The sequence below is a fragment of the Cryptomeria japonica genome, chromosome 3 (genome assembly GCF_030272615.1).
Source record: "Cryptomeria japonica chromosome 3, Sugi_1.0, whole genome shotgun sequence".
Lineage (NCBI taxonomy): Eukaryota > Viridiplantae > Streptophyta > Pinopsida > Cupressales > Cupressaceae > Cryptomeria > Cryptomeria japonica.
Genome location: NC_081407.1, coordinates 447,991,594 through 448,063,682, shown reverse-complemented (window position 1 = coordinate 448,063,682; position 72,089 = coordinate 447,991,594).

The following is a 72,089-nucleotide window of genomic DNA, read 5'->3' as shown; positions in this document are numbered from 1 at the left end:
ACATTCATCTTTACATGCTTCAATTACTGATGCCGGTTCAATTTGAGAAATTAAAAATACCTCATCACCTGCCAACCTTCTTCTTGTGATCACTCATTTATTCTTGTGTCCAATGATTTGATCTTCTGAATGATTTAACCTTACATACCGAGGAGTCTTCAGATTTTTTGTTCCTCTGCTCTGATCTTTAGTCATTGTTGAATTTGCTGATACTGTCGGAGTAACTAGTTCAATATTATATACCATTGTAGGTGCTACCAATTCATTTATCATCATTTCCAATACCGGTTCTCTCTCATAAGTTCTGATTTGACTTCCATTCTACTCATCCACCTTGACATTAGTGTTCTCCACAATTCTCTGCAATATTTTGTTATAACATTTATATGTTTTTCTTTTATTAGAATAACCAAGAAATATCTCTTCATCACATCTAAGATCAAACTTTCCAATGGAATCATCTCTTTTGGTATAGCATTTACTACCAAAGATCTTGAAATACTTAACCATAGGTGTATGACCAAACCATAACTCATAAGGTGTCTTACCAGTTGTTGGCAATTGGAGGAATTGATTATGTGTTGGATTAATGTTTTGTCATTGACGGCAACAACAACTATTTTGGTTGTTTATCGACTTATGGTGTGTTCTAGTAGAGTGGTTATGTAATGCCCCGCCAGGAAACCCCAAAGGGATAAAGCTAAAACACTCATTCAGAGTGTAAATATTTTATTTTTTATGATAATAAGAGTGTTAACATTAAGACGCACCATTAAGATACATTGGAGTTATCTAATGCTTAGATAACACAATGAAAGACTCAACAATCCTAAGGAGTTTCCCAACATGATTACACAACCTTACACCTAACTCAACTTGCGACATTAGATTCAATTAAGCTAGATATCTTAATTATAAGTTATTACTTAAGACGTGGATTTAATATGTTCGATGAATTGACATTTTAGAAATTAGGAAGCGTTCACCTATTTTGATTGGAGATGAGGCTAACATGAGGATATTTACTCAATGTATTTTAAACGTAGGCAACTTAAGAATTCACCCATTAAGGTTTAAGTATGGTTAACTTGGCGAGTCCATCCATTTTTGATACAATGAAACTAATATAACAAAGTTTATTTATAGATGGTTAAAATGTAAATAGCCAAAGAGTTCATTCATTGAAGTTAGAATAATACTAAGAGATGAAGTTCATTCATTAAGGTGAAAATGTAATATAGCCACATGAGTTCATCCCTTTAATTAAAATATAGTTAGTAAGATGATATTCATTTGTTAAGGATTAAAAATGTAAGTAACATAGTGACAATCATCCATTAGGATTAAAATATAACTAACTTAATGAGTTCACTTATTTTAGTTAAAACAAAGTTAATATGAAGAAATACATTTGCTATGGTTAAGATATAAACAACTAAATTAGTTCTCCCATTTTAGTTCAATTATAGCTATTATGATGAAGTTCATTTATAGAGGGTAAAATGTGGGTAACCAATTGAGTTCATCCAATTATTCAACTAATTTGGTGAGGATTATTTGTTTAGAATAAAACGTAAATACTAAATGAATTCATCCAATTTAGAGAAAGATAGCTAACAAGACGATGTTCTTTTACTAAGATAAAAAGGTAAATACCCAAATGAGGTTCTTCCATTAGAATTCAATTTAGATATTGTGACAGTAATCCAATATTTGTTATACATTCATTATGTTCAGATTACAAACTTTATGACAAGTTAATCCAATAATTGTTATCCACCGATTTTCTTTCCATGCTTACTTCTTTTCATTAACATTAACAAATTACTTTCCATAATCATATTTACAATCCTTTTATGACCCTAATTACTACATTTAACAAGATGACTATATTCATGCATTCAAAAATTAACTTAAATCCCCATTATACACTTACAAAATGCATCCATACATGCTAGCACTAAGTATGAAACATGGGAGACAAAACATCACATAACACAGGTATGATCTCGGAGTTCACCCCTAGAGGGCTACATCTCCGGGTCTGCTCAACTGCAAGACCCCTCTGACAATTATTTAAGTTAAGATTACATAAGGTTCATGTCATTTACATCTCTGCCTTTTAGGCGAACACAACCACTATACAACAATCACTTTGGTCAATAAATTCATAAATTTGATCTTGCCATATTTCCTTTTGTCTATATCACAAAACTGAAGGAGGGCGTGACTAAACCATTTATTTTTCTAATGAAGTTATCGTTACCTTATCCATGTTCAAATCGATGCATTATTAATTTTTCGATATTTCAATAGCATATCATTTGAGTTTTTAGAATGACCAATGTTAAATATCCCATTTTCCATTTACGCCTATACTTTAGTAATCCCTTTCTAAATTTCCCATATGTCCTATAACATCTAAATCCAAAAATAATATACACTTTGGATAATATATAAATTTAAACATCTTTGAATAATCAATATGATTTATTTCAAAACCTCCAATAAAGAAAGTTATTCTATCTAGATTTATTTCAAAAATCTCTAATAAAAGAAAATCTTCCTATCTAGATTTATTTTAAAAATCTCCAATAAAAGAAAGTTATTCTGTCTAGATTTATTTCCTCGTTTATACAGATTCCCAAACTTAAATATTAATCATTATATAATTATTAGCCCCTGGATAATAAAATATAAACAATAAACCAACTTAATAATTACACAACTTTCAATTTTATATATATATATATATATATCATTAATATATATAAATGACAAATCGGATAAGGCACACATTTTTTTTCAAATCTAAATATTAATTAATATAAAATTATTAACCTCATTAATAAAATATATATTAATAATATTCAATATATATAAAAGAAATAAAATAAACTATTGAAATATCTAAAATAAATATAAAAACCCATTTTTAACTCTTTTAAAAAAACTTTTTTCTATTTTTAAAAAAATGGGGGGGAAAAAGGGACATTGTGGGGCCCACCTCCCATCACGGGGGTGCTCGGAAGCTCTCGCAGCTCCCTCCTTGCAGCCACTGTTCACAGTGACCACCACTCACGGCGGCCACCGCGACGCCACCCATAGCGGTCATCGTTGGTGCCGCTCGTGGCGAACAACATGGGTGCCACTCGCGACGGACACTGCGGGTGCCGCTCATGGTGGTGACATCCTCGAGGGGGAAAAAAGGAAGGGGGAAGGGGTGGCGGCAGCGTGAGCCGAGCTTCGGCTCCTCCGCCCGCCAAACCCTAACCCCAATTTATATGTTAAAAACAAATTCATTTTTTATTTTATAAAAAAAAAATAAAACATCATAAAAACAAAACACCAGATATATTTAATACCCAAAATAAATAAAAGAAAACCAAAATAATCTTTTCATACACAGTCACAGACATATTATCCCTTTTTTTTTTTTTTTTTCCAGAATGCTCAAAGCAATAAAATGGGGAAAATTTTCTCAACAAGATCATGATTTCTCAAATACCCAACTGGATTTAATCCCACTTATCTATTATTTTTTTTAAACAATCTTGACCCAAAACAATCAGAAATCTCAAACTAAAAACTTAAATCTTAAGAGCATTCATGGGTATTTTAAAAAAAAACTAGCATTTCGAAAAGAACAACCAAATACCATTTTTTTGATTTAGCATAGAAACAAAAGGGGAAAACCAAAATTCCTACCTCTTTAGCATTCCTGGTAAGATTTGAAGAAGAGCCCCCAACCTACAGCTATAGAAATCCATCCTTGCCAAAATCCCCAAATCTCCATCCCCATATTTTTCTTTTCCAAAAATTCAACAACCCCTAAACAATATTTTCCAACCTAGGTTAAATGGGAACCAATTTTGACCTAATTTCTAATTTCAAAATTTAGGCCCTTTTAAAATAAAAAGAAATAATAATTCTTTTCAACTATTAAATTAATTTAACTTGATTTTCTAATTAATATACTTCTCTCTTATTTAATCTTAATTTTAATTTCTCGATATTAATTAAGCCAACATTTATATTTCGAACTATTGACAAGGGTAAAGTATTTAAATTAAATTAATTTCCAAAATCAATCTTTTACAGTATATCAAATTTTATAAATTAAAAATGATTTTCTTTAAATAATAAAAATTACCCCTTTCTTTTCCAAAATGCAAAAGTGGTTAAATTAATTATATTTCAAATAACTTTAAATATTTCCTTTTTTTTAAAAAACAAAAAAAAACGCATAAACTAATAAAATTCCTTATTTAAAATTAACCATTAAATTAAATTTGCTACAACATAAATAAAGCAATCCTTTTAATTAATAATTAATCACCTAAAAGAAACCTATTTATTTTGATTTCTCAACTACTAATGCGTAAATGAACACATTAATTCAAATTACATACTTAAGCTTGCTACAAATATAAATAAAGTGATCTCTTAAATTAACGATTAATCATATAAAAGAAAACTATCTATTTTAAATTTCTCAATTACAAATGCGTACATCCACACATTAATTGGAATTAAATACTTAGGATAGCATACTCCATTTACCACATGCAAGGCACACAAACCAAGAAAGTCCACCAATCACACGACACGCAACCCAAATGACAAAGGAACCCTACGAACCACACACGACGCTCACCTGATCATGGCTAAGGCAAGATGAGAGTTTTATGACCACCTAATCCAAATCCTAAGGATGAAGGAGGTATACTCAACCCTGCGAATCCCAATGGAGATGAACCTCGCACCTAGGCGGTATAGTACCTGCAATCTCCTGCACCCATGAGTCACGCAAGCATACATATATATATATATACCTATTCAATGAAGGCGTTAGCTCGAGATTTATAACAAGAATTAGGGAACAATTACATTTACACAAGAATCGATGCAAAAGCACAATAATAGGTACGCACAATATTCATATAGTCTAATCTACAACATTACATAATGGTAAATCCACCATTCAAGAATGCCACATAGGAAGTCAACCAAGGTCAAATGGGTTTTACAAGGCCGACTAGGGTAGGGGCATTACAGGTTGGTCTATGATATTGATCTGGTATGCTTTGGTTTGTGGAATTGGTTTGGATTTGTCATTCATACTATTCAAATGGGCATCACAATCAATTGGGTTCGGGATTTGATGACTCAGGTGCTATCATTTGTTCTAGTAAGCCTTTTGGTCACTGGTAAGGGTTTTACCAACAAAGCTTTGTTGAAGATATTTTGATGCATGTGATAAGTGGTGTTGGTGTGGCTACTAGATGGTTTTTGGGATGTTGTTGGTTATCTTGTTGATGTTCCTGTTGATCGGTGGTGTTGGATTTGGGTCCGGACCTAATGCTATCTTATTCGGCTAGGTTATGGACCTATTTATATAATGTGTTGCTAGATGATCCCGTTGCATTCCCAGTTGAGTTTATTGATTGGATTATGTTGTTTCGGTCTTAGGGAGACTTGGTTGATCATTGGATTATGGGTTTATGTTATGAATTTATTGTATTATCTTTTAGGTGGCCAACCTAATTGTTTAGGTCCCAAGTTGGTATAAATATGATGTAAGATCTCTTTGTAGATTATGGACATATTCATGGGTTTATGGGATATGTGATTATTTGTGTGCTAATAAGGTTGTAATCATATGCAGAGGTTTTGGTCCATCATAGGTGATCGAATTGGGTTGGTGTAAGAGGTTTAAGACCTCTGGTACTGAGCTTAACCAAAACTATACTCAGGCATAGGAGATGATATTCTTACAATTCACTCTTCTTTTAGATTGTAGTCTGGATTTATTTTGTAGTCAGTGAGGCTCTTTTTGTGATGAGCAGTGCGCTCTGGGTTGTTGCCCTTCCTACATGTACAGGCCCCTCTTATTGTAATCACATACTTACTGCAAAAGTATTATCTCACTGTGGGTAGGCTTCCCACCATGGTTTTTCCCTTTACTAGGTTTTCCACGTACAAATCTTGGTGTTATATTTTGTGGATGGTTGGTAAATGTTCTATGGATTATATTTGTTCTTAACTATTATATCTTCTATTTTGGTATTTGGTTTATGCATTCTAGTAATAAGGTTTTAATGTTTAAAGTTCTATAATCTATTGACAACTGATTCATCGCCCCCTCTTAGTTGTCCTCTGGTTATCTGAGTTGTCTAACAATTGGTATTAGAGCATGGTCCTCTTTACAGAAGCTTAACCGCTTGATGAAGATCCTATGTCATCTTATAGTGCAAGTTCATCTATAACTGTTTTTCGAAGAGAAATTTCTAGGCTTGATGGAACAAATTACAGAGTATGGAAGATTCAGATGGAGAATCATCTGAAATGTCTTGGCAAGGATATTTGGGAGATCACTAAGAATGGATACACACCTCATAATCCAAAATCTGACAATCCTCCTTTGGCAAGCTTGGATAAGGACATTGAAAATTGAAGACAAGGATGAATGGGTGATAGACAATGGATGTTCATATCATATGACTAGAGATAAAAGGAAGTTTCTATCTTTTCAAGAATTTGATGGCGGTTTGGTTAGATTTGGAGATGACAAAGCATGCATGATCAAGGGAAGAGGAACTATATCACTAGATAGTAAGCACAATACTGATAATGTTTATTATGTTAAAGGATTAAGGCATAATATTTTTAGTGTAGGACAGTTGGTGGATAAGGGATTTTAGTTATAGTTTAAGGATGGAAAATGCAAGATTCTCAATAGATCTAGATTGGAGATTGCAACTGGTACTCAAACTAGAGGTAACATATTTCATTTGAACTCTGATGAGAAGACATGTTTGATTGCACAAATTGATAAGAGTTGGCTATGGAATAAGAGGTTGTGTTATGTGAATTTTGATTGCATTGTAGAGATCAATTCTACTAAGGCAGTTAGAGATATACCTAAGATTGTGAAGCCCTATCATCTGATATGTAAGGAATGTCAAATAGGAAAGCAAGTCAGAACTTCTTTTAAGAGTATACAAGACAAATCTAATGATTTTATTGATCTTATTCATACTAATTTGTGTGGTCCTACTAGAATCAAAATTTTTCAAGGTGATAGATATTTGATGCTAATCATTGATGACTATTGTAGAATGATGTCGGTTAATTTTCTAAGGGAGAAATCTGAAGAATTTTAAAATTTTAAAATCTTTAAAGCTGAAGTTGATGTTGGTATTTTGGTATGGTTTTGTTATTGATGTCAACACCTACTAAATACACCTACTTTGGAGATCCAGCAACATTCACCGGCAAGCAGTAATCTGTGCAACAGTTATTGGTATATGATCAACCGACAGGATATAATGTTCACCGGTACCTGGTGTAGCTAGGAAATGTGGAAATCATCAGAGAAAATAGCAAATTAGCCTAGCTCAATCATGAAAACTAAATTGCAATGACAAATCCTAATTACATTCAATAGAGATGCATGAAAAACAAGACATTCAATTTAAATGCAAACCATCGCAAATGTGAATATCTCCTCCAGAAATCTCCATTGTCCTTCTTTCTCCTTCAAATTACTTTGTTTTGTGGATCTCACCTTCAAGTGCATAAACCTAATGTGAAAGCAAGATTGACAAGACGAGATGACAGCATAAGGGTACTAGAAGCGTGATTGATTCGACTAGGGACTTTGATTGAAGAAATTCATCCAATTTATAGACAAATTGGAGAAAAGATCAGATTAGCATGAAAGTGATTCGAATGGAAATTCAAATCAGGAATAGCAAAATTATGACAAGTGTATGACAAATTGCTATGCAAGGATTTATGACAATTTATGACAAATTGCTATGCAAGAATTTATGACAAGATTTTGAAATAGAAATAGACATTTAGGAATTTAGGAGAAATTAGAAAATTAGGTTAGAAATGATGACTTGGAATTTAGGAAATTGATGAAAATTAGGTAAATTAATTAATAATTTCTCATTCATTAATTAATTTACAAAAATAGGAGGAATTAATTAGCCAATTAAATAAACATTTAATTGTGACAAGAAGACTTAGGATAAATAAATAAATCATTTATCCTAAAGAGAAAAATGGAGAGAAAGTGACAAACAAGGTTAAATGAATAAATCATGAAACCCTAGAAGATAAATTAGAAATGCAAGGATGACAATTAGGTCTTGATGTAAGATTGATTTGATGTTGATTCGATCATGATTTTGAATTGATAAATGATTCATACTAATAAGTGATTTGATTGATAAATGTGCCAATTGATGAGGAACAATGACTAATTGATCCAAATTGACATGATTGAGAAGGACGACGATCGATGACAAATTGATCGCGAGACGACAAGATTGAAAATAACAACGATCGAGGACAAATCGATTGCAAGTCGACAAGATTGAAAATGACAATGATCAATGACAAATTGATTGCAAAAAGACAAGATTGATAAGAGGACAACGATCGATGACAAATCGATCACAAAATGACAAGATTGATAAGAGGACAAAACCCTAATTAGGATTGACGATGTCCAAAATGATAACAAATGAGCACGCACATTGATGCGACATGATAAGATTGACCAAAATCATGACTGAAGATTGTTGTCGACAAGACTAAATTCAAGAGCGAGATAAATGAAGAATGCAAAAGAAGGACTCGATGCTTGCAAATGATAAAAACAAAGTGCATGACATAGAAGAAATGTTAATTCGACGCAAAAACCCTAAAATAAGGCAATGCGCAAATGTTAAAGTATGATTCCACAAGCATTGACCAGTTTTAGACATCTACACCTGGAATGACATGGAAGAAAATTGGTAATGTCGAAGACATCATGTGGACACTTTATTTTGAAGTACTAATCATTGATATATTCTTATTTGCATATTTGCCTTTACCGGCAAATAGGTCTAGGTTATCTAGGGTTACACTGGCAGGTTTATCTTTTCCAGATCAGCATGGCACACTATGGAGATGATTTATTATTGTTATAAATGCATTAAGCCAACATGTTTTATCGGTTATTGCATCGGATATTATATTATTTGTAAAAAAAATTTATTGTAATATCTTGTAGAGCCGACCTACTAAAATTGGTCTTAGGGTATGGTATAAATGTAAGATCTTATTTGTAAGATCAACTGTGGAATGCGAAAAAGATTTGAGTGAAGGTATATGCGAGATCAAGTAGAGGCATACACGAAGACATCATCTGAAGGTAAATTTAGGTTTTTGTAGAAGCATACCAGCATTACACCGGTATTGAATTCAGCATATGAAGATGTGATTTTGTACAGTACATTCTTATTGGATTTAACCATCCAACTGTAGTCAGTGTGACTCCCATTTGTGATTGAGCAGTGAGCTCTAGGCTGTTGGCCTTTCGGCAGGTGTAGACCCCTCTTTGTACACTTACTATCTGCAGTAGTATCATCTATTTGTGGGTAAGGTTTCCCACCGTGGTTTTTCCCCTTACAGGGTTTCCACATACAAATATTGGTGTCATGTTGTTGGATACAATTGTTTAATTGTGTATTGTCTTTGATGTTACACAAATGTCATATCAGTCTACCGAGTTCAGAATGTTCGGCAAAGCAGTTAGACAGAGTTTACCGAGTTCAGAATGTTCGGCAAAGCAGTTAGACAGAGTCTACCGAGTTCAGAATGTTCGGCAAAGCAGTTAGACAGAGTCTACCGAGTTCAGAATGTTCGGCAAAGCAGTTAGACAGAGTCTACCGAGTTCAGACGGTAAGAGAAGCAAGTTACAGAGTCTACCTAGCACTCCAGTATGCTATACCGAGTTCACAGTCTTTACCGAGTTAAGTCGGTCTTCGAAGAATATGTGAAGGAAAGTCAGTCTATACCGAGTTCGCAGTCCTTACCGAGTTCAGTCGGTTACCGAAGAATCAGCAGTGTTCACCGAGCATCAGTGAAATGTTTATGCAGCCGACCGAAGCAGTATTTATTTATTGAAATTTGTATATGTAGCCGACCTATGTAATATTCATCTTAACTTGTAATTGGACCGACTTGGTAACTTGAATGGTATATATGAGAGATCAAGTTGCGATTTCGAAGTGTGGTGAAGTATGAAAAGTATGGAAATGTGAAGGAGCAGAAATGTGCGAATTCTGATGAAGGATCTGTGATATCCTTGAGGTGCAGAAAAGATATATGTGATCAGTAAGAATCTATTGGCGCAGAACAGAGATCTGTATCAGCAAGATAAGTTGTATTTAATTCAGATCACTTCATTGTTGCTTTCTAACCATTGTAGCAGTGATACCGAAATCTCTTAACAGAGTTGGTCTAACAACCATTTTATAAATCCTCTGACAAGGTGACAATTCGGTTGAATTGTTCTTAAGACCTTTCACAAGGCCACTCCTAGCAGGGTGATCAAATCCTCTAACAGGGTCACACCTAACAGTGTGTTTTGTAACCTTTAACAGGGTTGGCTCCTAACAGGGCTCACTTCAGAAGAGTGAAAATCAGTAACTAGTCACATTGGTGGTTTTCCCAAAATTGGGTTTCCACGTTATATCTGGTGTTACTTGTGTTCATGTTACTTGTTTTATGCATGTTAATGTTTAATAAACACTGATAAGTTAATTTACCGAGTTTCAGCAATTTATATTTAAGACATCTAAGGGACTTGTGGATTTATTTTTGTGGTAACTGATTCACCCCTCCCCTCTCAGTTACTCCATCCATATTTCCAACAATTGGTATCAGAGCTTTCGGTGCTTATAGGAAGGATTTCAAGGATCTAAGCTAAAGATCAAGATGTCTTACAAGAGGGAAATTTCAAGGCTAAACAGAAATAACTTTTCAGCATGGCAAGGTCTCATGAGACTCCATTTGGCTTCCATTGGAGATACAGGATTGACACATCTTGACACAGAATATGTGACACCCACTGGTACACTAACTATTGCTGATATTGCTGCAAAGAAGACTCATAACACCATGATGATAGACATTGCATCTGCCCTAAGCTATGAAGAATTTGATGATGTCAAAGATTGCAAAACTGCATTTGAAATGTGGAACAAGCTGAAAGATATCTATGGTGGTGATGACAATGTGAGAAGAGCCAGAGCAGAAAGCTTGAGAGGACAGTTTGATCAATTAAAAATGAGTGAGGATGAAAATATTGCAAAATATGTTGAAAGAGTCAAAGCCAGTGTCAGTGCAATCAAAGCTTCTGGAGGTGATATCTCAGAGGAAACAGTCATAAGAAAAGTTCTCAGAACATTACTACCCATTTATGCAATCAGAGTTTCTGCAATTCAGGAAAGAAGATGTGAAGCAAATCACAAGATAAATTTAGAGGCCATAGTTGGAAGATTAACTGCATTTGAGTTAGACAACTATGACAACTATGTTCCAGCTTCCAAAAACATGGAATCAGCATTTGAAGCTAAGGTTTCATTCAAGGAGAAAGGCAAAAAGAAAAAGGAATCTCGGTCAGAAAGTGAAGATGAATCAGAACCAAGTTCAGACAGTGATCTTGAAATAATTGAAGCTCTTCTAGCAAAGAAATATTCCAAAGGCAGAGGAAAATACAGAGGCAAAGTTCCTCTAATCTGTTTTTCATGTGATGAAGTCGGTCATATTGCTGCTAGATGCCCAAACAAGCAGAGCAAAGATGAGAAGAAAGATCACAAATGGAATGGCAAAAAGGACTACAAATCATTCAAAGGTAAGAAAACATGCTTTATGGCTAAGGATTCTGATAATAGTGAAGATGAAATTGTTTATATTGCTATAAGAGATGATTCTGATAATGATGAAGAAGATAAGATGGCACTTATTTCTCATATAAACAAAAATGATACTTGGATCATAGACAGTGGTTGCTCTCATCATATGACTGGTGATAAAACCAAGTTTGAACATCTGATAGACTATGAAGGAGGTAGTGTAAGGTTTGGTAATAATGAACCTCGCTACATAAAAGGAAGAGGTAGAATCCCTATAACCAAAGAACTTGTATTTGATGATGCCTACTGAGTTGAAGGTCTCAGTCACAACTTGATGAGTGTGGCATAGCTACTTAATAGTGGACTCAAGGTGGAATTCACGCATGGAAAGGCCAAACTGCTAAATAATCAAGGAAAGCTGATTGCATCAGGCACTCAAACAAAAGGTAATTTGTTCCGACTTGAAACAAGTGAAAATTCATGTTTTATTGCTCAAGTTGAAGAAAGTTGGTTATGGCACAAAAGGTTATGTCATGTAAATTTTGATAACCTAGTGAAAATAAGTAAATTCAGAAAAGTAAGAGGTATTCCAGATATAAAGAAACCTGAGGTCGGTCTATGTAAGAATTGTTAAATTGGAAAGATGGGAAAGACTAGTTTCAAAAGCAAAAACTATCAATCTGAAGATATATTAGAAATTGTGCATACTGATTTATGTGGACCCATAGGAACTGAAAGTTATACTGGAGAAAAGTTCTTCATTCTTTTTGTTGATGATTACTCAAGAATGATGACTGTCATGTATTTAAGGAACAAATCAGAAGCATTTGAAAAGTTCAAATGGTATTTGGCTAGAGTAGAAAAAGAAACAGGTAAAAGACTTAAATGTCTAAGGTCAGACAGAGGTGGTGAATTTATCTCTCATGAATTCAATAACTTTTGCATTGAAAGAGGAATCAAAAGACAAGTATCAGCCCCTAGAACTCCTGAGCAAAATGGAATAGTTGAAAGAAGGAACAGATCTATCATGGATTGTGCAAGAACCTTAATGATTGAAAAGAATATTGCTATCAAATACTAGAAGGAAGCTATCAGCACTGCTGTTCATACCTTGAACCGAGTACAGCTGAAGAAGGACTCATTCAAAACCCCCTATGAATTATGGTATGGCTACAAACCTAATGTAAGTTACCTAAAAGTATTTGGAAGTAAATGTTACATTTTGAAAGAATCTAGAAAAGGAAAATTTGATGTGAAAGGTGATGAAGGTATATTCCTCGGATATTCTTGCAAGAGTAAAGCATATAGATGTTTGAACTTGTCTACTCATAAAGTTATAGAAAGTGCACATGTGAAAGTTGATGAGTTTGCAGAAAGATCTGAAGAAGAAAGCAAAAGAGAACCAGAAGATTATAGAAGATTCGTGTCTATTGAACCTGATACAATACCAGATACATCTGCAAATCAGGAATCTTCTACTCCCGAGTCATCAGTAACCGAGTTACAGAAAGAGCAAACTGAGCCAGTATCTACCGAGTCTGATGAACCAGAACCAGTGTCTACCGAGTCTGAAGAAACCAAGCCAATATTTACCGAGCCGGACCAAGAGGAAAATGATGAAATTCATTCTAAAGGCAAGAAACCTGTATTAGCCGAGTATGTCAGACGACATCACTCAGCAGATCAGATCATTGGAGACAAATCTGAAGGAACCATGACAAGAGGTAAGTTGAAAAGTACTTGTTTACTTGCTGATTTTGAACCTAGAAATGTCAAAGATGCATTGGGAAATGATAGTTGGACAGAGGCTATGAAAGAAGAGATAGAACAGATAGAGAAAAACAAGACATGGACTCTTGTACCCAGACCTAAGGATAAAAATGTCATTGGAACTAAGTGGGTATTCAGAAATAAACTGAATGAAGATGGCAAAGTTTCAAGAAACAAAGCAAGACTAGTATGCAAAGGATATGCTCAACAAGAAGGAATAGACTATGGAGAAACTTTTGCTCCTGTTGCAAGATTGGAAGGAGTCAGAACCTTACTTGCATATGCCGCCTACAAAGGATTCAAATTTTATCAGATGGATGTTAAATCTGCATTTCTTAATGGTATATTGGATGAAGAGGTTTATATTGAACAACCTGAAGGTTTTGTTGATCCACAAAAGAAGGACATGGTCTGCAAATTACATAAAGCATTGTATGGTCTGAAACAAGCCCCTAGAGCATGGTATGAAAGATTGCATAACTATCTTATTGAGATTGGATTTCAAAGAACTAATGATAACAGTAGTTTGTATATCAAGGAAGGATCAGATAACAAAATTGTCTTAGCAGAAATATTTGTAGATGATACTATTTTCACAGGAAATGATGATCTTTGCAAAGAATTTTCAGTACAAATGAATAAGGAATTTGAAATGTCTATGTTTGGTGAGATCAAATTCTTTGTTGGTCTTCAAATTCAACAAAACAAAAATGGTATCTACATTACACAATCAAAATACATCAAAGAGATACTGAAAAAGTTCGGTATGGAAGATTGTAAACCAGTTGGAACTCCTATGTGTACTGGATTGAAGCTTACCAAGGAAGATGAATCACAAGAAGTAGATCAAACACTGTATAGATCTATGATTGGAAAGCTGCAGTATGTTGTTCATACTAGGCCAGATATTGCTCTTGCAGTTGGTATTGTTGCAAGATTCTCAGCAAAGCCAAGAGAAAGTCACATGACGGCAATCAAAAGAATAATGAGATATTTGAAAGGAACTGAAGAGTATGGATTATGGTACAAATTTGGAGGAAATTTTGATTTGAAAGTATTTACTGATGCTGATTGGGCAGGAAACATTGATGACAGAAAAAGTACAAGCGGAGGAGCACTCTTTCTAGGAAAGAGATTGGTTTCCTGGACAAGCAAAAAACAGAACAGTATATCTCAATCTACAGCAGAAACAGAATATGTTGCTGCAGCAGTAAATTGTTCAAATGTTGTTTGGTTTAAACAGCTATTGGCAGGCATGAAAATGGAAATCAAAGAACCAATTGTTATGTTCTGTGATAATACAAGTGCAATTGACATGTCCAAGAATCCAGTAATGCATCCCAAAACCAAGCACATTGCAATAAAATATCATTTTGTCCGAGAATTGGTGCAGGACAAGGAGATCAGATTGGAATATATTCACACAAAGGAACAAATTGCTGACATATTCACAAAACCATTGGCTAAGGATGCATTTTTGTATCTAAGAGGTAAGTTAGGGGTCACTCCCCTATCTGAAATTCACTAAAGAAAAGTTTTAGTGATGCATCAACTCATCCTAAGTGAAAAATCTACTAGTTGATGCAGTATAATCAGGAAAATATTGCATATGAATCAGTACAAAAGGTACATTATAACTCAGATAAAGTCTTACTGTCTTTGGCATGTGTTGTCAAAGAGGGAGAGTTACTGTCATATCCTACTAAAATTTAAAAGAAAGTTCATTAAGATAAAGAGGGAGAGTTGTTTGATAAAGAGGGAGAGTTTTACCGTCCAAAGATGAAGTTACTTCACAGAGGGAGATTATTGAAAGAAGGAGTGTTCTCTATCCAAAGGGAAAGTTATGTTGGCATATTGCTGTCATAAAAGAAAAGACCTGTTTTCAAATTTCATTCTGCTATGACATGTTGTGTTGCCATCAATGCCAAAGAGGGAGATTGTTGGATACAATTGTTTAATTGTGTATTGTCTTTGATGTTACACAAATATCATATCAGTCTACCGAGTTCAGAATGTTCGGCAAAGCAGTTAGACAGAGTCTACCGAGTTCAGAATGTTTGGCAAAGCAGTTAGACAGAGTCTACCGAGTTCAGAATGTTTGGCAAAGCAGTTAGACAGAGTCTACCGAGTTCAGAATGTTCGGCAAAGCAGTTAGACAGAGTCTACCGAGTTCGGACGGTAAGAGAAGCAAGTTACAGAGTCTACCTAGCACTCCAGTATGCTATACCGAGTTCACAGTCTTTACCGAGTTAAGTCGGTCTTTGAAGAATATGTGAAGGAAAGTCAGTCTATACCGAGTTCGCAGTCCTTACCGAGTTCAGTCGGTTACCAAAGAATCAACAGTGTTCACCGAACATCAGTGAAATGTTTATGCAGCCGACCGAAACAGTATTTATTTATTGAAATTTGTATATTTAGCCGACCTATGTAATATTCATCTTAACTTGTAATTGGGCTGACTTGGTAACCTGAATGGTATATATGAGAGATCAAGTTGCGATTTCGAAGTATGGTGAAGTATGAAAAGTATGGAAATGTGAAGGAGCAGAAATGTGCGAATTCTGATGAAGGATCTGTGATATCCTTGAGGTGCAGAAAAGATATATGTGATCAGTAAGGATCTATTGGCACAGAACAGAGATCTGTATCAGCAAGATAAGTTGTATTTAATTCAGATCACTTCATTGTTGCTTTCTAACCATTGTAGCAGTGATACCGAAATCTCTTAACAGAGTTGGTCTAACAACCATTTTGTAAATCCTCTGACAAGGTGACAATTCGGTTGAATTGTTCTTAAGACCTTTCACAAGGCCACTCCTAGCAGGGTGATCAAATCCTCTAACAGGGTCACACCTAACAGTGCGTTTTGTAACCTTTAACAGGGTTGGCTCCTAACAGGGCTCACTTCAGAAGAGTGAAAATCAGTAACTAGTTACATTGGTGGTTTTCCCAAAATTGGGTTTCCACGTTATATCTGGTGTTACTTGTGTTCATGTTACTTGTTTTATGCATGTTAATGTTTAATAAACACTGATAAGTTAATTTACCGAGTTTCAGCAGTTTATATTTAAGACATCTAAGGGACTTGTGGATTTATTTTTGTGGTAACTGATTCACCCCTCCCCTCTCAGTTACTCCATCCATATTTCCAACACATGTGTTGTGGATGACTTTGTGTTTATGTTTCATGCATTAATTCTTACCGGTATGGCAATTTACTGTTAACACTGTCTACTGGCATACTTAACTGGTTTACTAGTATTAAGCATTAAGTTGGTTAATAAGTTTTTGGTTTGAATGTATTAGACAACTGATTCACCCCCCCCCCCTCTCAGTTGTCTCTGGGACCTAACAGTTGAGACAGAGACAGGATTGAAGATTAAATGCTTAAGGTCATATCATGATGGAGAATTCACATATGGTGAATTTAACAGTTATTGTGAAAAGAATGGGATAAGGAGACAATTATCCGCACCCCATACGCCTCAGTAGAATGGAGTTACTGAAAGGAAGAACAAAACTATATTGGATGCAGTTATAATTATGATGATGGAAGCTAATATGCCTCATATCTACTGGAGAGAAGTTGTGAGCACAATGGTATACACATTCAATAGAGTTCATATCAAGGGAGACATCGATAAGACACCTTATGAGTTATGGTTTGGTCATACACCTACATTTAAGTATTTCAAAATCTTTGGTAGTAAATTATATATTAAAATAGATGATTCCATTGGAAAGTTTGATCTTAGATGTGATGAAGGGATATTTCTTTTTTATTCTAATGAAAGAAAAGCATATAGATGTCATAATAAAAGATTGTAGAGAATTATAGAGAGAACTAAGCTCAAGGTGGATGAGAAGAACATAAATCAAATCAGAACCTATGAGAGAGAACCGACAGTGGAGGTGATCATAACTCAATCGGTAGCACCTACATCAGAACAAAATGTTCAACCCATTACTCCAGCAGTATTAGAAAATTCAATAGTACCTGAAGATCAAAGAAGAGAAACAGAAAGTCAGAAGACTCCTCGGTATGTAAAGTTAAATAATTCAAAAGATTAGATCATTGGAGATAAGAACAAAGGAGTGATGACAAGAATAAGGTTGGCAGCTAATGAGGTATGTTTAATTTCTCAAATTGAACCGGGATCAGTAATTGAAGCATTTAAAGATGAATGTTGGATGAGAGATATGTAAGAGGAATTAGATCAAATAGAATAGAATAATACATGGAATTTAGCTACCCACCCTAAAAATAAGAATTTTATTGGGACTAAATGGATTTTTAGGAATAAATTTAATGAAGATGAACAAGTTGTGAGGAATAAAGATAGATTGGTTTTTAAAGGATATTCTCAGAAGGAAGGAATTGATTCTGATGAGACTTTTGCTCCGGTAGCTAGGATTGAAGCTGTGAGATTATTTCTTGCTTATGTTTCCCATAAGAACTACAAGGTTTATTAGATCGATGTTAAGTGTACATTTTTGAATCGAGATCTTGAAGAGGAAGTTTACATTGAGCAACCTAACGGATTTTCACTTTCAATTGATAAAAACATGGTTTGCAGGTTAACGAAAGCTTTATATGGATTGAAACAAGCCCCTAGAGCTTGGTATGGAAGATTGGATAAATATATTTTGAAGCTTGGTTTCACTAAAGGTAATGCTGACAATAATTAATATTATAATATCACTAATGATGACATATTGATTGTTGAAGTCTTTGTTGATGATATCATTTTTGGAGGTGAGGATAAGTTATTTATGGAATTCTCTGAAAATATGAAGAATGAATTTGAGATGTCTATGATTGGGGAGATGAAATTTTTCTTAGCCTTGCAGATTACTCAGACTAATAAAGGTATTTTCATCTATCAAGCTAAGTATGCTAGAGAGTTGTTGAATAAATTTGGTATGGAAAATTCTAAACCGGTCAATACACCTTGTTGTTCACCAAAAGTGATAACCCAAGAACACTTGCAAATCTTTCTATGAAATGGCCAATTTCAGTCTACAAAACACATCAGGGCTTGGACAACATAACATAGGACCCTAATTGATCCTCCTGCACTTCAGGTTCTGCTAGACCTAGGGGGGGACACCCTTTTGATGCACTAAATACAACAATTACAGACACATAACTACATCAACATTAAGCAGATAGATCATTTCACAAGCTCAACAGGTTAGGAAACATTACAGATTGACTAGATCTGTACAAACAATAGGATGAAACAGAGCTTGGAAAGAATGGAACACACACCCCTAAACATAAAGGAAAATAGATTTGTCTTTTAAAATGTTGATCTGAAACCATCCCCAAATCTATCAAAGAACAGTGCCTTGTTCATTGGGCAACAGAGTCACACACATAGAACTACAAAATGTTAATCACAGTTGCAAATTGGTTTTCCTTACAACATATCCCTGCATTAATACCTTGTACTAATGCATTACTCAATCCATTCATAAAATTATCAGATCTGGGACACATTCCATTGTTTATGACTAATTATAGAATTTAAACTCTTCATTGAAGAATGCCTACAAACAGTCATACAATCTCCTTGAGATGACAAATTATAAGCCTCCTTGAGGATTCAATTCATAACAATTAAATGCATACACAGAGACAATATCATGGGAAATTTACTCATGCCTGACACAAGTAAGACCTGCAACTAGAAAACAATCTGTCATCCTGCAATGTAGCCTCTATACCCTGAATAGATCCATAGAACTTTACAAGTTTGGATCAAGAATTTTAGAAAATGGAAGCCATGAAAACTGGAGCACTTCCTCACAGAATTCTAGAACCCTTACAACTAAGAAGAATTGGGAATAAAAGGGAGAGGGAACCAAATCAAATCTGCAACTGAATTGCCAAGTGTCTCCTCTCTAACTGAATTTTGTTCCCATGGAAACTGCTTCCAAAATATCCCACACTTGTCAAAATTAACATCATAATCGGATTCCTCATTCTGAGAGCTTTCCGGTGATATATAACACTTTATATTTTGGCCAAAATTGAGACCTTGGGCAAATTAATTCCCCAATGTGCTCAGTCATTTAAATTTTTCAAAATTTAATATAGTTTAAACTATATCATTTACAATTTTAATTTTAATTTTTGGCTCTGATCATGCTCCTGATGCTTTGCCACGTGGCGGGATCTGATTGGTCGATGGGGTTGACCGAACACCACCTGGGATGACACCTCATCACCGCCACGTCATCTACTTTGTCACTTCCAATTGGCCACCACACGTACACCACCTTAGCTCCACCTATTTGCCACCTCATCGCCACCTCATCGGGACCCGCCTGTTGGACATCTGACTGTACCCGCCACCTGGCTTTCGCAACTTTGCAGGGTGTAACTCGTGTGCATCTTCCTTTCATGAAACAGCATGCACCGTTGATCCATCTCGAACTTGCTCACTCGTTAAGCCGACCTTCCTCTGCAAAATTTTGCCTGAAAAAAAAGCATGAAGTGGCTAGCCAAGTCGGGCCCCAAAGTGGGTCTGACTAAATTTTTTTTGTTTTCATGCAACTAACCTTCGGAATGCTTCAGGAACCTCAAACACACCTCTGGAAATGATCGACATCATTTTCGGATCATAAAATTGCATTTTACATCCTTCAGGCAATTATGCCACAATTTTTGCATTTAATCGCAAAGACGTAATTTTCAAACCTGTCAAAACACCTTTCTAGAGCTCGCCATTTGACAGGCGTGTACTCTGATATACAAAGATGACTTCTACCAAACGGTTTCTCAAGATGAGTCCTGAGCAAAGAGCTATTAATTTCCGAAAATGCCCAACTAGCTTTGTCGACACTGCGGACCTGATGAAGTCAATGTCCTGGCAACACATGATGTCTTTCTCAAAAATATCAAACGACCTCCGTACGCCCTCAAACTTGAAACATAGGTACCTTTAAGTACATATTAAATCTTTGAATTCTTAGTTTGATCACCAGACTAACAGGATGCAAATGGTGCACTCACAAAAATGGCTACATTAACTGATCTAACACTAGAGTGCGGATAACTGAATTTGATGGCAAAATGAGCTCTTTTGAAAACCGATCAAACGGATTGGTAGAGCCTTGAAATTTGAAACGTAGCTCATCATTTATACCAACATCAGCCTAGAACAAACATTATGGCATGACGCTTACTGAGGCAACTTTTACACTTATGCGAAACAGGGCTCCGACTAGCTGTCGAAACAGGGACTTGCCAAAACACACAAACTGCAAACGGATTTGGCTTTGAAAACTGAGCAAATGGATTCGTCAAGACCTAAAATTTTGCAGGATAACTCACATTAATACATACGATCAATAGGGCAAAAGATGTAATCGTTCAAAGTAGGCTACTCAATAAAAACTGCATTTGTGCCTAAAATGCACTTTCAGCTCACCCCTCAAACTGGGTACCTCATAAACTTATCCAAATTGAATTCTGAAAGTTGCACATCACTGAATAGGACAAATGAAAGGTGTAGGACATGAATCCCGATCCTTACCCTCTGAAATCAACCGGCTCCATTTTACCCCCTTGCTAACTAGGCCATTCAAACCGACTCATTTGGAAATGCAAAGCAAAAATTTGAATTGGGCCTCAAAACTTAACTCAATTTTAATCAGTCCCAATAGTGGCTCTGACTGGGGATGGTTGATTGCAAGATCAACACAAGAATCCGGATATATTTGGTTAAGTAGACCACCCAAAAGACGGGTCATTCTTCTCTCAATTCTTCTCTTCTCATTTCAAAAAAAGGGCTTCCTTATTCTACCCAAACAGCAGGGCACCTTATTGAAAACCACACAACTGAAGCAAAGCAACTGTACAAAATATACAACTTATAAATGGCCCCGGGCCATCAAAACTGAAATCAATTCTTACCTCTGTCAAAAACATGATTTTCTTTCCCACAAACTGGAGGTAAGTTGAGATCATCATTCCAATCTGCCTGATCAAAAACACTTCCACTTCTAATCAACTGGTCACATAAAACATAATCATCAACATGTTTATAATCATGATATCTCTGAAAAATCAAACACACATTGAAAGGACTAATCACTAGGTGACATAAGAGTGCCATACTCTTTACCATTTTTTTCCAGCTGAGATGAAAAGTAGTCTAACTCATTCTGAAAGTTGGGAATATTAGACAGATCCTTATTGCTAGCTTGCTGAAATAATAAACACTCTTTCACAATAATATCCTGCAAACTAGAGAGGAAAACTTCCTCATAACATGACTGCACTTCAACTTGCTGATCACAAAAACTATCAGCATTTTGCACACATGAAAGTACATGATTTTTACTTGCCAATGGTTCATTTCCTCCTTGCAAATCTGAGAAAAACACCCCAGATCTGTCATGTCTTCTAAAAGGTAGTTCCTCATAATGCATATCAAAGTTAGAATTCATATCAACATATGAACCTTCATTATCATACCTATCAACTATATATGCATTATCATTTTGTCTATCAAACATAGGAAAAGAATCAACATCATATGTATCATTTTTTACACCCTCAAAAACATCATCAGAATCAAAACATATACTGAGTGGGTATGAAAGATTGGGCACATTTTTGAATCCATGTCTCTGAAAATCAGCAGCTAAGAGTTCTGAAATTTGCTCACTACTTAGTGAACCTCCTTCATTTTCATTTTCCTTGGCTTCATCCTTTGAGCTGTAAACATTGTCCCAATCTGATAAAAGTATTGGATCTGTAGTGCTCATGTCTCTATGCACATTTATTTCATCATCACAACAACTTGCATCTGCATCATATCCTTTATCACGCTGCCCATAATGTGTTGATACATGTTGCAACATAGTTTCATAACTGGGGTTGCAAACATCTTGTGGATTGAAATCAACAACAAGGTGATCTACATCATTAGCATCTGAAACCTCAACAGGCTCATAATTAGTTGAACAATTAGTGTTCCCACAAATTTCTTCTCGCTCTGAATACACATCTAAACTGTCACACTGAGAATTATCACATTTAGCATCATAGGAGGTACATCCACTTAGGGGCTCATCTCCTTCATTATTTTTAATCTTGTGTATATTTTCAGATTGGTTACTTTCAATCATATCTATCCATTCTTTAATAGATTCAACACATTATTCTCTGAAGGCAGTATACCAATTAATTGAGTTAGGCTCATAAAGCTCTAAGAATATCTCAATTAAAACAGACTCAGGGGGTCTATTATCAGTTGAAAGCTCATTCAATGTAGCTAAAAATCTTTCATAGAAGACATATGATGATTCTCCTTTACTTCTTAGCCCTACTTTCCCTTTTAACAACCAGACAAATCTCTCTTGGATCATTTGAAGACATTTTTCAATTTCTATATTGATCTCTTTCAAATTTGACAAAGGATTCACGGATCTAGGAACTACATCTAGATCCATCAGGTTTTATAATAGTCACTGAACCATTATTTTTTGACCATGCATCTTATTGTGTCATAAATTCATTCAAAAACATATGCAGTCACTAATTTTCGGAATCATACCCACTTCTCACCATATTTCTAACTAAAAACTTATTTCAAAAACATGAAGTATGCATACTGCAAATTTATTTTCCTTTTAACGGTGACTTTTTCACCTCATAAGGAACACATAATTTCACAAAAAACCTTGAGGAATACCTGGTAAAATCAATGTTGTTGCTATTCACTTCATTTTCCTTTTGACTGAGACCTTCAATCTCAAAACTCCAAGCCTCTGTTACCTCTTTGCTGCAAGCTCACCAAATCCTTTAATTTTTTTTTTACAATAGTGCACACTGGTGCAGAGATCTTTCAAAGTTGCCACTCACTGCTATGAAAATTTATAAAATCATTACAGAACATGAATAGATCTGGACTTACACAAAGATAAAGAGATATCAGACTTTCAACACTTGAATAGGAATTGACTCTCATGATACAGAGAAGACATTCCTGATTTCATACAACACTACCAGGTAGACAACAATAGATCTGAAAACACTTTCAGATTTACAACACTTTTATGACTCTTTCCTCAAATGGATATGGCCAGACTCATAGATTTGACTTGATAGAATTCTTACACCTCTATCCCCAGCAGAGTCACCATTTTTGTTGTTCACCAAAAGTGATAACCCAAGAACACCTGCAAATCTTTCTATGAAATGGCCAATTTCAGTCTACAAAACACATCAGGGCTTGGACAACATAACATAGGGCCCTAATTGATCCTCCTGCACTTCTGGTTCTGCTAGACCTAGGGGGGGACACCCTTTTGATGCACTAAATACAATAATTACAGACACATAACTGCATCAACATTAAGCAGATAGATCATTTCACAAGCTCAACAGGTTAGGAAACATTACAGATTGGCTAGATCTGTACAAACAATAGGATGAAACAAAGCTTGGAAAGAATGGAACACACACCCCTAAACATAAAGGGAAATAGATTTGTCTTTTAAAATGTTGATCTGAAACCATCCCCAAATCTGTCAAAGACCAGTGCCTTGTTCATTGGGCAACAGAGTCACACACATAGAACTACAAAATGTTAATCACAACTACAAATTGGTTTTCTTTACAACATATTCCTACATGAATACCTTGTACTAATGCATTACTCAATCCATTCATAAAATTATCAGATCTGGGACACATTCCATTGTTTATGACTGATTATAGAATTTAAACTCTTCATTGAAGAATGCCTACAAACAGTCATACAATCTCATTGAGATGACAAATTATAAGCCTCCTTGAGGATTCAATTCATAACAATTAAATGCATACACAGAGACAATATCATGGGAAATTTACTCATGCCTGAAACAAGTAAGACCTGCAACTAGAAAACAATCTGTCATCCTGTAATGTAGCCTCTATACCCTAAATAGATCCATAGAACTTTACAAGTTTGGGTCAAGAATTTCAGAAAATGGAAGCCATGAAAACTGGAGCACTTCCTCACAGAATTTTGGAACCCTTACAACTAAGAAGAATTGGGAATAAAAGGGAGAGGGAACCAAATCAAATCTGCAACTGAATTGCTATGTGTCTCCTCTCTAACTGAATTTTGTTCCTATGGAAACTTCTTCAAAAATATCCCACACTTGTCAAAATTAACCTCATAATCGGATTCCTCATTCCGAGAGCTTTCCAGCGATATATAACACTTTATATTTTGGCCAAAATTGAGACCCTGGGCAAATTAATTCCCCAATGTGCTCAGTCATTTAAATTTTTCAAAATTTAATATAGTTTAAACTATATCATTTACAATTTTAATTTTAATTTTGGCTCTGATCATGCTCCTGACGCTTTGCCACGTGGCGAGATCTGATTGGTCAATGGGGTTGACCAGACGCCACTTGGGATGACACCTCATCACCACCATGTCATCTGCTTTGTCACTACCACTTGGCCGCCACGCGTACACCACATCAGCGCCATCTAGGTGCCACTGCATCGCCACCTCACCGAGACCCGCCTGCTGGACATCTGACTGTATCCGCCACCTGACTTTCACAACTTCGCAGGGTGTAACTCATGTGCATCTTCCTTTCACGAAATAGCATGCACCGTTGATCCATCTCGAACTTGCTCACTCGTTAAGTCAACCTTTGCAAATTTTTGCCTGAAAAAAAAAGCATGAAGTGGCCAGCCAAGTCGGGCCCCAAAGTGGGTCTGACTAAAAAAAATTTCGTTTTCATGCAACTGACCTTCAGAATGTTTCAGGAACCTCAAACACACCTCTGGAAACTATCGGCATCATTTTCGGATCATAAAATTGCATTTTACATCCTTCAGGCAATTACGCCACAATTTTCGCATTTAATCGCGAAGACGTAATTTTCAAACCTGTCAAAACACCTTTCTAGAGCTCGCCATCTGACAGACGTGTACTCTGATATACTAGGATGACTTCTACCAAACGGTTTCTCAAGATGAGTCCCGAGAAAAGAGCTATTAATTTTCGAAAATGCCCAATTGGCTTTGTCAACACTACGGACCTAATGAAGTCAATGTCCTAGCAACACATGATGCCTTTCTCAAAAATATCAAACGACCTCCGTAGGCCCTCAAACTTGAAACACAAGTACCTTTAAGTACATATTAAATCTTTGAATTCTTAGTTCGATCACCAGACTGATAGGATGCAAATGGTGCACTCACAAAAATGGCTACATTAACTGATCTAACACTGGAGTGCGGATAACTGAATTTGATGGCAAAATGAGCTCTTTTGAAAATCGATCAAACAGATTGGTAGAGCCTTGAAATTTGAAATGTAGCTCATCATTTATACCAACATCAGCCTAGAACAAACATTATGGCATGATGCTTACTGAGGCAACTTTTACACTCATGCGAAATAGGGCTCCAACTAGCCGTCGAAACAGGGACTTACCAAAACACACAAACTACAAATGGATTCGGCTTTGAAAACTGAGCAAATGGATTCTTCAAGACCTAAAATTTTGCAAGCTGACTTACATTAATGCATACAATTGAATCCACTTTTAATTTCTCCATGACGATCAATAAGGAAAAAGATGTAATCGCTCAAAGTAGGCTACTCAATAAAAACTGCATTTGTGCCTAAAATGCACTTTTAGCTCACCCCTCAAATTGGGTACCTCATAAACTTATCTAAATTGAATTCTGAAAGTTGCACATCACTGAATAGGCCAAATGAAAGGTGTAGTACATGAATCCCGAGCCTTACCCTCTGAAAATTAACTGGCTCCATTTTACCCCCTTGCTAACTAGGCCATTCAAACTGACTCATTTGGAAATGCAAAGCAAAAATTTGAATTGGGCCTCAAAAATTAACTCAATTTTAATCAGTCCCAACACACCTATGGTTACAAGTGAGAAGTTGACTAAGAAAGATGCATCAACACCAGTAAATCTTACAAGTTACAAGTCTATAACTGGAGGTTTGGTATATTTGACTTTGACTAGACTGGATATAATGAATGCAGTTTGTATTGTATAAAGATATTAGATTGATCCTAGAGAGACTTATGAGAGTGTGGTGGAAAGGATTTTTAGGTATTTGCAAGGAACAACTAAATATGGTTTGTGGTATCCTAAGGATGATGATTTTACACTGTGCATATACAGATGTTGATTGAGTTGGAGATGTTGATGACCGAAAGAGAACATCTAGTGGAGCTTTCTTTCTTGGAAAGAAACTTGTTTCATGGATCAGTAAGAAAAAGTCACGTACATCTTTATCTACTGCTAAAGTTGAGTATTTTGGTGTTGCTACTAATTGTACACACAAGTTCTATTGATGAAGAAAATGTTGAAGGATATAAGGGTGGATTGTACTGAACCGGTAGTTATTCACTACGGTAACTCTACTGCTATTGACATATCAAAGAGTCTGATATTTCATTCTAAGACAAAGCACATATCTATCAAGTATAACTTTTTGAAGGAGAAGGTGGAAGCAAATGAAGTCATACTGGTTTATGTGAACACTAAAGAGAAGATTGCAAATATCTTCACTAAACCTTTGCCTAAGGAATCATTTGAGTACTTTAGAGATAGATTGGGGGTTTCTACCCTAGTAGAGACCTGAGTGATGCTGATTGCCATTAGTCCGACATGGATTTACAAAGATACTATTCATTCTAGATTGATGTGTTGGTGCTACTACTCAGGGGGACTAGTCAGCTATGTGGTTTATTGGATTTATGATTTTCTTTGATGTTTATGTCATATTTTTGGCATTGATGTCAAAGGGGGAGAGATATATGTGAAAAAATAACTTAACAGAATATCAATCAAAGGAGAGAGATCAAAGATTAACAGGGATATCATTCATAGGGGGAGTTTGTTAGCTTCATTATAATATCATCTTATGGGAGATTGTTGGTTGTCTTCCTTTGGGGGAGACTTGTTTGACATTTCTTGGCACTTGGATGTTTTTCACATCTAGTATTTCCATCAATTCCAAAGGGGGAGATTGTTGAAAATTGGAGGAATGGATTATGTTGCATTGATGGCAACATCGGCTATTTTGGTCGTTTACCGGCTTTCGGTAGGTTTCGGTAGAGTGGTTGGTCTATGATATTGATCTGGTATGCTTTGGTATGCTTTAATTTATGGAATTGGTTTGGATATAGCATTCATGATATTCAAATGGGTATCACGATTAGTTGGTTTGGGATTTGATGACTCAAGTGCTATCATTTGTTCTAGTAAGCCTTTTGGTCACTGGTAAGGTTTTTATCAACAGAGCTTTGTTGAAGATATTTTGATGCACGTGACAAGTGGTGTTGGTGAGTCTTCTAGATAGATTTTAGGATGTTGTTGGTTATCTTGTTCATGTTCCTATTGATTGGTTGTGTTGGATTTGGGTCCAGACCTAATGCTATCTTATTCGGCTAGGTTATGGACCGGTTTATGTAACATGTTGTGTTGGCATTTGCATGAAGATTGCATTGATGAACTATTATGTTGTAATTAATGTCAATTATAACTAGTAATGATAATTGTAATAATGTTGTTTTGCAACCGGTAAGTGAGCTTGTGAAGAAAATTAGTATTACTAGAGAAGAAGTTAAGATGAATCGGTAAGTGCTACCTATTGATATGCTAAACCCTAATTGATGAAGTTTGGTGAATCGGTTGTATTGGTTTATGATCAAATGATGAGCGGTAATGATTATGCCACATATGCATGTTGTATGAGAAGAGTATGAAATGGTTTTTGGAGCATAGAGATAATAGTTTTTATCTTGGGAATGAGCAAGTTCATTGCATGTAATGGAAACCGCGTGATGAGTTACAGTGTTCGATGAAGTGGTGATCAAGGAGCGGTCGAAGCTGTCTTGAATGATGTGTACAGTGATTACTATGTAATCCAATGGTCATACTTGAACCAATTTGTTTGTAATCTCTATGAGATCTTAGGTTTGTGATGTGTTACTGACCTATTGTCTTGTTTATATGGTCGATGAATTGTTTTGTTTTAGTGTTGGCAATTTTGGTTAAATGTTGTTCTCTAACAATTACAACAGTCAAATCCCTTAACCAGGTAATCTCTAACAAGCTTAGTGTTATCTAAATCCTCTAACTAGGTGATCCATTAGCTTGGATTTAAAATCCTCTACCGAGGTTACTCCTAATGGGGTATTGCTTCTAATAGGACATTATAGTCAATCCCTTAATTGGGTGGTCCTGAACAAGATCTATTCTTAATAGGACTTATTGTAAAGCTTTAATCGGCTTGGCTCCTAATAGGGTGAACTTCAGAAGAGTTCAGAATACTTGTGGGTATTCATACCCACCATGGTTTTTCCCATTTGGGTTTCCATTTCAAAATCATTGTGTCAAATGGTGAATGTTTTTGTGGTCATGTTTGATAAGTTTAATTTTCTTAACAACTAAATCCACTTAGATATGATATGATGATCAACAACAATTTGAAATGAGCTTTTACTTTTATCAGTAAAGTATTTGGATGTTTTGGTTAAAAGGTTTTGAGAGTTTCAGAGTTTTTTTACTGTTATTCTGTGATGACAGTCAACTAGTTTACTTGACAGTGATATTGCAATTTGTCAATTCTAAGTTTGTCTTGGGAGGTTGTTTTTGTTTGGTGAAAAGTTTATGTTAGGTTTCTATCTACTGATTCACACCCCCCTCTCAATAGTTGACTAGATCCTTATTGATACATCACACCATCATGTTGGTGGATAATCCCGATGTGTTACCAGTTGGGTTTATTGATTGGATTATGTTGTTTTGGTCTTAGGAAGACTTGGTTGATCATTGGATTGTGAGTTTATTTTATGAATTTATTGTATTATCTTTTAGGTGGATGACCTAATTGTTTAGGTCCTGGGTTGGTATAAATATGATGTAAGATCTCTTTGTAGATTATGGGAATATTCATGGGTTTATGGGATATGCAATTATCTGTGTGCTAATAAGGTTGCAATCATATGTAGAGGTTTTGGTCGATCATAGGTGATCAAATTGGGTTGGTGTAAGAGATTTAAGACCTCCGATACTGAGCTTAACTAAAACTGTACTCAGGCATAGGAGATGCTATTCTTATAGTTCACTCTTCTTCCAGATTGTAGTATGGATTTATTTTGTAGTCAGTGAGGCTCCTTTTGTGATGAGCAATGCACTTAGGGTGTTGGCCTTCCTACATATGCAGACCCCTCTTATTGTAATCACATACTTACTGCAGAAGAATTATCTGACCGTGGGTAGGCTTCCCACTGTGTTTTTTCCCTTTATCAGGTTTTCCACGTACAAATCTTGGTGCTACATTTTGTGGATGGTTGGTAAATGTTTTGTGGATTATATTTGTGCTTAACTGTTATATTTGTTCTTTTGGTATTTGGTTTATGCATTTCGGTAATAACGTTTTAATGTTTAAAGTTCTATAATTTGTTGACAACTGATTCACCCCCGCCATCTTAGTTGTCCTCTAGTTATCTGAGTTGTCTAGCCCCAGTGTCTCCTTTGATATGAACTCTATTGAATATGTAAACTGTCATTCTCATAGCTTCTCTATAGTAGATATGAGGCAGATTAGCTTTCATCATCATAGTTCTAGCCGCATCCAAGTTAGTTATGTTCTTCCTTTCCACAATACCATTTTTCTGAGGTATCTGGGGCACAAATAACTATTTCCTTATCCCATTCTTTTCACAATAACTATTAAATTCACCAGATGTAAATTCTCAACCCTAATCTGACCTCAAGCATTTAATATTCAATCTTGTCTCTGTCTCAACTTTATCTTTAAATATCTTAAACTTTTCAAATACTTTAGATTTATCCCTTAGAAAAGTAACCCATATCATTATAGAATAATCATCAATGATTAGCATAAAATATCTATCACCCTAAAAACTTTTGATTATAGTAGGACCACACAAATTAGTATGAGTAAGATCAAGAACATCATTAGATTTGTCTTGTATACTCTTAAAATAAGTTTTGACTTGCTTTCCCATTTGACATTCCTTACATACTAGATTATAGGGCTTCACAATCTTAGGTATATCTCTAACTGCCTTAGTAGAAATGATCTTTACAATGCAATCAAAATTTACATGACACAACTTCTTATTCCATAACCAACTCTCATCAATTTGTGCAATCAAACATGTCTTCTCACTGGAGTTCAAATGAAAGATGTTACTTTTAGTCTGAGTGCCAGTTGCAATCTCCAATCCAAATCTATTGATAATCTTGCATTTTCCATCCTTGAACTGTAACTTAAATCCCTTATCCACCAACTATCCTACACTCAAAATATTATGCCTTAAACCTTCAACATAATAAATATTATCAGTATTATTCTTATCATCCAATGATATAGTTCCTCTTCCCTTGATCATGCATGCTTTTTCATCTCCAAATCTAACCAGGTCCGCATCAAATTCTTACAAAGATAGAAACTTCCTTTTGTCTCTAGTCATATGATGTGAACATCCACTCTTTATCACCCATTCATCCTTGTCTTCAACTTTAGCAGCAAGGGCCTTTTCTTCAGGTACCAAATCATCTTCCTTGATAGCCAAGAATACCCATTCCTTTCCATTGTCGAATCCACTTACTAAATCTTGTACCGGTTCATCATCAAAATTAATCACACCTTCATCATCCACATAGTAGCATGATTTGTCTTTGTTCCTCCTATACTTATGCTTATTCTGATAATCATGGTTAGGCCTAAAATATCTTCCAACTCTTTCCTCAAATCTTGAATTCCTTTTGGGACATCTAGATACAAAATGACCTATCTTATTACATGTGAAACATTTAATAGGCATTTTTCCTTCATACTTACTTCCTGTCGGACCTTTAGGTACTCTTTTAGAAAATAAGGCTTCATGTTTCTCAAACTTTTCATCTTCTTTCTTCATTTCCTCCAATTCCTTAGCATGTAGGGCTTTCCAATCACTTTTGTCGGTAGATAATGTAGATGCATGAAAATCAGGTTCAGATTTTGCAACTCCAGAAGAACCAAATTCCTCAAGCTCAAAAGCAAATAACTTCCCAACCAAGGTATCCCTATTAACAGAGGTGTTTGCCATTGTTCTCAACTCATTAATTGTAGTAGCCTTTATCTTGTAAGCTAGTGGCAAAGCTCTCAATACTTTAGAAACTATTTCATCTTCACTCGGAGATCCACCACAACACTAAATTCCTAGAACAATTTCATTAACTCTTTCCATAAAAGAAATAATCATTTTATCTTCTTCCATCTTCAATTTCTCATACCTCATCCGGTAACAATAAAGTTTAGCAATTTTAACATTAGGGTCACCTTCATTCAGAGTCTCCAATTTATCTGGTATAGCCTTTGCAGTTGATTTTTTAGTTAGTCCCATAACTTGCTAATCAGAAAGTGCACACAAAAGGGCTTCTCTAGCTCTACAATCATTTTCAATGTCCTCATCCAAGCCTATCAGAGGAGGATTGCCAAATGCTGGATTATGAGGTGTATATCCTTTCTTGGTGATCTCCCAAATCTCCTTGCCAAGACATCTTAGATGAGTTTTCATCTGAATCTTCCATTCTTTGTAATTTGTTCCATCAAGCCTAAGAATTTCTCTCCACAAAATAGCTGCAGATGAACTTCATGAACTTCAACTATTAGATGCCATAGGATCTTCCTCAAGTGGTTAAGCTTCTGCAAAGAGGACTAGGCTTTGATACCAATTGTTAGATAACTCAGATAATTGGTGGACAGCTGAGAGGGGGGGTGAATCAGTTCTCAATATATTATATCACTTTAAGCATTAAAAACTTATTATCAGAATACATTAACCAAACACCGGAATAATAGATATAATTGCTAAGCACAAATATAAGTCACAAAACATTTACAAACCATCCAAAACAGATAACACCAAGATTTGTACGTGGAAAACCCGGTAGAGAGAAAAACCATGGTGGGAAGCCTACCCACAGTCAGGTAATACTTTTGTAGTACATATGTGATTACAAAAAGAGGGGCCTACACATGCAAGAAGGTCAATAGCCTAAAGCACACTACTCATCACAAAAGGAGCCTCACTGACTACAAAATAAATCCAGACTACAATCCGGAAAGAAGAGTGAACTGCAAGAATAACATTTCCTATGCTTGAGTATAGTTCTAGTTAAGCTCAGTATCAAAGGTCTTAAACCTCTTTCACCAACCCAATTCGATCACCTAGGATCGATCAAAACCTTTGCATATGATTACAACCTTATTCGTACATAGATAATTGCATAACCCCTAAAATCGTAAACCCATAACCATAACCATGATCTACAAGGAGATCTTACATCATATTTATCCCAACCCAAGACCTAAACAATTAGGTCAGGCACCTAAAAGATAATACAATAAACTCATAACATAAACCCACAATCCAATGATCAACCAAGTCGGCCTAAGACCAAAACAACATAATCCAATCAATAGAGCCAACCAGAAACACATTAGGATCATTCTCCAACATGTTAGATAAATCGGTCCATAACCTAGCAAAATAAGATAGCATTAGGTCTAGTCCTACATGCACAACCACCGATCAACAAAAACACGAACAAGATAGCCAACAACATCTTGAAAGCCACCTAGAAGTTGCACCAACACCACTTATCAAGTGCATCAAAAGATCTTCAACAAAGCTTTGTCGCATAAACCCTTTACCGGTGACTAAAAGGCTTACTAGAACAAACGATAGCTCCTGAGTCATCAAATCCAAACCAACCGATCATGATACACATCTAAATAGCATGAATGATAGATCCAAACCAATTCCACAAACCAAAGCATACCAGAGCATACTAGATCAATATCATAATCCAACCGCTCTACCGAAACCTATCAGAAACTAGTAAACAACCAAAACAGCCGGTGTTGCCATCAATGACAAAACACCAATGCAACACATAATCAATTCCTCCAATTTTCTAATAGGCTACGTAAAAAAATAGAGTTTCTCAGATTGGATTTATAGGTAAGCTAACAGAGAAAAGGTCAACATTTTGGCAATTGAGAGGGGGCCCTAAGCCTGCTTAGGGAAAGACTAGATGTCTTTGTATATATCCATTGGGCATAGAGTCGACGCATTAATAAAATTAGATACTTTCTGCCCCTGCAATCTGAAAACAAAATTTTTCGCTATGCTGAAAGAGAAGAGTGTACACATGCACTTCTTGGAAGGGAGATAACTAAAATGGAAAAACATTGTGCTAAGGTACTTAGAGGAATGAAACCTAATCTACCCTACTCTATCTAATTAACTGGAAACCTTTAAATAAAACCATTCACTGATTGGTTAAATTAGCTCCCTTACCTAAATAATGAAGGGTGATTTACATGGCTCTGAAAAAAATACAGAGTTGGAAAATGAAGGGCAAAACAAAAAATAGTTGCAAAAAACCTTGTAGGTTATAAGTAAGATTACATACCCCCATATCTTGATCACACATACTGTTGACCTAAAATACATTTGTAGCTTGGGTATGTGCCTTTATAAGTGGGACTACATGATTGGCCTCCATTGTGGAAAGATGCTTGATTGGGCATCCACTTGATATGACAAAAAATGAGCCTCCATTGTTGGCCTGCTTAGGCTCAAACATCTCCTTCACCAAAATCTGATCATGCTGATTAGAAAAATCCTCTCCTGAGGGTATGAATTCATCATTGAGATTGGAATAAAAAAAATCCATGATATTTGAGACCATGTGACTATTCAAATCATGATCAACCTTTACATGTTCTATCTCAACCTCATAATTTTAAAAATCAGAGATATAAGAAATTATATCCATCAATCATCTCTGATTTGTGTTCTTGTTCACTTTGAACAACAATTTCATGCAAGTCATCCTTTTGACTCTCCAAAACTTGAGAGTCTTCACTTGTCTGCTCATGGACTTGGATTTGACATGGCTACAACATGTCCCAATTTGAATAAAAACCTTCCAAATCATCCCAAAATGAATCTTCCAACAATTCTTGTTCACTTTTTTGTAAAATGGGACTGATTTGGGCATTGCTATAGCTCTTCTAGAGGTATGGAAAAATGGAAATGGGAGTAGAAATTGGATATCCCATTTCCCCAAAGCCCTCATGATTTTCCTCCACTAATGCATGCTCTTGCAGGATGTCCATCATCTATCCGGGTGAAGAGAGCTCTTCTTAATCCTCAATGAAGGAGGGAAGGTGATTAGAGATGACAAATGCTTCCTCCTCACTGCATATTTGTTTTGGTGTGGTGATTTGATGCAGTAGGTTTCCTTTAGGCTCCTCTTGTTGTATCTCTGTTCTCTTTATGTTATTTTTATTAGCAGCAGGCCACTTGGTATACTGATAGGGAGGATGAGCTCCATCTACCCTCCAAATAACAAGTCCATCCTTACAAAGGTAGATCTCAATAGAGCCAGACCACTGAGGAGATTGGAAAAAGGGCTCCTACACATCCATAGTTGGAATTCCCATGAAACTTAGGATATTGAAATTAGAGCTCTCCTGGATAGGCTTAATGTAAGGGTGGATTTGTTCAAGGAGAGTCTCCTCAATAGATCTAGGAAGTCTACTCTACCTAAAACTTGGAAATCTTCTTTTAGGGGGGATATGAGTAGAGGCATCTACCTACATGATTTTGACTTCTAGTGCCACCAATTGTTTGATCTCTTCCTCCCTTGCAAAAGAAAGCTTCTCTACAAGAAAGGCATCATATTCTTGTTGGGATTCCAACTCTTGTTGTTGCTGAAGTTAAGCTTGATAAGAAAGCTCCTCTTGTTGTTGTCATTTGTAAAAGACCTCCTCATGTTGGTGTTCCTAGAGCTATTGATTGATTTTATCAAGTTGTCTTCTATAATCCAGCATTGTGTTTTCCATTTTAGAACTTGTCTTTGACATCCAAGACTCGACAAGAAGGGCTATCTCACTGATTTGAGGCTAAATGGGATGAGCAGGGGTGGGTGGGGGGTAAGCATTAGGGAAATTCCCACCTGTCATTGAAGCAAAGGAGCTTGGATTGAAACTAGAAGCAGTACTAGTTTGTTCATGTTGGTAAGAAGAGGAGGGTTGATTGGCATTTTCATTGAATGGGGGTGAATAGAAATTACACCCATGCTATGAGTTCATGGAAGAAGCATAAAAAAGATGAATTATTACATAAAAATCTTAAAAGAAAAAGGATCTTCCTTAACAGAGGTTGATAAGATACCAATACTTAACCAGGTTCTTGAAGAATGATGCCTCCAAAGGCTTGAGACTAAAGAACATACCAGATCTTCAGTTGTTTGAGCTCTGGTCTGCTATAACCAATAATTTTTTCCTTTTACAGTTCTCAAGTATATAGGATGCTACCTCCAAAGGCTAAGTTTTTTGATAGGAACACTAACTATCAGCAAAAGATAAGAAAGCTTGAACCAAAGCTGGTTCAATCTATCCCATCAGACGTGCCAAAAACTATTGTCACAAATGTTGCACCCTTTGATGATCAACCTTGATGATCAACCTTGTTAAACATTGAATCAAACTCCAATTGTGGGACCTTGCATTGTTCAAGTTGAATCTCCAGAGAAGGTCGACTTCATTTCTAATCTAAGATATAGATGTCAAACCAACCCAACACAAATAAATCCTAATCTACTAATTTAAGAGGAAAAGGCAAAGAATAAATTTATAGAAAAGGAAAATAAGGTTTGCACCAAGAAGGAATGTGATCTTCCTACCTATATCTACACATGACATTAACAAAACCTTCCCAAAGTGTTGTTCCCAAATTTTGATTCCCCTATCCCCTCTGTAAGAAAATTTAAAGCCTTTGTTGCATGTGGAGAGAACGATAAGAAAATCAAAATCCAGAATAACATATAACAAGGTTTATACGAAACCTTCTACACTTTAAGCTTATCCTAGGCTTAGGTGGGTATACCTCTTGTGAATACTTTCATAACTATAATATAAGATCCACAATAAACTAGTGTTAGAAACATGTGAACCTCATCACCTCAACAATACTGAAACTAAAGAGAAAACATGTATTCATTTTCAGTCTTGACCCCAAGGAAGATAGAAAAACTCCATAAATGATAGCAATCTCTATTCTGGGCTACAGAGTCACCCAAACTAAACAAGAATTCCAAATCTGAACATTCATATACATTTCATTGCTTTGGCTTTATCAACCTAATATATGGCTGACATATATATAAGTCTTTTCTTTATGCTAAACCCAGTCATCAAATTCAAGCAGAAAACAATTGATTTACTAACAAAAAAGTTTCACGTATATTTAATTCCCCTCCTTGAGAGAAAAACCTAAAACATGTCTATAAGATTGCCTTGCAAATCCTATTCAATCAAATAACCCTAGATTATTTAAAAGAAACCAGTAAATCAATGAATGCACACAAGAAGACAATAGAGATCTAGGCTCAGAATGCTTTGATCTATATATTAATATTCATTTTTTGAAAATCTTACATAACTCAAAGTGATTTCTGAAAGAACCAGAAAACCTTAGATTTATTTCAGTAGAGTTTCTTTACAAATTCTTGTGATGATTTTTTCAATAGTCCTAGTATCCATTTATAATGATATGGATGCAAACAAGCTTCAAAATTTCCTAGGAATAGTTTGTTACAAGTACAATTTCCTCTAAAAAGAGGTTACAAATAACCTTCATCCCTAACTTCTTGAAGGTTGTTACAATGTTGCAGCATCAGTTGATTATTCTTGATCCTCTACTTCTTGCACCATATATTTATCTTTCCATCCCTGAAACACATCATTATTGGGCCAAGAGTAACTAATAATTTTCTTCTTCAATTTATTCAATATTTTCTGGGTGCTTCTTAATTGCTTGACTTCGGCCTCTAAAAAACCATAGTGTGACTTCATCTTTTCAATTTCTTCAATTGTTTGAATAAATAAATATGTGTCATCTGAGTTGATGACTTCATTTATCCATTGAGACAATTTATGTCCTAGCTCATCAAGCCATACTTGTTCATCTTTCAACTGAATTGAACTAACAAAACCTCCAGGAAATATCTCAAACTTCTAGTTAGCGTATTCTATTATGTACAAGTTAGCCTTTCTCTCTAAACCAGCTCTTCCTTCTACTAACCTAGACATACCTTTAACCAACTCACATGTGGATTTAATATTGGTATCATCCTCTGCCTCTTCATAGGATGAACACATAAGTTCCAAATTTGCTTCCCTTGCCATCCATTTATTTAAAATTGGCTCTAGAGTAGCCTTGTCCTCCTGTAAATTAGTCAACATGATTAACACTCTTTTCATATATATATACAATAGAAGCCCCTATTGTGTCAGCAAACTTCAAAATTGTGCCCCTAATATTTTCCTCATATTTATTAGCAAATATGGCTTGAGCTTGCTTCAATTTCTCCATTTCATCTTGAATAGATTCAGTGGACTGGAAACCGGGGTTTATAGGGAACAAGGGAAACTCAATGATTGGACTAGCAAAGGGAGGCTAAGCTGGAGAAGAGGAAATCATCAAGGTAGAAGACTCAACTTGATGATGTTGCCCTGCTATTTGATTCTTCAATTTAGCAATCACACTATCCCTCTAAGCTATTTCAGCTTGGGCTTCATTGTAGGCTTTCAGGACTACCTCCAACTTAACTTGGAGATTCTGAGGTGTCTTTCCTCTTTTTATTCTCTTCCCTCTTTAGTGACCACATAACTAAAGAAACATGATCATTGTTACAAGTTATTCCCTCTAGAGGCTTTATCTCCTTCATCACAGCCTCAAGCACTAACACATCTGCTATATCCCATTCAAGGAGAATCAAAACTCCTGTTTCTGCAATCATTTTCCTCCCTTGTTCTGGGGTGATGTTCCCAAATTACGTCAACATTTCTTGCTTTATGTCTACTTCAACTGCAAATGCATCTTTGTGAGGATTCTTATTTTTTCTTTTCTCACATCTTGCCTTGAACTGGCCTATATTTCTCCTCCAGACAAACTGCAAGAAGGACCCTATTTTGAAAAAGCTATCATTTGCCAAAAATTCTCCACTGGCCTACTTAACGATAGGGTCTAGTTCTTTTCCTATGAAGTCCTCTATAGCTAGGTCCATTTGGGCACTTGTCGGCTCCTCATAAGTGAGGGCAATTTCCCCAAGGCTTCCTAATTGTAGTAGTTGTTTTGCTACTACATGTTCATCCCCTACATGGATTGGGGATTGAGATGGAGAATACAAAGGCTCATTTGTTTGTACCTCTTTCCCTGCCCTTTGCCTTTTAGGAGAGTCTTGAAATCTCAACAATATCTTCTAATGCCCTTTTACCTTTTGAAGTAGAAGGCTCTTCCCTTATTGGCATTAGTACACTATACTTTGACCTTTTCTGCATTGTGTATTTTCCTGGGGAGATCACCTTGGATAAGGAAGGGTTTGCTAAATCCAATTTGGCCTTTTCAGGATTGGCTTTCATCACAGCCTCCTTCTTTTCCTTCAGGGTTTGCATTAGATTCTCAAAGTAATCTATCACAAATTTAATCTTTTCCTAAAAAGGATTAAAACTAACTAAGGGATCATAACTACTGTCAAAATAATGAATGAAATCCAAAATCTTCTTGAAAGCTAGCCATTTTCTTTCCTAACTTCTTGCTTAGCAAGATTGAACTTGTTCCTTATTAAATCGTCAAGGAAATGGAACTGGTGTGCCTTACCTCTTTATATGGCTCTCTTCTTAAACATACCATTAAAGAAATTTTTAGGGTCAGCAAATCTTGCCACTACAGTAGACAACCTGTATGGTTGAAAGAAATCATCAAAATGTATCCAACCACCCTTGGTGATTACAAACTGATGTGCTATGGTGACAGTTGGGAAAATTGTTCCTTTCCCCCTATTTGTCAATTATGCTTCTTGCAAATCTCCAATTTGCCTCAATACCTCTGCAATTCCTATCTTCAATGGGACTTGATAGGGGAGCAAATATGGAGTTCCTCTGAAACCGAACACTCTTAACATAGTGGAGACAAGGTACAGATATATGTCACCCCAATTATGCACAATTTTATATCTCCAGCAAATTCTTTAGGCCTAAGGAATTCAAGGAGAGCTTTAGGAATTCTAGGGTTTTGTGGGCACAAAAGGATTCTAAGCCTAGATGCAAAACATCTATCAAAATTTAGGTAACTTGCATCTTCTTTGTCCCAAGACAAAATTGTGCTCCATAACTGAATTGGCATCTCCTCACCATCCTTTTCCTTGATCAGGTCCATTTCATTAGCAAAATATTTAGCACATTTAAATAAAAACATGTGCATGAGGAGAGAGTACCATCCAAAATTTCTGTCCACCTTAGCATTTTTTATACCTATCAATCCCTCATGAATGGCATCAGTGAGATAAGGTGCAAAATCAAAAGTTACTACCAGGGATGGGTTCAAAATATGTGCTATCATAAGCATGTAGTGGGTTGGCATAGTGGTTTCTGCATCCTCCCCAAAAATCTAACATAAGGACCAATACATCCCTTTAGCCCTCAAAGTGAACAAGTTTAATGAAAACAGTTCCATGGTGCTAGGGCCTACAACTATTAATCCTCCTATTTTGGTGAAGAAATCCTTTAAGGGGCCATTTCTGAGGTGGTCTCTCTGTGCATTATAGACCTGTGCAAGTGTTTCAAAATTGATGGGCTCTAAATAATTTGACACATCCCTAAGTCTGAACACTTTCCTGAACTCATCATCATTTATCTCAATTAGAGACTCACCATTTACATTCTTTATTGTCCAAGTATTGGGGTCATAGTTATTTTTAATTTGGGTTAATAGGTCCACATCCATGAAAACCCTAGGGACTATGAGATTCCCAGCATCTAGTTCCCATATACTATTCATAGGAGCAGGGGAATTTCTCTGCTAAAACCCACTTTGAAAATACATGCATCTTTGTGTTTTGCCTTTTCGTTGCTTTGCGAAGAGTAAACTTCATGCATCTTTGCATTGCGAAATAATGCCAATTGTAGGATCATGCAAGATGTGCACATTCTTTACTTTACCTACATCATCCCCTTTTAAAAATGGGCCCCACCACTCTTTCGCTGCTTTGCGAAAGGTAAACATCTTGCAACTTTTCATTGCAAAACAACGCAGACCATCGGATCGTCAACTAACTGCTCGACCATTATCTCTTACCACAACCACTTGTCTTTTCAACCAATGGTGACCGCCACCGCTAGTGGTTCTTCGCTGCTTCGCGAAAGGTAAAGATCTCGCATCTTCACCATGCGAAATAGCGCGCAACATCCAATCAACTTCAAGTTGATCAATCTTTAGTCTCTTTAGTCTTCAAAGTGGGCCCTCTTAGCGAACTCACTCATCTACAAACCTCCTTTAAGTATCTTCCATGTGGCTATCACTTATTTGTCCAAGCGATCTGCTAGTCACCACATTCGAATTGCCACATGTTTCACCGTAGCATGAATTTTACCAACACCGCCACCTTTTCAAATGGACCGATCCCAAAATCTAGTTAGAGCCATGTGTCCCCTTGACAAAACACTTTCTTTCTTAATCGTTCCTTGAACTGTATCACCACCTAAACTGCCACATCAGAACTAACTCCGTTTTGTTGTTTTGTGAAGGGTAAACTTATTTTTACTTTGGGTTGCGAAACAACTCTTCTTCAAGATGCACGTTCTTTACCTACAAGCCACCCTTCTTGTTGAGCCCACTACCTTTTCACTACTTCGTGAAGGATAAACTTCGTGCATCTTTTCAATGCGAAACAATGCCAACCGCTAGATCATGTTGAAGTTGCACGTTTTTTAACTAGCAAGCAAATCTATCTGTTGGGCCCACCGCCCTTTCGCTGCTTCGTGAAAAGTAAATAGCCCGCATCTTCACACCATGAAACAACATCAACTGTTAGATCAACAATAAGATGCACAGATTTTATCCTTCACCTTGACTGCTTTGCTCAGGCCCACCATTTTTTTGCTACTTCACGAAGGATAAACTTTGTGCATCTTCTCATCACGAAATAATGCCTGTTGTTGGATCCACTAGAACTTGCATGAACATTATGAAACCTGACACATTAATAAAACAAAATAAGACTTAGGAAAAAGGCATTTATCAAAAGAATTTTATATCCCACCAAGGCAAAGACCTAAAAAGGGACCCCCCTTCTAACGATGGACCAACCCTTCCATTTAAGTGGAAAAAGGTAACAGGAAAATAGAACATAGGGTTTTCAAGATGGAAAAGGTGAATTTGCAAAAACCCTAAACCCTTAGACAAATAACCCTCAGAGGCAAAATGAAGCCATGAAAGCCCAAAATTCAAAGGATTGAAAAGAGAAATCACCCAAAATTTTAAACAGTGATAACACAAAGGATACACAATATTCTATCTAAATCAGTTATCTGAGAAAAGATGAAGGTTGGAGTTCTTATGAGACACAAAGGGAGATGACAATTAGCTCACAAATTGCATTCAAAGACGGATTCAACACAGTTAGCTATGACTAAAAAACCTAAAAGAGATGCATTCATATAAGAAGATGATAATTCACATACACTTGAAAGAATTGAATCTAGGTAAAACAGACAAGCTTTATTAATGTAGGGCAAATAGATTTTTACAAGTCATACAAAATAAGAATTCGCATGAAAAAAGAAGAAAAAGATCCTTTGGAAAGGTACAAAAATTCCCTTTATAGCTGATACATAAATCAAAATTGAACCTAGCTAGAAACCCTTACCCTCCTAGGGTTAGGTTATAAAATATTTGCAAGAGGGAAGATAAGATCATATTGAATGACCTAATGACATGTTGAATCTCCTCTGCAAGTGTTCCTTCATCTTTGGAAAGAGGGAAAAAAAGGGGGGGGCAAGAGAAGACATCTCTATAAAAGATGCATCATGGTAGTATGGCCAAGACAAGAAAGTCTCCATTCTGCATTGAATGGGCATGGGTTGCGTTTGAGAACGAGTCGCAGAGTCCAATCTGGAGTAATGATGTCAAAATTTGGCAACTGCATGAAAATATTATCATATATTGAGTGCTAATTGAGAAAAATAAGAACCTCAAGCATCAGGTCGATAACCACCTCCTTGCAGAGCATTTAAATTCCAACGACCTCCATAAACTCAAATGCTAGTCGTCGATCAACAGATCTCATGCACAATATCTTGCCATATGCGCACTCAAAAGGCCCAATTGAAGTTTAAGTCGTGACCATTGGATTGGATTTCAAGTGATCATCAATGATAGAGATTGTGTTGGAGGAAAGGGTAGGGCCCACTGCTTCCCATATTTCATTGAGACTAGGTGTTTTGGCAAGACCCAAAAAGCATCTTGTAGCTTGGAAAGTTAGGCCGAAAAGGCCTCTTCCACTCAAGGCCCACCACATTTGTCACCCGCAAAGGAAAAAAATGCATTGCCAAAGGAACATGTGGGGGAGCGGGAGGAGAGAAGAACAAGTCCCTACCGGTTTAAAAATCAAAATGGAGTAGTTGAAAGACCATGTGAGGGAATGGGAGAGAAAACACTAACAGCTTGTTGGCACATGACATAGGAAGCCAGAAGCTTAAAAGCCATGTGGGGAGGCAAGAGAAAAAAAAAACAACTCCTGCCAGCCCATAAGAAGCACTAGAGGGGCCAAAAGAGTATGCGGGGAGGTGGGAGGAAAATAAAACAACAACCTGTGTGCTTGCCAAATAATGTTGAGGGAGCTAAAAGAAACTACAAGGCTGCGGGAGCCCAAAATTGACTACTCGTGCGCCCGTGAGACAATAGTGGATGAGCCAAAAGAACTTATTACCAGCCGGTGGAAATGAACATAGAGACTAGCTCGTCAACGACAGGGAACCCTCCAACTGGTAGCCTTAATTGAGTTGACCGGTTAACTCGGTCAACACAAAAATAGAATTTGGAGCCCAAAATGAAAAGGTTCCTCTACATGCTGCCAATCAATGCGCATAACATGCAAGTTATGCAAAAACTTTTAATTTCTCATATTAGATTTGCAGCTAAGTTTGTAGAAAAAGGTCAACATGCTCCTCTATAATCCTCAAATACAACAATATCATCAAGGAACACAAGCACAAACTTGTCAAGATAGGTTCTGAAAACTCCATTCATCAAACGCATGAACATCAAGGGCATATTAGTAAGCTCAAATGGTACAACTATAAACTTATAATGACCATATCAAGAATAAAATGTTGTACAATGAATATCATCTTCATGAATCCATAACTGGTGATAACCTGACTTAAGATCTATCTTAGAGAAGACCTTGGAATCCTTATGTTAGTGTTTCCATCTGATTGCTCCAAGAAATTTGTATGAGAGGCCTATTAGGACCTAGAGGCAATTGAGAGGGGGAGGGGTGATACAATTGTCTATTAATTTCAACCCAAATATAACTTAATCAAACTTGATACTTAATACCGGTAAACCAAACTTAATGTCAGTTGATAGATTAGTAGTTAATATTAATACCAATGAAACTCAATGCATAAAACAGAAAGAGAAACAACATCCACAACACATAACACATAGATTTGTACGTGGAAACCTTGTAAGGGGAAAAACCATGGTGGGAAACCTTACCCACAACTAGATGATACTATTGTAGATAGTATGTGTATACAAATGGGGTCTGCACATGCAAAAAGGCCAACTGCCTAGAGCTCACTGCTCAATCACAAAATACGAGTCACACTGACTATAATTGGATGGTTAAATCCAATGATAATGTACTGCTCAAAGTAGCATCTCCAATGTTGGATTCAATACCCGTTAAGCTTTGATAATCACCTTCAAACCTTCCTTTAACCTTCTCTATGGTCTGCTCATGTGATCTTCAATATTCGTACATACCATGTTACAATACCATGACCTTACTTAATATTCTGCTACTACATCCATCTCACAAATGAGATCTTACATATATACCAAAACCTAGGACCAAATGTGTAGGCTGGCTCACTAAGAATATTACAATAAAATCAATTACAACAAGTCAAGATGCGATGCATCATGTTGACTCAATATATTTACAACAATATTCAATTAATTAAATCATCTCCATAACAAGTTGTGCTGATCTAGAATAAATAATGCATGTCGGTCCATAACCTAGACCAATTTGCCGGTAATAGCAAATATGTCAACTCGGTTAGACCATTAACCAAAATACCAAAACCAAGTGTTTAAACCATGTCTTCGACATAACCAAGTGATCTTTAGATGATAACAAGTCATCCTCAGTGTCGGTGTACAATATAACCTGTTGGTCATCAGTATACCGGTGGCTGTGCATAAGTCACTGAACTTACTGATGAACATAATGTGTCGGTTCAACATAACAAGAGATCTCTAGAAGGATAAGTGTGGACATCAATGACAAAACTAATGCAACATATCCATAATACCAACAATCTTACCCTTTGGCATTGATGGCAACACAAGATGGAAAAACATGTAAGTGCCAAAACAGAATGCCAAAAACAAAAAAACCAACAATCTCCAAAATAGATCAATATCAGAAATCAAAATACAAATACAGAGAGTATATATCTCTCCCCTAATGAATAATCTCTCCCCATAGGATAATGTTAATGTTTTTCCATAGATATCTCTCCCCCTTTGACATCAAATACCAAAGAAATACAAATACCATAACATACAACCAACTCATAGAACTAATTACAATAATCAATTGTTTTAACCAACTAATCCCCCTGAGAAGTAGCTCTCCTCCATCAAAGTCAAAAAAAAATTTCTCTATTAATTCTGTCAATTTGATGCCAATCATTAACTGTCTAAGTCTCTACCAGTGAGGGTATTACCCCAAGTTGCTCTTTGAGATATTCAAAAGTTTTCTTAGGCAAAGGCTTAGTAAAGATATCTACAATTTGCTCTTTAGTATTCACATAAACCAATCTCACTTCTTTTGCCTCAACATTCTCTTTCAGAAAATTATATTTGATAGAGACATGTTTAGTTTTAGAGTGAAATACCAGATTATTTGATATATCAATTGCTGCTGAATTATCACAATAAATGATTATAGGTTTTTTGCATTTTACCTTTATGTCCTTCAACATTTTCTTAATCCATAATACCTGAGTACAATTAGTTGTTGCTGCAACATATTTTGATTTTGCTATTTATAATGATGTACAACTTTGTTTCTTGCTCAACCATGATATCAATCTGCTACCAAGAAAGAATGCCCCTTTGGTGGTGCTCTTTCTGTCATCTACATCTCTTGCCCAATTTGCATCTGTGTATGCACATAAATCAAAATTTTCATCTTTAGGATACCATAAACCAAGATTTGATGTGCCTTGTAGATACCTGAAAATCTTTTTCACTGTTGATTCATGATTTTCTCTAGGATTCCTTTGAAATCTTGAAACAATACTTACTATATTCATTATATCAAGTCTTGTTTGTGTCAAATATAGTAAACCTCCAATCATAGATTTATATCTTGTCGAAATAATAGGACCTGAATCATCCTTCAATGTCAATTTATCAATTGTAGTCATAGGAGTACTTATCGGTTTGGAATTTTCCATACCAAATTTCTTCAATAGTTCCTTCAAGTACTTTGTTTGGCATATGAATATACCTTTATCAGTTTGTGAAATCTGCAATCCTAAAAAGAATTTTATCTCCCCAATCATAGACAATTTAAATTCTTCTTGCATCTTATTAGCAAAGCCTTTACATAATCCATCTTCTCCTCCAAAAATGATATTGATGCCCTTCTAAATGGCACAAAGTTAGTGAATGATCAACAACACAAAAAGACTCGAAACTGTTAGATTGTCAGTGTTAGTCAATCAAAAACTAATCTAAAAAGGCATACCAAGAGAGATGCTAAAAACATGCTAATATATCTAACTAAAGAAGCAAAGATAACGAGGCATCTCCAAATGCCTCTTAGCATGGTCTTGGTTCCTTTCTCTCTTGTTCCTCTCCTCTCCAAGTTCCAAAATAGTGTAGCTCTCAACAGCTTTTTGCACTATGGATGCTTATGGAGGATTGAGATTGTAATATTGTGCTTCGAGTATGAAATGAGAAGCTAATGCTATGCTATTGATGCTAAAATGATGTATTTTAACCAAAATAACAAGGTATTAGATGATTATGCTAAAAATGCTCTCTAAAATGTCTATAGCTTAGATGCATACAAGTTTTTAGGATCTAGATTATGAAGGAATCAGCTCTATTTATAGGGAAAATGGAGCAATGGATGGTTGAGATTGAAAGATTCAATCAAGGGTTGAGTTTGAAAGTTGGGGATCCATGTGCACAATTGGCACCAATGAAATGGTGACAAGTATCAACATAGGGTTGGGTTGAGAAAAGGAGTTGGAGGCATTAAAGGCCTGAGAAGACCTCATGGTTATCTAAAGGCTAAGGGTCAAGTCTAAATTAAGCTTACCCACTGGATTAAGAGTTAATCCAAGGATAAACCTTTGTGCAAATGTTTAAGAGATAATCATGGTCAAAGCATTAATGGCCTGATGAGACCTTTGGGTTGGGTAGAGGTTGAGTCAAAACAAATGTTTTAACCATGTGGGAGGGTTTGAGTTAACCATTAATGGTTATTGGAGACTTTGGGGATTAAGTGGTTGAAGGTTGAAAGCCTTTAAAGGTTATCAAAGACTTTGAGTCATTTAGTGGTTGAAGACTTGAAGCCTTTAATGGTTATCAAAGACTTTGAGGTTTTGAGAAGTGACTTCCCTTTGCTTAGGGATGTGACAAAGTTTAGAGGATGGATTAGGCTAATTAGGAAGGGTTTAGAAGAATCTAGAAGGGGATTAGATTTTGCAAGTGGATTTGGTGGGTGAGGGAAAATAGGATTTTATTAAAATAAAAATTCATTTATTTCAATAAATGAATGCAAGTTGCATTTGTAGGAAAATGCAAGTGGGGTGGGGATAATGATTTAAATAAATGTTTTATTTAATTTATTTAAAAGAGGGAAAGGGGATTCTAATTAAATAAATAGATTTTATTTATTTAATTGATTGTGAATTTGATTTAATGAATTAATTAAAATAAATTGAATAATTTATTTAATTAATAGAAGAATGTTTAGGGATGAATTAATTAAATATTAATTTAATTAATTGATGGCTAGTGGATTTTTAATCAAATAAATAGCAAATATTTATTTAATTAAGCTGGATAGATTTATGTGACTACAGATATCATCAACAAAAACTTCAATAACCAAGATGTCTTCATTAGTTACTTTGGAATATAAGTTGTTGTCGGCATTACCTTTAGTGTAACCAAGTTTCAAAATATATTTGTCCAATCTAGCATACCAAGCTCTAGGAGCTTGCTTCAATCCATATAAAGCTTTCCTTAATCTACAAACCGTATCTTTATCATTTGTCAATGAAAATCCATCAGGCCATTCAATGTAAACTTCTTCTTCAAGATCACCATTCATAAATGCACATTTTACATCCATTTGATATACTTTATAGTTCTTTTGAGCTGCAAATGCAAGAAATAATCTGACTGCCTCAATTCTAGCTACCGGTGTAAAGGTTTCATTGTAATCAATTCCCTCTTTTTGTGAATATCCTAAACACACTAATCTTGCTTTGTTTTTAATTACCTTACCATCTTCATTAAGTTTATTTCAAAATACCCATTTAGTTTTGATTACATTTTTATCTTTAGGCTGGGGAACCAATGTCCATGTATTGTTCTTTTTAATTTGTTCTAATTCATCTTCCATAGCTTTAATCCAATGTTTATATTCACATGCGTCAAAAACAGATACTAGTTCAATTTGAAAAATTAAACATACCTCTTCATTTTCCAGTCTTCCTCTTGTCATAACACCTTGATACTTATTCCCAATTATCTAACTTTCAGAGTGATTCCGTCTTACATACCTAGGTGTGTTCACTTGCTATTGTTCTTCAGTCATTATGGAATTCTCTGATGATGCTGGCGTGACTGGATCCACATTTTGTAATGGTGCACTCTGTATAGGTTCATTTATGATCATCTCAACTGCCAGTTCAGAATTCATAGATCTTGAATTTCCTCTGAATTGTTCATCTATCTTCACATTTGCACTCTCAATGATTTTTTGCAATCTTTTATTAAAACATCTATATGCCTTTCTCTTAGATGAATAACCTAATAATATTCCTTCATTACTTCTAGGATCAAATTTACCAATATACTCCTCTCTTCCAATATAGCATTTGCTTCCAAATATTCTAAAATATTTAAGAGTAGGAGTATTACCAAACCATAGTTCATAAGGGCTCTTACCGGTTTCACCTTTGATGTGTGTTGGTATATGTGTAGAGCATGATGACATGATAATATTGTATGTTGTCATTGATGTCAATATGCTGAAGTATGAACTGGTATGTTGTAGTAAGAAAACTGGCAAGAGAACCAATATGATGATGTAAACCGGTATTTGTGAAAAAGTGAAGCGATATGTTTGTTCAAGGTAAACCGGTATGTTGAAATAAGAACCGGTAAATGGAACTTTAGTATTGGAGTTTCATTTGGTATGATTACCAGTTGGTAGTCTCAGCTTTAGGGTTTTCGGTTGATGCATTCCAAGATTTTGCGATTCAACCGATGACATCTTGTGATGAGTTAGCATTGTAATGAAAACCAGATAAGTGTTGCCACGTCACCCTTGTGCATGTGAAGGATTTCCTTGAGGATCTTACATGGAGATTGATCCCATCTACCTCGATAATGTGTGAAGTCTCTGTATGTAGAGCCCCTCCCTGATCAAGATCCAGTTAACTTAGTTGACCATGGTTGACCTTAATAATAAATGCTATAATTCAATAGGATGGGCAATGTTAGACAGATAGATTGGTGAGAAAAGTAATCGAACCAGGTTATGGACTCATTTCACCTTGTAGGGTACATTTTGGTGTAACTTTATATGATTCTAGAATAGGATAACTTTGAGATGATGTATGTCATTATTGGATTTGTAGGACTTTATTATGATGATAGAAATAAGATGCATAGTTTATGTATGGATCAAAATTATGAGGATTATGATAATGGCTTATGTGGATAAATTTGGATATAAGATATATTGATTTGTTCAATGTCAATTGTATGCAGAGTGTTTGATGTGTATTCTTATTCATGTGTTTAATATTATATGAGGTTATTTGGAATTACTAATGTGTAATTCAGATGCATAGGAAAATTATCCATATGACCATGGAAATATTATGAAGAACCAAACCTAGACCTATGTACATTCATAAAGCCAGGGGTTGTCTATTTGGAGAGACAACACCCCGTATGTATCATATTTTATTTGTGAAAGTAAATGTTGTGTGTGTTAAATTAAATTTATTAATTTGTGTAAATCCAACAAGAGACAGATTTCATGTGTAATTTTGTAATGTATTTTATTGTGTCACTTGACACATGTGTTGATTCATGTCTTGATTTTTGACTTGTCTCTTGGAGGGAGTTGTTCAACTATAGCTTTTTCAAACATTTGAACGTGGTTCTAAAATTTCCTTGGGTAGAGAGTCTTTGGAGTGGTCAACTCAGGTTTGACCCGAAAGTTAACTTCAAATGGGTTTATTAGGGGTCAAATGGACTCCTAGGGGTAGTTTAAAGGTGTTTCCTAAAGCCCATAAGGCATACCTATGGGTTAGGAGTATTTTTAGGCATGTGTCTACTCCCATGTGACTGTTTAGTCACCTCAAAAAGTGAGTTTCCTAAAGTGAGCGGAAATTGAAATTAGAAGGTGCCATCTAGGTTAGATAACCTTCCCTTTTGCTGAGAGATCCTTTTTGATCTTTTTCTTACTTTTTCCTTTTTCAGTTTTAGAAACCTGTGAGAACTCTCACTGAGGTCTTCTTAGGCAAGGATGAGAGATTTTGGGGGAAATCACCCACTCTCCATTTTTGGAGATCGTGCAATTTTGGAAAAAAAATAGTTTTGGGATAGAATTTTGGCTAAGTGTAGAAGGAAGATTTATGGATTTGGGTTGCTCATCCTCAAACTAGTTCTAGCAAACCTTTGGGCAGATTGAAGGTTGGTTCATCTCTTCTTTTGTTTTTTTTAAGTTGCATATTTATGTTGGAAAGATTGTTTGAATGAAAAAAAAGTTGCTATCTTGTATTTTCTTCTGTAAAAATTAATATGCGACCTTTCTTTTATTCTTTTATGCATTTTCTGTGATTTGGGAGTAACCAAGGCCTTCTACTCTTGGGAGAGTAGGATGGTTTTGCGGGTGGTAGAAGTTTGACAGCCCTTGAGTGAGAGACTCTCTTTATGAGAGCAAACTCAAGGGGTGTATATGTGACCCTTACTGCATTGCCTGGTTTGTGCATTTGGGGGTCATAAGGGAAGAAAGTATGGTATGAATGCCTTGGAGGGCATAAGGAATGTGGGGTTAATGAACTTATGAAATATCTTTATTTTCCATGAGGTGGCATTGTGATCTACCATTCTTACAGTCTCCTCAGGGTATTTGGTCCACTACCACCCATGTAAAATCATCACATTTTGTGATGGAGCGTAGCCTTGGTTGGGAATGTGTTTATTGTATGTTTTTCCCTTGCTTGTTGTGTTTGCATGTGTGTAACCTGTCTAGGGCTTGGTTCTCCAAGCTCAGGGGTGGCTTCTAGTAAGCCTAGGCTGGGAGGTGAGCTCTCCATGGTCAAAACCTTATGATTTATTTGCAGGTTGCTTGGAAAGGAAAGAAAAAGATAAGTTTGAAAGTTGTTGGTTGTTTACTTGATTTGCAGAAAAAGATGAGGGAATGGGATATCATATTTTAGTTTCAGCAATGTAAAGGAAAAGATATATGTTGTATTTATTTTGAAAAAGAAATGCATTCATTTTATTTAAAGTCCTCATTTAATAGAAATGAAAGACTAGATGGGTATCTCACCCCTATGTAATGTTGACTATCATGTATTCTAAGTATTCTTTGAAAGAAAAGTATTATTGTGTCTCAAAATGAAATGTTTATGTTGGATTTTAAGTAATGTATTGTTCTTGAAATAATGTTTATTGCATTCATGTTATTTTTAAAAATAAAGGTTCATTTTATCTCTTCATGCATATTGAAATAATGGAAATGAGAGAAGTAGTAAGCTTGCATGTTAGTAAGAGAAAAGTAAGCATTTTTATTTCCATTTACAAATTATGGTTAAAAATATTTAATTTGTCTATCTCTAAGCAATATTTCAAATGATTCCTAGTCTAATATAGTTGCTGTTAAAATTTATTAAATTCTGTCACTTTATTTATTTGCAGTAAATAAACCTAGAACTAGAAATCCATCTCTAAAGTTAGCAACTAGATTGTCCAAAGAAAAGAAGAAATACATTATTTAAGTTTGTTAGTTTAGAGAGCTTGCTGTTATGTGATTTAAAAAAAATATAAATGCCTCAGGCCTAAGAGAATACCTTGCCTTCATACTAACATGGTTAGTTTTAAAGGAAAAAAAATATGGCTCGACCTAATGTCCCATTTTAAATAAATAATATAAAGATAAAATCTATTATATGCGCAATAGATCTATGCCTAGATTTAAATGAAGAGATAAAAAAAAAATATGACTATTGCTATGCTCCCATTTATTTTATTTAATTCTTGCAAGTTAAAAATGACAATATTCATCTATGTAAAATTCTTATTAATCCTATCCTTGATTTAACCAATGAAAGATTATATATATATTCACCTCTAAAGGGGTATATATATATATATATAAATATATATATATATATATATCTATATATATATATATTTATATCTATATATATATATATTTCAATTTTTTTTTATATAACAAAAAAAAAGATTAAAAAAAAGGAGGTTTTCTTTTGTTGTTAATAAAAAAAAAAGACTAAACAAAATTGGGGGGCCGAGCGTTGTGGGCGGCGACCCCCAGTGGCGGACGCAGTCGTACTACGGGCCACAACCCACAGACGGGGAGGCTTCGGCCCCCCTCTGTGGGCGGCGCCCCACAATGGCGACAGCAGTCATGCTGCGGGCCGTGTCCCATAGCGGCGACCAAGGCCGCACTGTGGGTCGCGACTTGCAGGCACGACTATGGCCGTCCCTGCAGGGAGCCCCCACAGCCCCCATGGACTCCTCCACTGACGCACAACCATGAAACCCCCGTGGCCCCCTGCGTGAAACCTCCGCCATGGTAAAATCGGCCCTGCAAACAAATAAAGGCCACCATGGTAAAAATCGAGCCCTATAAACAAATAAGATCAAACCCTAACCCAGTTCGGGTTAGGGTAGCTAGATTAGTAAATAAAAAAATAGGTTGTAGTTTTAGTCTTATAATATCATGTTCGTTTAGGGTTTGTTTTGTTGTTGGTATTTACTAAATTTTAATTAGGTTAAAAGGGGGATTTTTATATTAATGTATGTTGAAAAATAAATATCCTCACATATAAATATATATGTGTAAAATAAATATATATATATATATATATATATATATATTTATTTATAATTATAAATATATGTATATATAAGAATGTATAAATCTAACATTAGTTTAATCATTTTGTTGTAATTCATATTTCATTTACGATTATATATACCATTAAATAAGACGATTTAAAATTTAAAATACTTATGAAGTTTAATCTTTTAGAAAATTTAATAACAAATTTGGTAAGTTATTTTGGCTATGGGGAATTATGTTTAGTCCACCAAGATATAGTTTTTTTTTTAGATTTAACTTTATAGGACAATTTTTATTAAGGATTTATTTAGCCCTTTAGTCAAATTTTAGCATTATGATAATTATTGTTAAAATAAATCATGGGATTTAAAAATCCAATTGCTAGAGTTAATTTAATTAATTCCTACAATAATTAAAAAGATTAATTGAGATCAATAAATATCTCTTGTAAATTAATATAGGGGTTTTTGCTTAAATGGATTTATTTATTTATTAAATGGTGAGATAATTATAATTTCCTTGGAAGAGGATATCGTGGTGGAATTATATATATTCAAAAATAAGTACAAGACCTTGGTCTTGCGAACTCATTTAGCCTAGATGGAATCTTATACTAAATAAAGCAATTAACATTTTAATGTTTGACACTTCAATTCTCAATTGCTCGATTAATTAATATTATTATGTTAAAATCATATTAATAATTAATTTATAGACGCGAGATTTAATCAAGTTAAAAAGGAAGGATGTATTATCACGGGTGGAGGAAACTTGTTAGGAGATAAATCATTATTATCAAATCAAGTAGTTATATTAATGCCTATTTAGTAGAAGTCAATCTAATTAAGAATTATAATCTGCAACTGTAATAAAGGGGACATTCGATGTGAATTTATTATTGTCCTTATAAAATCATTTTGTTCCATTCGATTATAGGAGTTACCGTAATTTGATATGTTAGCAATTACCTAACTTTGTCGACTAGGAGTTTTATAGAAACCTAAGGCTTCTAGATGAGAATTTACTAATCATCGGTCATGTTAGAAAAATGTTTCATTATAATTTAAGATTTCGCTTGGAACAACCTATTAAGTTGTCACATCTAATTAAGCATAGGTTGCATATAATTAAGTGTTTCAAAAAAAATTTGTTTTGTGTTTTTGCTCAAAATTTTGGGCATGACATTTTGTTATCAGAGCCAGGTTCAGACACTGATGAAAATGGGCCACATTCATAACCTAGTTGAACTAAACTATTGCTTTGAAGTATAACACCTAGGTGGAAACTTGCAAAATAACAAAGTGAAACATAAGTGAAAATTCTTCTAAATCAACAGATCAACATATATCAATTCAAGGGGTTACAAGGGTCACTAAAAGCTCTGGAATTTGAAACTAATTAGTCATAATGTTTATGGCACAATAAGACCCCAAAGGCTACAAAAAATTTAAAAATTATAAATATTCTCGATATTTAATAAATGAAGTTTAGATCATTAGTACTTATAAGTTTACCATTCAATTGGAACCCAAATGCAATTATTGCCCTAATAAAATCAAGTATGAGGAGTTAATTCTACAATAAAATACCTCTGATGGTAACTGAGAGAATACCATCCATCGAGGTATGTTCTTGACTTGGCAAGTCAAGAAAGCTAGTTAAACATAAGATGAAGGTGTAATAAACAAGATAATTGAGATAGCGACAACTCAAGTTAACTTTTTTTAAGCTATGCAAAATTTTTGGTGGTTCGAGGACCACGACCACCCTTTGAGACAACAATGAAGAAGGGTAAAGAGGAACTCATGCGACTATTAGAAAGAGGCATTAACCTATCCTAATGATTAGGTTCCTTAAGCATGTGGTCAGGTTGGGTTGCTTATTAAGAGCATTCGTTAGACAATCCTTGTAGTAACACAAAGAAGCTAGAGTTGTATAACCTTGAAGATAAGGACTAAAATGATGAATGACAATCTCCTTAATAAGTGGACCCTAGCAATATTATAGATGAATTATCTAAGTAGAAAGGATACATGAACTTCTTGGGTTAAAGCACGCAATTACAATAAACCCTAAGTTCATCCATAGTTATATAATTGGGGAAACAAGCAAAGTAAAGCTACAACTAGTTCCTTATGGGAAGACAATCTTGGAGAGATTAATGGCAAGGAGAGTAGGGATGATGTGGGAATCATACCAAAAATCCCTATTGAAGTGCAAGGAGTGTAAAAGTATTAGGATCTTATACTCTAGGAATGAGTAACTAATATTCATTCTGAACATAAGGAGAAAAGTGCAACCCAATCATGGCTAGTTACTAGTTACAAGACAATTTGTAACACAATTTAACTACTTGACACAACCAAAGTAGGTTTGTAAATTTATGGCACTCAAGTGTGAAGGTATGCGAAAACATTAAGTATGGATGAAACAACATGCAGATGGAAATGGCTTATGGAATGATAGTATAGCAGTATTATAGTACAAAGGTTTTAATGACGATTAGTTGGCAACATAAGATATTTTATGAGAACATGGATAAGGAGCCGAATTATGTGGTTAGCCAAGGGAGAACTTGGAAATTATGGGAGTCTTAATACATTGGTAATTATTGGACACCCTTATGTTATACCGTAATTGGGTAATAGGATATTATGATGATAAGGTGGTTTATGTGGTTTGAAGGAAATTGTAAGTTGTGATATGCCAAAAATTGGCTAGTAAGTAAATATAAATAAGTAATATGGAAAGATATAACTTATTTTTACCAAATTTTAATTAATAGGGTGAGTGTTGGTCACTTATCGAGTGCACACCCCCTTGATATCATAAGTTACATAAAGGAAGTAGGAGGGAACAAGTCAACTCTCCGCATTGTTTGAAATATGTCATGAAATGTGTGGGAAGGAATTAGTTGTCAAGCATTATTGATTTTACCTAACAATTAGTCCACCCCAAATGGTTCTTAACCATAAGTGTTAGTAATTTGGCAACATGCTCATTATTGATGAGAATGAAAGGATGATTAGAGGTGAAAATTCAAGAAGCTAGCAAAGGGGCTAAGAAAACAAATGATGTCCCTAGTAGAATTATATGATTACTTTTTTTTAAATCCTAAGTGTTTCTAAGTATACAAGTGATAATTTTGTGTCAAACTATCCACCGCAGGTGAGTAAGACAAGATAGTGTCGATGCATGAGTTACCACGTAATATTGAGCCAAGGTTTAGCATATCAAACAAAATAAAAATTATTGGAAGTCCTAGAAGAATGGATGGAGGATGGTAGAGTTAGTAAAATCACCCGTTAGACATAATTATGGATGTTAATAACCCTAAATAGATAACGGATTATGTCAGAAAATGTGGCTTGCAATAGCAATCATGTGGAGGTTAAAATGGAACATGATCTATAAAATGATTGCAATCTCATGTGTATAAGATATTTCATAAATAATAAAGGAATATAGATAATTTGAGAATCTCAAGAGTCTAATAATCACTTCCTAACACACTCAGGACGAGTGATCTTAGGTGATGTGCTACGGTTACTCCCTATAGCATGGCTAGTATGGTCATTTTGTTTCGAGTTTTGATTCGACAGTATTTTTGAATTTCTTTGAATAGTATTTTGTGATCTAGGGGCTAGTACTTTCTTTTTATTTATTTATTTTTATGATGAAAGGATCACTAAATTTATGTTTCTTTTTATTGGAGCTATGGTGCTTGCCATGTTGCTAATTTTAATATCTTTCAATTGCCGACACTTTTCTTCTTTGATTGGACTTGGTAAAAGTAATTTTTATTTTTGATCTTTTGGTCATTTTGACGTTAATATAGCTAGCCCTAGTGATGTGATTTGTGTAATTTCTATCATGTTCATTGAACCACTGATAGTGTGTCAAGGGAGATTACCGCAAGGAGTGAAATTAGGCACACAAAATAAACGAAGAATGTTATTTTGAAATAAGGTAAAGAAGGGAATATTCTCCTAAATAAAATTATTTGTGAGTAATCTAAGAGAGGAAATTTATAACAAAAAATATATATATATATGTGTGTGTGTGTGTGTGTGTGTGTGTGTGTGTGTGTGTGTGTGTGTTTGTGATCTAGACCTAATGAATTGTGAAAGTAATGATAATTGCAGACTAGTAAATTTGGCATGTGTATGGAGATGATTGCGTGGATGAGATCAAAAAGAAATAATAATTATTAATTTTCATCACTCCCTTAGAATGGGATGGTTATGTACCTTGATGTTTGGGTTTTGTGAATAATGCACCCATGAAACTAAAACCTTGGTGCCTAGAAATACCAAGCATTGTGGGCACTAGGAGTAGAAAATTTCCCTACCTATGCGTAGATTCAAAGAGCTTAAACTTGATTATCCCTTGTTTCCTAAGGATGTTCAAAGAAATCATGCACCTAGAGTGGTTTTCCAAATATGTAATTAACCCCTTTATGAGGCACCTTGATGTAAACTAAGTAGATTCATTATGGATAAACTATGATGTCAATTCTCTTTAGTGGTGAGCATGGATGACAATTGCAGTGGGATAGACATGTTTTACACGAACCCTTAATAAGTATGACTCCTAGAAATTAATAAGTAAACTATCATGTAAAACCTTGTTTATAGGAGTTGATGTCTGTTATTGATATAATTTGGATGGTGCATTAATGTAAGTTGTTGAAAGATAGAATTTTGTAAACACCTACCTGAGATTGAAGGGAAATGTAAGAATTTAACCTTATGAAGATAGTAAGCTAATTACAATGATAAGTTGGTTTTGGTAATGCATCTTTCTAGTAGGCAAGATAAGATTTAGATTAACTTATTGAAATTGTGGAAAATGTTATGTCCCTATTTCGTATTTTGCTCATGTGACTTCCAGGAGTAAGTCAATCTCTAGGGGAGGAGGATGTAGAGCCCCTCCCCAGTCAAGCTCTGGTTAACTCAGTTGACCATGGTTGACATTACTAATAAATGCTATAATTCGATAGGATGGGCAATGTTAGATAGATAGATTGGTGAGAAAAGTAATCGAACCAGGTTATGAAATCATTTTACCTTACAGTGTACATTTTGGTGTAACTTTATATGATTCTAGAATAGGATAACTTTGAGATGATGTATGTCATTATTGGATTTGCAGGACTTTATTATGATGATAGAAATAAGATGCATGGTTTATGTATGGATCAAAATTATTAGGATTATGATAATGGCTTATGTGGATAAATTTGGATATAAGATATATTGATTTGTTCAATGTCAATTGTATGCAGAGTGTTTGATGTGTATTCTTATTCATGTGTTTAATATTATATGAGGTTATTTGGAATTACTAATGTGTAATTCAGATGCACAGGGAAATTATCCATGTGACCATGGAAATATTATGGAGAACCAAACCTACACCTATGTACGCTCGTAAAGCTAGGGGTTGTCTATTTGGAGAGACAACACCCCGTATGTATCATATTTTATTTGTGAAAGTAAATGTTGCGTGTGTGTTAAATTAAATTTATTAGTTTGTGTAAATCCAATAAGAGAAAAATTTCATGTGTAATTTTGTAATGTATTTTATTGTGTCACTTGACACGTGTTGATTTATGTCTTGGTTTTTGACTTGTCTCTTGGAGGGAGTTGTTCAACTATAGCTTTTTCAAACATTTGAATGTGGTTCTAAAATTTCCTTGGGTAGAGAGTCTTTGGAGTAGTCAACTCAGGTTTGATCCGAAAGTTAACTTCAGATGGGTTTATAAGGGGTCAAATGGACTCCTAGGGGTAGTTTAAAGGTGTTTCCTAAAGCCCATAAGGTATACCTATGGGTTAGGCATATTTTTAGGCATGTGTCTACTCCCATGTGACTGTTTATTCACCTCAAAAAGTGAGTTTCCTAAGGTGAGCGAAAATTGAAATTAGAAGGTGCCATCTAGGTTAGATAACCTTCCCTTTTGATGAGAGATCCTTTTTGATCTTTTTCTTACTTTTTACTTTTTCAGTTTTAGAAACCTGTGAGAACTCTCACTGAGGTCTTCTTAGGCAAGGATGAGAGATTTTGGGGGAAATCACCCACTCTCCATTTTTGGAGATCATGCAATTTTGGAAAAAGAATAGTTTTGGGATAGAATTTTGGCTAAGTGTAGAAGGAAGATTTGTGGATTTGGGTTGCTCATCCTCAAACTAGTTCTAGCAAACCTTTGGACAAATTAAAGGTTGGTTCATCTCGTCTTTTGTTTTTTTTTAAGTTGCATGTTTATGTTGGAAAGATTGTTTGAATGAAAAAAAAAGTTGTTGTCTTGTATTTTTTTTGTAAAAATTATTATGCGACCTTTCTTTTATTCTTTTATGCATTTCCTATGGTTTGGGAGTAACTAAGACCTTCTACTCTTGGGAGAGTAGGATGGTCTTGTGGGTGGTAGAAGTTTGATAGCCCTCGAGTATCAAGGGGTGTATATGTGACCCTATTGGTATTTTGGTATGGTTTTTTCATTGATGTCAACACCTACTAAAACACTAGCACTTTGGAGATCCAGCAGCATTCACCGGCAAGCAAGTAACTATTGCATAGTTACTGGTATATAGTTCACCGATAGAATATAATGATCACCACCACTTGGAATGATATGGAAGACACTTGGTAATGTTGAAGACATCATGTGGACACATTGTTTTGAAGAATTAATCATTGATATTTGCATATTTGCATATTTGCTTTTACCGGTAAATAGGTCCAAGGTTACCTAGGGTTACATTGCCAGGTTTATCTTTTCCAGATCATCATGGCATGCTATGAAGATGATTTATTATTGTTGTCAATGCATTAAGCCAACATGTTTAATCAGTTATTGCATCAGATATTATATTGATTGTAAAATGTTTTTATTGTAATATCTTGTAGAGATGACCTACTAAAATTGGTCTTAGGTTATGGTATAAATGTAAGATCTTATTTGTAAGATTGAATGTGGAATGCGAAAAAGAATTGTGTGAAGGTATATGCGAGATTAAGCAGAGGTATACACGAAGACATCATTTGAAGGTGAAGCTAGGTTTTTGTGAAAGCATATCAGCATTACACCGGTACTGAATCTAGCATATGAAGATGCTATTTTGTGTAGTACATTCTTATTGGATTTAACCATCCAACTATAGTCAATGTGACTCCCATTTTGTGATTGAGCAGTGAGCTCTAGGCTGTTGGCCTTTCTGCATGTGAAGACCCCATTTATGTACACTTAATATCTGTAGTAGTATCATATGATTGTGGGTAAGGTTTCCCACCGTGGTTTTTCCCCTTACAGGGTTTCCACATACAAATATTGGTGTTATGTGTTGTGGATGACTTTGTATTTATGTTCCATGCATTAATCTTTACCAGTATAGCAATTTACTATTAACATTGTCTATCGGCATACTTAACTGGTTTATCAGTATTAAGCATTAAGTTGGTTAAGTGGTTTTTTGTTTGAATTTATTAGACAACTGATTCACCCCCCCCTCTCAGTTGTCTCCGGGACCTAACAATTGGTATCAGAGCCTAGTCCTCTTTTTGCAGAAGTTTAACAACTTGAGGAGATCCAATGACTACTAATTATTTCAGGAAGGACAGTCCTAAACTTGATGGAACCAACTATGGGATATGGAAGGTTAGGATGGAGACACATCTGAATTGCATTGGTAAAGACATCTGGGAAGTTACAAAGAATGGATACTGCTGCTGTAGCTGGTCAGACTGCTCCAACTACCTTAGCTAAAGATGAGGAGAATGATTGCAAAGCAAGAGGAGCACTTTTAAGTGCTTTATCAGATCAACAAATCATGGGATTGTCAGATAGGTCTACTGCTAAAGCTACTGAATGAAGGAGATTCCATAGTCAAGATTGCAAAACTTGAAAGCTTCTGAGTCAGGTATGAACATCTGAAAATGGAAGAAGATGAAAGGATTTCTACCTTTATGGAAAGAGTAAATGAAATTGTTTTGGGTATTAAATGTTGTGGAGGAACCTTGAGTGAGGATGAAATTGTTTCAAAAATCTTAAGAGGATTGCCACCGGCATATAAAATGAAGGTTACTACTATAAATGAGTTGAGAACAATGCCTAATACATCAGTAACTAGAGATACATTGATTGGAAAACTTTCAGCTTTTCAAATTGAGGAATTTGGTCCTGTTGCTACTATAAAGACAGATTTAGCCTTTAAAGCATCAACATCATCTGCTCCATCATTTGACAAATCAGATTGGAAAGCCTTTTATGCAAGAGAACTTGAAGAAACTAGGAAGGATAATGAAGAGCTTGAAGAACTTGAAGCACTCTTTGCAAGGAAAATGCCAAAAGGTCCAGTTGGAAGTAAGTATGAAGGTAAAGCACCCTTTAAATGTTTTAACTGCAATAAGATTGGTCATATGGCTTCAAGATGCCCTGATAGACATGCTAGACTAAGAGAAGAAGCTAGAAGAATATACAAGCCTAATCCTGAATATCAGAGATACAGATTACAATGGATGGGTTTTTGTTGCTATAACAGAAGATCAACTGACACCTACTGCTCAACTGGTAGAACAAGCCCTAGTAGCTAAAGTTGAAGTAAAGGATGAATGGATCATTGACTCGGGATGCTCACATCATATGACAGGAGACAATGGTAAATTCTTGAACTTTCAAGAATACAATGGAGGTTTAGTAAGATTTGGAGATGACAAAGCCTATTCAATCAAAGGTAAGGGTACAATATCTCTTGATGGTAAGCATAACACTGACAATGTCTACTATGTTGAAGGATTAAAGTATAATCTTTTAAGTGTTAGTCAATTGGTTGAGAAAGGATTTCAGTTACAATTTAAGAATGAAAAATGCAAAATCATGAATAGAACTGGTTTGGAAATTGCAACTGGTAATTAGACTAGAGGTAATATCTTTCATTTGAATAATAGTGAAAAGGCATGCGTGATTGCACATATAGATGAAAGTTGGTTATGGAATAGGAGACTTTGTCATGTAAAATTTGATTGCATTGTGAAGATCAATACTTCTAAGGCAGTTAGAGATCTACCTAAAATTGTGAAACCTCAGAATACAATTTGTAAGGAATGTCAATTTGGAAAACAAGTTAGAGTTAGTTTCAAAAGTATTCTAGAAAAATCCAATAATTTTCTTGATTTGATTCACACTGATTTATGTGGTCCAGCTAGAACTAAAAGCTTACAAGGTGATAGATATTTCATGCTAATTATTGATGATTATTCTAGAATGTGTTGGGTTACTTTTCTCAGAGAAAAATCAGAAGCACTTGGAAAGTTCAAACTGTTCAAAGCAATGGTTGAAAATGAATACGGTAAGAAAATCAAATGTTTAAGATCAGATCAAGGAGGAGAATTCATATCTAAGGACTTTAATACATTCTGTGAAGTGAATGGAATCAAAAGACAACTATCAACACCTCGGACACCACAGCAGAATGGAGTTGTTGAATGGAAAAATAGAACTATCTTAGATGCAGCAAGAAGTATGTTATCTGAAGCAAATCTACCACATGTGTATTGGAGAGAAGCAGTCAGCACAACCATCTGTACATTCAAAAAAGTTCACATCAAAGGTGAAACTGGTAAGACCCCTCATGAACTATGGTTTGGTAATACTCCTACTCTTAAGTATTTCAGAATTTTTGGAAGTAAATGTTATATTAGAAGAGATGAGTATATTGGCAAATTTGATCCTATAAGTGATGAAGGAATATTTCTTGGTTATTCATCTAAGAGCAAGGCATATAGATGTTTTAACAAGAGATTGCAGAAAATTGTTGAGAGTACAAATATAAAGATTGATGAACAATTCAGAGGAACTTCAAGGTATATAGACTCTGAACCAGCAACAGAAATTGTGACAAATGAACCTACACTAAATCCACCGGTACAGAATGAAGATCCAATTACTTCAGTACCATCAGAGGATTCCATAGTAATTTAAGAACAACATCAAACTAAGACACCCCAGTATGTAAGATTGAATCATTCTGAAGATCAGATAATTGGAAAAAAATTTAAAGGAGTTATGACAAGAGGAAGATTGGCAAATGAAGAGGTATGTCTTATTTCTGAAATTGAACCATCATCTGTTAATGAGGCATGTGAAGATAAATTTTGGATTAAAGCTATGGAAGAAGAATTAGGACAAATTGAGAAAAATAATACATGGACATTAGTTCCCAGGCCTAAAGATAAAAATGTAATTGGAACCAAATGGGTATTTAGAAACAAATTCAATGAAGATGGTAAGGTTGTCAGAAATAAAGCAAGATTAGTGTGTAAGGGATATTCTCAGAAAGAAGGAGTTGATTACAATGAAAATTTTGCACCAGTAGCTAGAATTGAGGCAGTTAGATTATTCTTGGCCTTTGTAGCTCACAAGAACTACACAATTTATCAAATGGATATTAAATGTGCATTCTTGAATGAAGATCTTGAAGAGGAAGTCTATATTGAACAACCTGATGGATTTTCTTTGAAAAATGACAATGATATGGTTTGCAAGTTAAGAAAAGCTCTATATGGATTAAAACAAGCCCCAAGAGCTTGGTATGCAAGGTTGGATAAGTATCTTTTAAAGATTGGTTTTACTAAAGGAAATGCAGACAACAATTTATATTACAAAATAACTAATGATGACATCTTGATTATAGAAGTATTCGTTGATGATATAATCTTTCGAGGAGAAGATGGATAATGTAAGGAATTTTCTGTTAAAATGCAGCAAGAATTTGAAATGTCTATGATTGGAGAAATAAAATTCTTTTTAGGATTGCAAATTTCACAGACTGATAAAGGTATATTTTGAGTCAATCCAAGTACCTGAAAGAGTTACTAAAGAAATTTGGAATGGAGAACTCTAAACCGGTAAGCACACTTATGACTACAAATGACAAATTATCTCAAAGGGATGAATCTACACATGTTAATCCAACTAGATACAAATCTATGATAGGAGGATTACTGTATTTGACACAAACCAGACCTAATATTATGAATGCAGTATGTATTGTTTCTAGATTTCAAAGTAATCCTAAGGAAAATCATGAATCAGTAGTAAAAAGGATTTTCCAGTACTTACAAGGCACTGCAAATCTTGGATTATGGTATCCTAGAGATGAAAATTTTGATCTATGTGCATACACAGATACAAATTGGGCAGGAGATGTGGATGATAGGAAGAGCACCATCGGAAGATCATTCTTTCTTGGAAAGAGATTAGTTTCTTGGTTGAGTAAGAAATAGAGTTGTACATCTTTATCAACAGCAGAATCAGAATATGTTGCAGCAGCAACTAACTGTACATAGGTACTATGACTTAAACAAATGTTGAAAGACATAAAGGTAAAATGCAAGGAACCTATCACTATATATTATGATAACACTACAGAAATTGATATATCTAAGAATCCAGTATTACATTCTAAAACAAAACATGTTTCTATCAAACTGAATTTTCTAAGGGAAAAAGTTGAAGAAAAAGAGATAAAACTGGTTTTATGTGAATACTAAAGAACAACTTGCAGATATTTTCACAAAACATTTGCCTAAGGAGACTTTTGAATATCTTAGAGATCATCTTGGAGTCATACCACCACTGGTAGAAACTTAGACAGTTGATGATTGTCATCAACCGACAGAATTGAAAGAGAAATCTTTTACTCCGGTCTTTGATGAGGAAGCTACTTCTTAGGGGGAGTAGTTGGTATATTGAATTGATTGGTATTTTGTATATGAACTTGGTTTTATTATAACTTTGGCATTTAATGTCAAAGGGGGAGAGATATCTATGGAAAAAAACATTATCTTTTAAGAGATTGGTATTGAAAATCTTTAGATAAATGCATGTTGCTCTCAGAGGGAGAGATTGTTGTTTAAGAGAGATTGTTGGTTTTTGGTATTTGGCATTTCTGTTTAGGTACTTTGATGGTTTTTCCATCTTGTGTTGCCATCAATGCCAAAGGGGGAGATTGTTGGTATTTTGGTATGGTTTTGTCACTGATGTCAACACCTACTAAAACACTAGCACTTTGGAGATCTAGTAGCATTCACCGACAAGCAAGTACCTATTGCACAATTACTGGTATATAGTTTACCGGCAGGATATAATGATCACTGACACTCAGAATGATATGGAAGACACCTGGTAATGTCGAAGACATCATGTGGACACTTTTTTTTGAAGAATTAATCATTGATATATTCATATTTGGATATTTGCTTTTACCGGTAAATAGGTCCAGGGTTACCTAGGGTTACACCGATAGGTTCATCTTTTTCAAATCAACATGGCACGCTATGAAGATGATTTATTATTGTTGTCAATGCATTAAGCCAACATGTTTAATCGGTTATTGCAATGGATATTATATTGATTGTAAAATGTTTTTATTGTAATATCTTGTAGAGCCGACCTACTAAAATTGGTCTTAGGTTATGGTATAAATGTAAGATCTTATTTGTAAGATCGAATGTGGAATGCGAAAAAGAATTGTGTGAAGGTATATACAAGATCAAGTAGAGGTATACACGGAGACATCATTTGAAGGTGAAGCTAGGTTTTTATGAAAGCATATCAGCATTACACCGGTACTGAATCTAGTATATGAAGATGCTATTTTGTGCAGTACATTCTTATTGGATTTAACCATCCAACTGTAGTCAGTGTGACTCCCATTTTTTGATTGAGTAGTGAGCTCTAGGTTGTTGGCCTTTCTACATGTGCAGACCCCATTTATGTACACTTACTATCTGCAGTAGTATCATCTAATTGTGGGTAAGGTTTCCCACTGTGGTTTTTCCCCTTATAGGGTTTCCACGTACAAATATTGGTGTTATGTGTTGTGGATGACTTTGTATTTATGTTTCATGCATTAATCTTTACCGGTATAGCAATTTACTGTTAACACTATCTACCGGCATACTTAACTGGTTTACCAGTATTAAGCATTAAGTTGGTTAAGTGGTTTTTGGTTTGAATTTATTAGACAACTGATTCACCCCCCCCCTCTCAGTTGTCTCCAGGACCTAATAGCTGCATGGCCTGGTTTGTGCATTTGGGGGTCATAAGGGGAGAAAGTATGGCATGAATGTCTTGGGGGGCATAAGGAATGTCGGGTTAATGAAATTATGAAATATATTTGTTTGCCATGAGGTGGCATTGTGATCTACCATTCTTTTAGTTTCCTCAGGGTATTTGGTCCACTACCACCCATGTAAAATCATCACATTTTGTGATGGAGTGTAGCCTTGGTTGGGAATGTGTTTACTATATGTTTTTTCCTTGCTTGTTGTGTTTGCATGTGTGTAACCTGTCTAGGGCTTGGTTCTCCAAGCTTGGGGGTGGCTTCTAGTAAGCCTAGGTTGGGAGGTGAGCTCTTCATGGTTAAAACCTTATGATTTATTTGCAGGTTGCTTGGGAAGGAAAGAAAAAGACAAGTTTGAAAGTTGCTGGTTGTTTACTTGATTTGCAGAAAAAGATGAGGGAATAGGATATCATTTTTTAGTTGTAGTAATGTAAAGGAAAAGATATATGTTGTATTTATTTTGAAAAAGAAATGCATTCATTTTATTTAAAGTCCCCATTCAATAGAAATGAAAGACTATATGGGTATCTCACCACTATGTAATGTTGACTATCTTGTATTCTAAGTATTCTTTGAAAGAAAAGTATTATTGTGTCTCAAAATGAAATGTTTATGTTGGATTTTAAGTTACATATTGTTCTTGAAATAATGTTTATTACATTCATGTTATTTTTGAAAATAAAGGTTCATTTTATCTCTTCATGCATATTGAAATAATGGAAATGAGAGAAGTAGTAAGCTTGCATGTTAGTAAGAGAAAAGTAAGCATTTTTATTCCCATTTACAAATTATGGTTAAAAAGATTCAATTTGTCTATCTCTAAGCAATATTTCAAATGATTCCTAGTCTAATATAGTTGCTGTTAAAATTTATTAAATTATGTCACTTTATTTATTTGTAGTAAATAAACCTAGAACTAGAAATCCATCTCTAAAGTTAGCAACTAGATTGTCCAAAGAAAAGAAGAAATACATTATTTAAGTCTATTAGTTTAGAGAGCTTGCTATTATGTGATTTAAAAAATATATATACATGCCTCAGGCCTAAGAGAATACCTTGCCTTCATACTACCATGGTTAGTTTTAAAGGAAAAAAAAAATGGCTAGACCTAATGTCCCATATTAAATAAATAATATAAAGTTAAAATCTATTATATGCGCAATAGATCTATGCCTAGATTTAAATGAAGAGATAAAAAAAAAATTATGACTATTGCTATGCTGCCATTTATTTTATTTTATTCCTGTAAGTTAAAAATGACAATATTCATCTATGTAAAATTCCTATTAATCCTATCCTTGATTTAACCAATGAAAGATTTTATATATATATATATATATATATATATATATATATATATATATATATATATATATATATATATATATATATATATATATGTAAATATATATATATATATATATATATATATTTATATATATACACCCCTTTAGAGGTGAATATATTTTTACACATATATATATATATATGTATATATATATATATATATGTATATATATATATATATATATATGTATATATATATATAAATAAAATATATATTTTTATATAACAAAAAAATGATAAAAAAGGGAGGTTTTCTTTTGTTGTTAATAAAAAAAAAGACTAAACAAAATGGGGGAGCCTCGACACCCCCCGCACTGTGGGCGGTGACCCCCAGTGGCGGCCGCAGTTGCACTGTGGGCTGCAACCCACAGATAGGGAGGCTTCGGCCCCCCTCTGTTGGCGGCGGCAGCACCTGTGCTGCGGGCAGCATCCCATAGCGGCGGCCAAGGCCGCATTGTGGGCCGCGATCCGTAGGCACGGCTACAGCCGTCCCTGCGGGGAGCCCCCATAGCCCCCACAGACTCCTCCACCGACGCACAACCATGAAACCCTCGCGGCCCCCCTGCGTGAAACCTCCACCATGGTAAAATCATCCCTGCAAACAAATAAAGGCCACCATGCTAAAAATCGAGCCCTGCAAACAAATAAGATAAAACTCTAACCTGGTTCGGGTTAGGGTAGCTAGATTAGTAAATAAAAAAATAGGTTGTAGTTTTAGTCTTATAATATCATGTTCGTTTAGGGTTTGTTTTCTTGTTGGTATTTACTAAATTTTAATTAGGTTAAAATGGGTATTTTTATAATAATGTATGTTGGAAAATAAATATCCTCACATATAAATATATATGTGTAAAATAAATAAATAAATATATATATATATATATATTTATAATTATAAATATATGAATATATAGGAATGTATAAATCTAACATTAGTTTAATCATTTTGTTGTACATTCATATTTCATTTACAATTATATATACCGTTAAAGAAGATGATTTAAAATTTAAAATACTTATGAAGTTTAATCTTTTAGAAAATTTTATAACAAATTTGGTAAGTTATTTTGGCTATGGGGAATTATGTTTAGTCCACCTAGATATAGTTTTTTTTTTAGATTTAACTTTATAGGACAATTTTTATTAAGGATTTATTCAACCCTTTAGTCAAATTTTAGCATTATTATAATTATTGTTAAAATAAATCATGGGATTTAAAAATCCAATTGCTAGAGTTAATTTAATTAATTCCTACAATAATAAAAAAGATTAATTGAGATCAATAAATATCTCTTGTAAATTAATTTAGGGGTTTTTGCTTAAATAGATTTATTTATTTATTAAATGGTGAGATAATTATAATTTCCTTGGAAGAGGATATCATGGTGGAATTATATATATTCAAAAATAAGTCCAAGACCTTGGTCTTGCGAACTCATTTAGCCTAGATGGAATCTTATACTAAATAAAGCAATTAACATTTTAACGTTTGACAGTTCAATTCTCAATTGCTCAATTAATTAATATTATTACATTAAAATCATATTAATAATTAATTTATAGACGCAAGATTGAATCAAGTTAAAAAGGAAGGATGTATTATCACGGGTGGAGGAAACTTGTTAGGAGATAAATCATTATTATCGAATCAAGTAGTTATATTAATGCCTGTTTAGTAGAAGTTGATCTAATTAAGAATTATAATCTGCAACTGTAATAAAAGGGACATTCGATGTGAATTTATTATTGTCCTTATAAAATCATTTTGTTCTGTTCGATTATAGGAGTTATCGTAATTTCATATGTTAGGAATATCCTAACTTTGTCGACTAGGAGTTTTATAAAAACCTAAGGCTTCTAGATAAATTTGTACTAATCATCACTCTCGGAACAACCTATTAAGTTGTCACATCTAATTAAGCATAGGTTGTGTATAATTAAGTGTTTCAAAAAAAATTTGTTGTGTGTTTCTGCTCATAAGTTTGGGCATGACACTGTAAATGGTGGAGAGCGCATGATGAGTTATCAGCTTCCTGAAGTGGTAAAGAATGAACATTGGAGAACATTTTGAGATATGTTCAAGACTATTGTATTTGATGTAGTGTGATTAACGGCCAAGATTGAACCAACTGGATTGTAAAACCTAAATGTTAAGGGTTTAGGGTTTATGCTACCGACCTATCTATTTCTTATAAGATCGATGATGTTTTTCATTTTGAAGTTGTTGGCAAATGTTATGTGTGTATCCTAGTGAGTGATACTTGATTCTTGCCAGACTAGAGAAGTGTGTTGATACTTGCAGAGTGTGATTACAAATGAAAAAGAGCTAAAGTGGATTTGTCATGGCATTGAGTGCTGTTATCAAATCAGTGTATTACCTGTTGACTTCAAACCATTTCAGCAGTTGGAAAATCCCTTAATCGGGTATCTTTAACAGGATTTTGGGTAAATCCTTTAATAGGGTGACTCAATTCAATGAGTTCTTCAAACCCTCTTGCGAGGTAACCTTCAACATGGTTCTAACCTTTAAGCGGGTATTTAGCCATCCCTTAACCGGGTGATCCCTAGCAGGATCGATTCCTAGCAAAACCTATTGTAAAAGCCTCTAACCGGACTAGGCTCCTAATAGAGAAGACTTCAAAAGAGTTCAAAGAACAGCTTGTGGGTATTCATCCCCACCGTGGTTTTTCCCAGTTGGGTTTCCACGTGAAAAATCAGCGTTTCATGTGTGATGCCTTTCATGTGATGGTTTAGTGTTTTATGTCAAACTGGTAAAATATGTTGAACTAGCAATCATTATATTTTTGATGATAGATTACTTGTTTATGCATAAGGGTGAAGTGGAAATGAGGTATTACATTGTATGGAAAGCTAAGGGTTACCGGTTTACGTCTTTCACATTCTCACTGTGTTTTACCGATAGTAATCTGGTTTAGACTGGCATTAGTTCTTTCCAGTCAAGTGCACTGTTTGCAGTCAAATCAGTTCAGGAAAAGTGTTTTTGCCTATACTGATTCACCCCCCCCTCTCAGTACCAGTTTGGTACTAACTGTTCATCATTTATTCATCAATTGGTATTAGAACATCTTCCAGGTCCTCTGTGTTGTAAGCTTAACCGCTTGAGGAAAAGATCCTACTCTAATGATGAAGAGGGAAGTCCAAAGTTCAACAGAGACAACTTTAAAGTATGGAAGGACAAAATGAAGATATACATCAAAAGCATGGGTGCTCAACATTGGAGCTATGTTGAGAATGTTTATGTTATCCCTACCAGTACTCTCACTGATGATCAAAAGAGAGATATTCAGGAGAATGGGCAAGTCATGGAAGCCCTAATTAGCAGTCTATCTGACATTGAGTTTATTGATGTTCAGGATAAAGACAATCCCAAAGAAGTATGGGATGCTCTTGAGAATATCTATGGCAGTGATGAGCATGTGAAACAAGCTAAGGAAGAGAGCCTTAGGGGAAATTTTGAAGACATGCAGATGGTTGAAGGAGAGACCATTCAATAATATGGATTAAGATTCAAAATTGTTGTTGGAGACATCAAGAGTACAAGTGGTATAATAGATGATTCCACTATTGTTAGCAAAGTCTTGAGATCCTTAGTACTGGTCTATGCAATAAGGGTTGCTTCTATTCAGGAGTTGAGGTCTATAGACAAAACAAAGGTATCCCTAGACTCCATCATTGCTAAGTTGGTAGCTTATGAGCTAAATAATTATGATGGCAGTATTCAGAAGACTAAATCAACCTTTAGAGAATCTACTACACCATCTAGAAAGGGCAAAGAAGCTAGTACTATTGGTGAACCAAGACAAAGCAAAGAAATAGATGATGAGGAGATCCTGATGGAATTTGAAGCTCTTCTTGCCAAGAGACTTCCTAAGGGAACTGGTAAATACAAAGGTAAGCTCCCTTTGAAATGCTTTTCTTGCAATAGGATAGGACACATTGTTGTAAACTTTCCTAATGGTGATAACAAGGAAAAAGCAGAGAAGTTCAAGAAGTTCAAAGGAGGAAACAGGAGAAACTATTTTGTAGGAGTTGATGAAGGTGTCACTAAAGAGGAATCAAAAGATAAAGATAGTGAAGACATTTCGTTTGTAATAGTTAAGGAAGATGTGTCAGACAAGAAGGCTCTTGTCTCCCACTTTGATAACTCCAATGAGTGGATTATTGATAGTGGTTGCTCTCACCATATGACTAGTGACCAGAGTAAGTTTCTATCTCTGAAGAGTATGATGGTGGTGTGGTTTGTTTTGGTAATGATGCACCATGTATGGTAAAAGGCAGAGGGTCCATCTCTTTGAATGGAAAAAGAAGTGCTGACAATGTGTATTGGGTAGAAGGTCTCAAACACAACCTTTTGAGTGTTGCCCAACTGAATGATAATGGACTCACTCTGGAATTCAGAGATGGAGTGTGTAAAATAAAAGGTAAGAGCGGTGAACTGATGGCCACCGGTATGTAGACCAAAGGTAACCTATTTCAGCTGAATGCAAATATTAGTACATGTCTAATGGCTAAGTTTTATGATAGTTGGATATGGCATAGAAGACTCTACCATGTAAACTTTGATAATATTATGAAGGCCAGTAAGATCAAGGC